Raw genomic sequence first — 67,949 nt, forward strand, 5'->3', positions numbered from 1 at the left:
AGGAGGTGGGTTGGTGTCTTTATTTAACCAGGGAAGTCAGGACATGCTCCAGGAGGTGAGTTGATGTCTTTATATTACCAGGGAAGTCAGGACACGCTCCAGTAGGTGGGTTGATGTCTTTAAATAACCAGGGAAGTCAGGACACGCTCCAGGAGGTGGGTTGATGTCTTTATATAACCAGGGAAGTCAGGACACGCTCCAGGAGGTGGGTTGCTATCTTTATATAACGAGGGAAGTCAGGACACGCTCCAGGAGGTGGGTTGATGTCTTTAAATAACCAGGGAAGTCAGGACACGCTCCAGGAGGTGGGTTGATGTCTTGTCTTTATATAACCAGGGAAGTCAGGACACGCTCCAGGAGGTGGGTTGATGTCGTTATATAACCAGGAATGTCAGGACACGCTCCAGGAGGTGGGTTGATGTCTTTATATAACCAGGGAAGTCAGGACACGCTCTAGGAGGTGGGTTGATGTCTTTATATAACCAGGGAAGTCAGGACACCTTCCAGGAGGTAGGTTGATGCATTTTATATAACCATGGAAGTCAGGAAGCATTCCAGGAGGTGGGTTTTACTTTTATATAACCAGGGAAGTCAAGACACGCTCCAGGAGGTGGGTTGGTGTCTTTATATAACCAGGGAAGTCAGGACACCTTCCAGGAGGTGGGTTGATGCCTTTTATATAACCAGGGAAGTCAGGACACGCTCCAGGAGGTGGGTTGATGTCTTTATATAACCAGGGAAGTCAGGACACGCTCCAGGAGGTGGGTTGATGTCTTTATATAACCAGGGAAATCAGGACATGCTCCAGGAGGTGGTTGATGTCTTTATAGAAGTCAGGACATGCTCCAGGAGGTGGGTTGATGTCATGTCTTTATATAACCAGGGAAGTCAGGACACGGTCCAGGAGGTGTGTTGATGCCTTTTATATAACCAGGGAAGTCAGGACACGCTCCAGGAGGTGGGTTGATGTCTTTAAATAACCAGGGATGTCAGGACACGCTCCAGGAGGTGGGTTGATGTCTTTATATAACCAGGGAAGTCAGGACACGCTCCAGGAGGTGGGTTGATGTCTTGTCTTTATATAACCAGGGAAGTCAGGACACGCTCCAGGAGGTGGGTTGATGTCTTTATATAACCAGGAATGTCAGGACACGCTCCAGGAGGTGGGTTGATGTCTTTATATAACCAGGGAAGTCAGGACACGCTCTAGGAGGTGGGTTGATGTCTTTATATAACCAGGGAAGTCAGGACACCTTCCAGGAGGTAGGTTGATGCATTTTATATAACCATGGAAGTCAGGACACCTTCCAGGAGGTGGGTTTTACTTTTATATAACCAGGGAAGTCAAGACACGCTCCAGGAGGTGGGTTGGTGTCTTTATATTACCAGGGAAGTCAGGACACCTTCCAGGAGGTGGGTTGATGCCTTTTATATAACCAGGGATGTCAAGACACGCTCCAGGAGTTGGGTTGATGCCTTTATATAACCAGGGAAGTCAGGACACGCTCCAGTAGGTGGGTTGATGTCATGTCTTTATATAACCAGGGAAGTCAGGACACGGTCCGGGAGGTGTGTTGACTCCTTTTATATAACCAGTGAAGTCAGGCCACGCTCCAGGAGGTAGGTTGATGTCTTTTATATAACCAGGGAAGTCAGGACACGCTCCAGGAGGTAGGGTTGATGTCTTTTATATAACCATGGAAGTCAGGATACGCTCCAGGAGGTGGGTTGGTGTCTTTATTTAACCAGGGAAGTCAGGACATGCTCCAGGAGGTAAGTTGATGTCTTTATATTACCAGGGAAGTCAGGACACGCTCCAGTAGGTGGGTTGATGTCTTTAAATAACCAGGGAAGTCAGGACACGCTCCAGGAGGTGGGTTGATGTCTTTATATAACCAGGGAAGTCAGGACACGCTCCAGGAGGTGGGTTGCTATCTTTATATAACGAGGGAAGTCAGGACACGCTCCAGGAGGTGGGTTGATGTCTTTAAATAACCAGGGAAGTCAGGACACGCTCCAGGAGGTGGGTTGATGTCTTGTCTTTATATAACCAGGGAAGTCAGGACACGCTCCAGGAGGTGGGTTGATGTCGTTATATAACCAGGAATGTCAGGACACGCTCCAGGAGGTGGGTTGATGTCTTTATATAACCAGGGAAGTCAGGACACGCTCTAGGAGGTGGGTTGATGTCTTTATATAACCAGGGAAGTCAGGACACCTTCCAGGAGGTAGGTTGATGCATTTTATATAACCATGGAAGTCAGGAAGCATTCCAGGAGGTGGGTTTTACTTTTATATAACCAGGGAAGTCAAGACACGCTCCAGGAGGTGGGTTGGTGTCTTTATATAACCAGGGAAGTCAGGACACCTTCCAGGAGGTTGGTTGATGCCTTTTATATAACCAGGGAAGTCAGGACACGCTCCAGGAGGTGGGTTGATGTCTTTATATAACCAGGGAAGTCAGGACACTTTCCAGGAGGTAGGTTGATGCCTTTTATACAACCAGGGCAGTCAGGACACCTTTCAGGATGTGGGTTGATGCCTTTTATATAACCAGGGATGTCAAGACACGCTCCAGGAGTTGGGTTGATGTCTTTAAATAACCAGGGATGTCAGGACACGCTCCAGGAGGTGGGTTGATGTCTTTATATAACCAGGGAAGTCAGGACACGCTCCAGGAGGTGGGTTGATGTCTTGTCTTTATATAACCAGGGAAGTCAGGACACGCTCCAGGAGGTGGGTTGATGTCATGTCTTTATATAACCAGGGAAGTCAGGACAGGCTCCAGGAGGTGGTTTGATGTCTTTCTATAACCAGGGAAGTGAGGACACGCTCCAGGAGGTGGGTTGGTGTCTTTTATATAACCAGGGATGTCAGGACACGCTCCAGGAGGTGGGTTGATGTCTTTATATAACCAGGGATGTCAGGACAAGCTCCAGGAGGTAGGTTGATGTCTTTATATAACCAGGGAAGTTAGGACACGCTCCAGGAGGCGGGTTGATGTCTTTATATAACCAGGGAAGTCAGGACACGCTCCAGGAGGTGGGTTGATGTCTTTATATAACCAGGGAAATCAGGACATGCTCCAGGAGGTGGTTGATGTCTTTATAGAAGTCAGGACATGCTCCAGGAGGTGGGTTGATGTCATGTCTTTATATAACCAGGGAAGTCAGGACACGGTCCAGGAGGTGTGTTGATGCCTTTTATATAACCAGGGAAGTCAGGACACGCTCCAGGAGGTGGGTTGATGTCTTTAAATAACCAGGGATGTCAGGACACGCTCCAGGAGGTGGGTTGATGTCTTTAAATAACCAGGGAAGTCAGGACACGCTCCAGGAGGTGGGTTGATGTCTTGTCTTTATATAACCAGGGAAGTCAGGACACGCTCCAGGAGGTGGGTTGATGTCGTTATATAACCAGGAATGTCAGGACACGCTCCAGGAGGTGGGTTGATGTCTTTATATAACCAGGGAAGTCAGGACACGCTCTAGGAGGTGGGTTGATGTCTTTATATAACCAGGGAAGTCAGGACACCTTCCAGGAGGTAGGTTGATGCATTTTATATAACCATGGAAGTCAGGACACATTCCAGGAGGTGGGTTTTACTTTTATATAACCAGGGAAGTCAAGACACGCTCCAGGAGGTGGGTTGGTGTCTTTATATAACCAGGGAAGTCAGGACACCTTCCAGGAGGTGGGTTGATGCCTTTTATATAACCAGGGAAGTCAGGACACGCTCCAGGAGGTGGGTTGATGTCTTTATATAACCAGGGAAGTCAGGACACTTTCCAGGAGGTAGGTTGATGCCTTTTATACAACCAGGGCAGTCAGGACACCTTTCAGGATGTGGGTTGATGCCTTTTATATAACCAGGGATGTCAAGACACGCTCCAGGAGTTGGGTTGATGTCTTTAAATAACCAGGGATGTCAGGACACGCTCCAGGAGGTGGGTTGATGTCTTTATATAACCAGGGAAGTCAGGACACGCTCCAGGAGGTGGGTTGATGTCTTGTCTTTATATAACCAGGGAAGTCAGGACACGCTCCAGGAGGTGGGTTGATGTCATGTCTTTATATAACCAGGGAAGTCAGGACAGGCTCCAGGAGGTGGTTTGATGTCTTTCTATAACCAGGGAAGTGAGGACACGCTCCAGGAGGTGGGTTGGTGTCTTTTATATAACCAGGGATGTCAGGACACGCTCCAGGAGGTGGGTTGATGTCTTTATATAACCAGGGATGTCAGGACAAGCTCCAGGAGGTAGGTTGATGTCTTTATATAACCAGGGAAGTTAGGACACGCTCCAGGAGGCGGGTTGATGTCTTTATATAACCAGGGAAGTCAGGACACGCTCCAGGAGGTGGGTTGATGTCTTTATATAACCAGGGAAATCAGGACATGCTCCAGGAGGTGGTTGATGTCTTTATAGAAGTCAGGACATGCTCCAGGAGGTGGGTTGATGTCATGTCTTTATATAACCAGGGAAGTCAGGACACGGTCCAGGAGGTGTGTTGATGCCTTTTATATAACCAGGGAAGTCAGGACACGCTCCAGGAGGTGGGTTGATGTCTTTAAATAACCAGGGATGTCAGGACACGCTCCAGGGATGGGTTGATGTCTTTATATAACCAGGGAAGTCAGGACACGCTCCAGGAGGTGGGTTGATGTCTTGTCTTTATATAACCAGGGAAGTCAGGACACGCTCCAGGAGGTGGGTTGATGTCTTTATATAACCAGGAATGTCAGGACACGCTCCAGGAGGTGGGTTGATGTCTTTATATAACCAGGGAAGTCAGGACACGCTCTAGGAGGTGGGTTGATGTCTTTATATAACCAGGGAAGTCAGGCCACTTTCCAGGAGGTAGGTTGATGCCTTTTATACAACCAGGGCAGTCAGGACACCTTTCAGGATGTGGGTTGATGCCTTTTATATAACCAGGGATGTCAAGACACGCTCCAGGAGTTGGGTTGATGCCTTTATATAACCAGGGAAGTCAGGACACGCTCCAGTAGGTGGGTTGATGTCATGTCTTTATATAACCAGGGAAGTCAGGACACGGTCCGGGAGGTGTGTTGACTCCTTTTATATAACCAGTGAAGTCAGGCCACGCTCCAGGAGGTAGGTTGATGTCTTTTATATAACCAGGGAAGTCAGGACACGCTCCAGGAGGTAGGGTTGATGTCTTTTATATAACCATGGAAGTCAGGATACGCTCCAGGAGGTGGGTTGGTGTCTTTATTTAACCAGGGAAGTCAGGACATGCTCCAGGAGGTGAGTTGATGTCTTTATATTACCAGGGAAGTCAGGACACGCTCCAGTAGGTGGGTTGATGTCTTTAAATAACCAGGGAAGTCAGGACACGCTCCAGGAGGTGGGTTGATGTCTTTATATAACCAGGGAAGTCAGGACACGCTCCAGGAGGTGGGTTGCTATCTTTATATAACGAGGGAAGTCAGGACACGCTCCAGGAGGTGGGTTGATGTCTTTAAATAACCAGGGAAGTCAGGACACGCTCCAGGAGGTGGGTTGATGTCTTGTCTTTATATAACCAGGGAAGTCAGGACACGCTCCAGGAGGTGGTTTGATGTCGTTATATAACCAGGAATGTCAGGACACGCTCCAGGAGGTGGGTTGATGTCTTTATATAACCAGGGAAGTCAGGACACGCTCTAGGAGGTGGGTTGATGTCTTTATATAACCAGGGAAGTCAGGACACCTTCCAGGAGGTAGGTTGATGCATTTTATATAACCATGGAAGTCAGGACACATTCCAGGAGGTGGGTTTTACTTTTATATAACCAGGGAAGTCAAGACACGCTCCAGGAGGTGGGTTGGTGTCTTTATATAACCAGGGAAGTCAGGACACCTTCCAGGAGGTGGGTTGATGCCTTTTATATAACCAGGGAAGTCAGGACACGCTCCAGGAGGTGGGTTGATGTCTTTATATAACCAGGGAAGTCAGGACACTTTCCAGGAGGTAGGTTGATGCCTTTTATACAACCAGGGCAGTCAGGACACCTTTCAGGATGTGGGTTGATGCCTTTTATATAACCAGGGATGTCAAGACACGCTCCAGGAGTTGGGTTGATGCCTTTATATAACCAGGGAAGTCAGGCCACGCTCCAGGAGGTGGGTTGATGTCTTTTATATAACCAGGGAAGTCAGGACACGCTCCAGGAGGTAGGGTTGATGTCTTTTATATAACCAGGGAAGTAAGGATACGCTCCAGGAGGTGGGTTGATGTCTTTATATAACCAGGGAAGTCAGGATACGCTCCAGGAGGTGGGTTGGTGTCTTTATATAACCAGGGAAGTCAGGACATGCTCCAGGAGGTGAGGTAATGTCTTTATATAACCAGGGAAGTCAGGACACGCTCCAGGAGGTGGGTTGATGTCTTTATATAACCAGGGAAGTCAGGACACGCTCCAGGAGGTTGGTTGATGTCTTTATATAACCAGGGAAGTCAGGACACGCTCCAGGAGGTGGGTTGATGTCTTTATATAACCAGGGATGTCAGGACACACTCCAGGAGGTGGGTTGATGTCTTTATATAACCAGGGAAGTTAGGACATGCTCCAGGAGGTGGGTTGATGTCTTTATATGACCAGGGAAGTCATGACACGCTCCAGGAGGTGGGTTGATGTCTTTATATAACCAGGGAAGTCAGGACAGGCTCCAGGAGATGGGTTGATGTCTTTATATAACCAGGGAAGTCAGGACACGCTCCAGGAGGTGGGTTGATGTCTTTATAGAAGTCAGGACATGCTCCAGGAGGTGGGTTGATGCCTTTATATAACCAGGGAAGTCAGGACACGCTCCAGTAGGTGGGTTGATGTCATGTCTTTATATAACCAGGGAAGTCAGGACAGGCTCCAGGAGGTGGGTTGATGTCTTTCTATAACCAGGGAAGTGAGGACACGCTCCAGGAGGTGGGTTGATGTCATGTCTTTATATAACCAGGGAAGTCAGGACACGGTCCAGGAGATGTGTTGATGCCTTTTATATAACCAGTGAAGTCAGGCCACGCTCCAGGAGGTGGGTTGAATTCTTTTATATAACCAGGGAAGTCAGGACACGCTCCAGGAGGTGGGTTGATGTCTTGTCTTTATATAACCAGGGAAGTCAGGACACGCTCCAGGAGGTGGGTTGATGTCTTTATTTAACCAGGAATGTCAGGACACGCTCCAGGAGGTGGGTCGATGTCTTTATATAACCAGGGAAGTCAGGACACGCTCCAGGAGGTGGGTTGATGTCTTGTCTTTATATAACCAGGGAAGTCAGGACACGCTCCAGGAGGTGGGTTGATGTCGTTATATAATCAGGAATGTCAGGACACGCTCCAGGAGGTGGGTTGATGTCTTTATATAACCAGGGAAGTCAGGACACGCTCTAGGAGGTGGGTTGATGTCTTTATATAACCAGGGAAGTCAGGACACCTTCCAGGAGGTAGGTTGATGCATTTTATATAACCATGGAAGTCAGGACACCTTCCAGGAGGTGGGTTTTACTTTTATATAACCAGGGAAGTCAAGACACGCTCCAGGAGGTGGGTTGGTGTCTTTATATAAGCAGGGAAGTCAGGACACCTTCCAGGAGGTGGGTTGATGCCTTTTATATAACCAGGGAAGTCAGGACACACTCCAGGAGGTGGGTTGATGTCTTTATATAACCAGGGAAGTCAGGACACTTTCCAGGAGGTAGGTTGATGCCTTTTATACAACCAGGGCAGTCAGGACACCTTTCAGGAGGTGGGTTGATGTCTTTATATAACCAATGGATGTCAGGACATGCTCCAGGAGGTGGGTTGATGTCTTTATATAACCAGGGAAGTTAGGACACGCTCCAGGAGGTGGGTTGATGTCTTTATATGACCAGGGAAGTCATGACACGCTCCAGGAGGTGGGTTGATGTCTTTATATAACCAGGGAAGTCAGGACACGCTCCAGGAGATGGGTTGATGTCTTTATATAACCAGGGAAGTCAGGACACGCTCCAGGAGGTGGGTTGATGTCTTTATAGAAGTCAGGACATGCTCCAGGAGGTGGGTTGATGCCTTTATATAACCAGGGAAGTCAGGACACGCTCCAGTAGGTGGGTTGATGTCATGTCTTTATATAACCAGGGAAGTCAGAACAGGCTCCAGGAGGATGATTTTAGTAAAGACTGGGTTCGTGCAGATACAACAATTTACGACGTTTGGAATGAGACTGGACTAGAGGTAAAATACACCATTTTAAACCAGAAGATAATCGGCCTATACTATAATAGAATAGAATATTATAGTACAGGAAAGTTATATTAGGAAAATTATAGCTTTGTAATCTGAATATTCTCCTTGGTGCCCCGATCTCCTAGTTAATTACAATTAAACAATTAATCAGTTTAATCGCGTGATAATAATTACAGGGAGTTAATTGATAAACATGTCTTCCGTTTAATGGTACCCAAAGACACGACACTGGGCTTAGATAATACAAGGATCTCCAGCACTGTGGTGCCTGGGCTTAGATAATACAAGGATCTCCAGCACTGTGGTGCCTGGGCTTAGATAATACAAGGATCTCCAACACTGTCTGTGGTGTCTGGGTTTAGATAATACAAGGATCTCCTGCACTGTGGTGCCTGGGCTTAGATAATACAAGGATCTCCAACACTGTGGTGTCTCGGCTTAGATAATACAAGGATCTCCTGCACTGTCTGTGGTGCCTGGGCTTAGATAATACAAGGATTTCCAGCACTGTGAGCGGTCTTATTTTTATGTTGCTAATCATTTTGCAGATAATGATTTATTGTGTTGAGGCAGTAGAGATCAAACCAAACATTATTTTAAGTGACATTTATTAACAAAAAGTTCAAAAGGTTTCTGACCTTGTGACCAAACATACATTACATTCAGCATTCCCACTATAAACAAAGAGGCAACAAGAACATCCAGATATAAATTAATGTTCATTGTATGAAATAAAAGATTGTTCACTCTGACACGCATGTGTCTTTTATAGAGATCTATTTCCCTAGGAAATATCAAACCTCTAGTTATGGACAGTTTCACTAAATCGGTACATCAGTATGAATGGTGAAGTGAGATGGCGCCGGCTACAGTGGTGTCTCTTGATAACGCCGACACCATAATTGTCCAGGCCGGGCCAATCTGTTATGTGCTGGTCAGACGTTTTCTCTTCACATGAATTGTCGGCAGCTTGAGCGCTCAAACCGCGCCGTCGGTCTCCCGACGAGATCTGCAGCCAGGGTGCTTGTAACCGCGCTGAAGGGTGGGGAATCGTGGTGGAATCTCAGATCCCATGGTTGAGCAGGTCGTGACGGGGTTAGATCCCATGGTAGAGCAGGTCGTACTTGGGGATGTTCTGAGGGTCGATGGGACTCTGGACGATCATCTTCCCTCTCATAGCACCTCTGTAGATCACTTCGATCAGATCCAGGAAGTCCTGCTTGGTCTTAACTGCCCACAAACTTGGTGTGATCTGGAGACCTGTATAGAGACAACAGTGTTTAAAAAAGGGGAGTGTGTTACAACTCACTGAAACGAAGACTGTATAACCAACCAGTGGTATTGTAGCTAGTTGTCGGCCATCTTCCTTTTCACCCATGATCAACTTTCATGTGTTGTCCGTTGAAGAAGAAGACTGTTGATGGGATGTAACTGATGTCGAAGTATCTCGTGTAGACGGGAGCTGAGTCCACATCCACGATGTAGATAGACGCCATGTTACTCAGGTCGTGGGAGGTTTTGGACAGCTGGCAAAAATAATTATAACACTTGTCATTCCCGATTCAGACAGACAAACGTTCACAACAATAACAACAAAAAAATACATTGACAGTGTTGGTGTAAATATTGACATGTACGTTTTGCATCAATGTTTACTGGCTACAATATTGCAGGAAGTTAGCTGGTAGAGCTAGCTAGTTACCCAGCTAGCATGCTAGCTACACATGCTAACGTTAGCTACTTACAATCTCGTCAAGTTGAAGGCAGACAGAGTCTTCATCTCTTCCAAACCGAAGAACTAAAACCTTTTCAGCAACGGTTTTTATTACCTCGTCTATGTCATTTTTACATGACAATTTGGCCAAAAACAAACTCATTTTGTTAGCTGCTGGCTAGCATTTGTGTTCAGTTTGACAAACGAAAATGGTATGCTGTGTAATACCATAAAACGTCCATCAGAAACTGTGACCGAACAGCTGATAGTGTCCGCTGCTTCTTTTCTGTCGTTTGAACCAGTATGTTGATATTTGTTTAACGTTTAATACTGCGTTTTACTAGTGTATCCGTATGTAGTATGGCTAGTACATTTTAGCTTGCTGTTTTGGGGGGTTTTAGGCTGGGTTTCTGTGTACAGCACTTTGAGATATCAGCTGATGTAAGAAGGGCTTTATAAATACATTTGATTTTATTAGTAAGCAGTAGGCTAGAAAGATTTCAGACACAACCACAGTTTTCCGTACCAAAGCAAGCATGCTTTGGATCACTTTTGTTAAAATAAACACACACACAAAAAAAAAACTCAATCCATCAACAAAAACATTTAACTTATTTATTAAAGTGAGCATGTTTTTATATACACTTAACCATTGGGTTGTCTTAAGAAAGGGAGAGAGAACAGAGACAAAAGAGAGAGCCAGAAATCACTATGTGTGTGGTACAAATCTCTCATCTACATACAGTTGAAGTCGGAAGTTTACATACACCTTAGCCAAATACATTTAAACTCAGTTTTTCACAATTTCTAACATTTAATCTGAGTAAAAATTTACTTTCTTAAGTCAGTTAGGATCACCACTTCATTTTAAGAATGTGAAATGTCAGAATACTAGTAGAGAGAATGATTTATTTCAGCTTTTATTTCTTTCATCACATTCCCAGTGGGTCAGAAGTTTACATACACTCAATTAGTATTTGGTAGTATTGCCTTTAAATTGTTTAACTTGGGTCAAACGTTTCGGGGAGCCTTCCACAAGCTTCCGACAAGAAGTTGGGTGAATTTTGGCCCATTCCTCCTGATAGAGCTGGTGTAACTGAGTCAGGTTTGTAGGCCTCCTTGCTCGCACATGCTTTTTCATTTCTACCCACAAATTTGCGACCAAACTTAAACTTAACCTGTTAGGGCTAGGGGGCAGTATTTGCACGGCTGGATAAAAAAAATGTACCCGATTTAATCTGGTTACTAATCCTACCCAGTAACTAGAATATGCATATACTTATTATATATGGATAGAAAACACCCTAAAGTTTCTAAAACTGTTTGAATGGTGTCTGTGAGTATAACAGAACTCATTTGGCAGGCAAAACCCTGAGACATTTTCTGACAGGAAGTGGATACCTGATGTGTTGTATTACCTTTAAACCTATGCCATTGAAAAACACAGGGGCTGAGGAATATTTTGGCACTTCCTATTGCTTCCACTAGATGTCACCAGCCTTTACAAAGTGTTTTGAGTCTTCTGGAGGGAGATCTGACCGAACAAGAGCCATGGAACGATGATGGCCCATTAGACACCTGGCGCGCGAGTTCATGTTGGGTACCCTCGTTCCAATACGTTATAAAAGAGAATGCATTCGTCCACCTTGAATATTATTCATGTTCTGGTTAAAAAAGGCCCTAATGATTTATGCTATACAACGTTTGACATGTTTGAACGAACGTAAATATATTTTTTCCCCTCGTTCATGAAGTGAAGTCCGGCGGGCTTAGATCATGTGCTAACAAGACGGAGATTTTTGGACATAAATGATGAGCTTTTTTGAACAAAACTACATTCGTTATGGACCTGTGATACCTGGAAGTGACATCTGATGAAGAGAATCAAAGGTAATGGATTATTTACATAGTATTTTCGATTTTAGATCTCCCCAACATGACGGCTAGTCTGTATCGCAACGCGTATTTTTCTGGGTGCAGTGCTCAGATTATTGCAAAGTGTGATTTCCCAGTAAGGTTATTTTTAAATCTGGCAAGTTGATTGCGTTCAAGAGATGTAAATCTATAATTCTTTAAATGACAATATAATATTTTACCAATGTTTTCTAATTTTAATTATTTAATTTGTGGTGCTGACTTGACTGCCGGTTATTGGAGGGAAACGATTTCCTCAACATCAATGCCATAGTAAAACGCTGTTTTTGGATATAAATATGAACTTGATAGAACTAAAAATGCATGCATTGTCTAACATAATGTCCTAGGAGTGTCATCTGATGGAGATTGTAAAAGGTTAGTGCATCATTTTAGCTGGTTTTATGGTTTTGGTGACCCTGTCTTTGACTTGACAAAACATTACACATAACTCTTGTAAATGTACTGTCCTAACATACTCTAAATTTATGCTTTCGCCGTAAAACCTTTTTGAAATCGTAAAACGTGGTTAGATTAAGGAGATGTTTATCTTTCAAATGGTGTAAAATAGTTGTATTTTTGAAAAATTTGAATTTTGACATTTATTTGGATTCAAATTTGCCGCTCTTGAAATGCACCTGCTGTTGATGGAGTGCACCACGGGTGGGACGCTTGCGTCCCACCTAGCCCATAGAGGTTAACTTCCTGACTGATGCCTTGAGATGTTGCTTCAATATATCCACATAATTTTCCTTCCTCATGATGCCATCTATTTTGTGAAGTGCACCAGTCCCTCCTGCAGCAAAGCACCCCCACAACATGATGCTGCCACCCCTGTGCACGGTTGGGATGGTGTTCTTCAGCTTGCAAGCCTCCCCCTTTTTCCTCCAAACATAACGATGGTCATTATGGCCAAACAGTTCTATTTTTGTTTCATCAGACCAGAGGACATTTCTCCAAAAAGTACGATCTTTGTCCCCATGTGCAATTGCAAACCATAGTCTGGCTTATTAATGGCTGTTTTGGAGCAGTGGCTTCTTCCTTGCTGAGTGGCCTTTCAGGTTATGTTGATATAGGACTTGTTTTACTGTGGATATAGATACTTGTGTACCTGTTTCCTCCAGCATCTTCACAAGGTCCTTTGCTCTTTGTTCTGGGATTGATTTGCACTTTTCACACCAAAGTACGTTCATCTCTAGGAGACAGTACGCGTCTCCTTCCTGAGCGGTATGGCGGCTGCGTGGTCCCATGGTGTTTATACTTGCATACTATTGTTTGTACAGATGAACGTGGTACCTTCAGGCGTTTGGAAATTGCTCCCAAGGATGAACCTGACTTGGAGGTCTACACATTTTTTTTGAGGTCTTGGCTGAATTCTTTTGATTTTCCCATGACTTCAAGCAAAGAGGCACTGAGTTTGAAGGTAGGCCTTGAAATACATCCACAGGTACACCTCCAATTGACTCAAATGATGTCAATTAGCCTATCAGAAGCTTCTAAAGCCATGACATCATTTTCTGGAATTTTCCAAGCTGTTTAAAGGCACAAAGTCAACTTAGTGTATGTAAACTTCTGACCCACTGGAATTGTGATACAGTGAATTATAAGTGAAATAATCTGTCTGTTAACAATTGTTGGACAAGTCTACAAAGTAGATGTCCTAACCAACTCTGCCAAAACTATAGTTTGTTAACAAGAAATTTGTGGAGTGGTTGAAAAACAAGTTTTAATGACTCCAACCTAAGTGTATGTAAACTTCTGACTTAAACTGTATATACAGAACCACGGACCACATGTCATTCCACTGTATCAGAACCTTCCTCTACATATACACCAGATCCACGTATCCCAGGTCATTCCACTGTATCAGAACCTTCCTCTACATATACACCAGATCCACGTACCACAGGTCATTCCACTGTACCAGAACCTTCCTCTACATATACACCAGATCCATGTACCACAGGTCATTCCACTGTATCAGAACCTTCCTCTACATATACACCAGAACCACGGACCACAGGTCATTCCACTGTATCAGAACCTTCCTCTACATATACACCAGATCCACGTATCCCAGGTCATTCCACTGTATCAGAACCTTCCTCTACATATACACCAGATCCATGTACCACAGGTCATTCCACTGTATCAGAACCTTCCTCTACATATACACCAGAACCACGGACCACAGGTCATTCCACTGTATCAGAACCTTCCTCTACATATACACCAGGTCATTCCACTGTATCAGAACCTTCCTCTACATATACACCAGAACCATGGACCACAGGTCATTCCACTGTATCAGAACCTTCCTCTACATATACACCAGAACACCAGATCCCAGATCGCTGGCAACAGAACAAGTAATGCTGGATCAGTCAGTGTCGCTAGCAACAGAACAAGTAATGCTGTATCAGTCAGTGTCGCTGGCAACAGGTTTTGGTAACTCCTCTTCTCCACAGTAACAGACCCTGGTGTTTATTTCACGGCAATACAAACCATGGTGATGGTGAGGGGATGACATGTGTCCAATAAAAAATATGAAACCTTCAAAAACAGTCTAAACAAAGAGTGCAGGAAACTAAATAAACAGAAATGACTGCATTGTGCAAGTCCACCCACCATCTCTCCCTCCCTTCGTTCTCCCTACTCTCCCTCCCCCTTTCTTCCCTCTCTCCCTCCCCATCCTTTCTTCCCTCCCTCCCCCACTCCTTTCTCCCCCCCCTCTCTCTCCCCCTACCTCCCTCCCTCCCACCTCTCCCTCCCCCACTCCTTTCTCCCTCCCTACCTCCCCCTACCCCCTCCCTCTCTCTCCCCCTCCCTCCCCCACTCCTTTCTCCCTACCCTCCCTCCCTCCCCCACTCCTTTCTTCCCCCTCCCTCCCTCTCTCTCCCCCCACCTCCCTCCCTCCCCCACTCCTTTCTCCCTCCCTCCCCCTCCTCCTAATCATCAGGTAGAGGATCATATACACAGATTTGGGCCTCAGGAACAGAGATGTGTGGCGATTGGTCGACCTGGTTTGGTGAGGTCACTTCCTGTAAGGTGAGTGACGGGGCGTCGTCAGAGAGTGTCTTTGTGGGGGGGGCGAGACAGGGGGGCAGGAGTGGGACTTAATGCTGTTGTGTTTACTGTCTGCCTCGTCGAAGTCTAACAGCCGGCCGTTGATGTTGATGTCCATGCAGCCGTGGTATTAGGCCGTCACTGGGCTGGAGGAGACTGGGATATCATCTGGAGACGGACGGAGAGATTAAATACCAACCCCCAAAAAAAACACTTGTGGTTTCACACTTCATCAACGAAATCTGAGTCAATTCTGAAATATGGACTACGTTAGTCAAGTTTCACCAACCTGGCAGTCCTGTGGCTAATGAGCTACTAGTTAGTTAGTTAGTAACTAGCTAGTTACCTGGCAGTCCTGTGGCTAATGAGCTACTAGTTAATTAGTTAGTGACTAGCTAGTTACCTGGCAGTCCTGTGGCTACTGAGCTACTAGTTAGTTAGTGACTAGCTCGTTACCTGGCAGTCCTGTGGCTGCTGAGCTACTAGTTAGTTAGTGACTAGCTAGTTACCGGGCAGTCCTGTGGCTAATGAGCTACTAGTTAGTTAGTGACTAGCTAGTTACCTTGCAGTCCTGTGGCTAATGAGCTACTTGTTAGTTAGTTAGTTACCTGGCAGTCCTGTGGCTGCTGAGCTACTAGTTAGTTAGTGACTAGCTCGTTACCTGGCAGTCCTGTGCCTAATGAGCTACTAGTTAGTTAGTTACCTGGCAGTCCTGTGGCTAATGAGCTACTAGTTAGTTAGTTACCTGGCAGTCCTGTGGCTAATGAGCTAGTGACTAGCTATTTACCTGGCAGTCCTGTGGCTAATGAACTACTAGTTAGTTAGTGACTTGCTCATTACCTGGCAGTCCTGTGGCTAATGAGCTACTAGTTAGTTAGTGACTAGCTAGTTACCTGGCAGTCCTGTGGCTAATGAGCTACTAGTTAGTGACTAGCTAGTTACCTGGCAGTCCTGTGGCTAATGAACTACTAGTTAGTGACTAGCTCATTACCTGGCAGTCCTGTGGCTAACGAGCTACTAGTTCGTGACTAGCTAGTTATCTGGCAGTCCTGTGGCTAACGAGCTACTAGTTAGTTAGTGACTAGCTAGTTATCTGGCAGTCCTGTGGCTAACGAGCTACTAGTTAGTTAGTGACTAGCTAGTTATCTGGCAGTCCTGTGGCTAACGAGCTACTAGTTAGTTAGTGACTAGCTAGTTATCTGGCAGTCCTGTGGCTAACGAGCTACTAGTTAGTTAGTGACTAGCTAGTTATCTGGCAGTCCTGTGGCTAACGAGCTACTAGTTAGTTAGTGACTAGCTAGTTATCTGGCAGTCCTGTGGCTACTGAGCTACTAGTTAGTTAGTAACTAGCTAGTTACCTGGCAGTCCTCCTATACATGTCCTGACAGAGTGTGTCATCATTGTGATTAGTTAGTTAGTTAGTTAGTTAGTAACTAGCTAGTTACATGGCAGTGCTCCTATACATATCCTGACAGAGTGTGTCATCATGGTGGTTAGTTAGTTAGCTAGTAACTAGCTAGTTACCTGGCAGTCCTCCTATACATGTCCTGACAGAGTGTCATCATGGTGGTTAGTTAGTTAGTGACTAGCTAGTTACCTGGTAGTCCTCCTATACATGTCCTGACAGAGTGTGTCATCATGGTGGTTAGTTAGTTAGTAACTAGCTAGTTACCTGGCAGTCCTCCTAGACATGTCCTGCAGAGTGTGTCATCATTGTGGTTAGTTAGTTAGTTAGTGACTAGCTAGTAACCTGGCAGTCCTGTGGCTACTGAGCTACTAGTTAGTTAGTAACTAGCTAGTTACCTGGCAGTCCTCCTATACATGTCCTGACAGAGTGTGTCATCATTGTGTTTAGTTCGTTAGTTAGTGACTAGCTAGTTACTCGGCAGTCCTCCTATACATGTCCTGACAGAGTGTGTCATCATGGTGGTTAGTTAGTTAGTTAGTTAGTAACTAGCTAGTTACCTGGCAGTCCTCCTATATATGTCCTGACAGAGTGTGTCATCATGGTGTGGTTAGTTAGTGACTAGCTAGTTACCTGGCAGTCCTCCTATACATGTCCTGACAGACTGTGTCATCATGGTGGTTAGTTAGTTAGTAACTAGTTAGTTACCTGGCAGTCCTCCTATACATGTCCTGACAGAGTGTGTCATCATTGTGGTTAGTTAGTTAGTTAGTTAGTTAGTTAGTTAGTTAGTTAGTTAGTTAGTTAGTTAGTTAGTTAGTTAGTTAGTTAGTGACTAGCTAGTTACCTGGCAGTCCTCCTATACATGTCCTGACAGAGTGTGTCATCATGGTGGTTAGTTAGTTAGTTAGTTAGTAACTAGCTAGTTACCTGGCAGTTCTCCTATACATGTCCTGACAGAGTGTGTCATCATTGTGATTAGTTAGTTAGTAACTAGCAAGTTACCTGGCAGTCCTCCTATACATGTCCTGACAGAGTGTGTCATCATGGTGGTTAGTTAGTTAGTAACTAGCTAGTTACCTGGCAGTCCTCCTATACATGTCCTGACAGAGTGTGTCATCATTGTGATTAGTTAGTTAGTAACTAGCTAGTTACCTGGCAGTCCTCCTATACATGTCCTGACAGAGTGTGTCATCATTGTGGTTGGTTGGTTAGTTAGTTAGTTAGTTAGTGACTAGCTAGTTACCTGGCAGTCCTCCTATACATGTCCTGACAGAGTGTGTCATCATGGTGGTTAGTTAGTTAGTGACTAGCTAGTTACCCGGCAGTCCTCCTATACATGTCCTGACAGAGTGTGTCATCATGGTGGTTGGTTAGTTAGTTAGTTAGTTAGTTAGTAACTAGCTAGTTACCCGGCAGTCCTCCTATACATGTCCTGACAGTGTGTCATCATTGTGGTTAGTTAGTTAGTTAGTTAGTAACTAGCTTGTTACCTGGCAGTCCTCCTATACATGTCCTGACAGAGTGTGTCATCATGGTGGTTAGTTAGTTAGTAACTAGCTAGTTACCTGGCAGTTCTCCTATACATGTCCTGACAGAGTGTGTCATCATTGTGATTAGTTAGTTAGTAACTAGCAAGTTACCTGGCAGTCCTCCTATACATGTCCTGACAGAGTGTGTCATCATGGTTGTTAGTTAGTTAGTAACTAGCTAGTTACCTGGCAGTCCTCCTATACATGTCCTGACAGAGTGTGTCATCATTGTGATTAGTTAGTTAGTAACTAGCTAGTTACCTGGCAGTCCTCCTATACATGTCCTGACAGAGTGTGTCATCATTGTGGTTGGTTGGTTAGTTAGTTAGTTAGTTAGTGACTAGCTAGTTACCTGGCAGTCCTCCAATACATGTCCTGACAGAGTGTGTCATCATGGTGGTTAGTTAGTTAGTTAGTAACTAGCTAGTTACCTGGCAGTCCTCCTATACATGTCCTGACAGAGTGTGTCATCATGGTGGTTAGTTAGTTAGTGACTAGCTAGTTACCCGGCAGTCCTCCTATACATGTCCTGACAGAATGCGTCATGGTGTGGTTGAGTCGATCCAGCGCCCCGTCAGGGAGGCTGTAGGACCAGGTGGAGGTGTTGGCTACGATCTCCAGGCTAGTGGGGTTGACGGTCAGTTCTACAGACAGACGGTCTGGGTAACACAACATCAGCGACTGTAGCGTCGCCACGGACACTCCATCCAGGAACACCCGCAGGTCCTGGAGGAAGGAGGGGGGAGAGGTGAAGGGTGTGTGTGTGTGTGTGTGTGTGGAGATCGTTGCTGAACTCACAGCTTCTTCAGGTCCTTGCGTAACCACGGAGACAGACAGGGGGACGGTATCGTTGAGGACGAGAGCGAAGCGAACTCCTGTACTGCTGGACGGACGGATATTTACCTTCAGATCCACCCTCCAGCTACCTGACTCGCCTGTACACACACAGTTAGTTAGTTAGTTAGTTAGTTAGTTAGTTAGGCAGACAGCACCAAAGACTGCCCCTATGCCTCTATGTAGACCTCCCCAACTTCCTAATCATCTGGAGAATCACTGTTGTAGTAGAATATATATATATATATAGTCCACTGTAGTAGTAGAATATATATATATATATATAGTCCACTGTAGTAGTAGAATATATATATATATAGTCCACTGTAGTAGTAGAATATATATATATATATATAGTCCACTGTAGTAGTAGAATATATATATATATATATAGTCCACTGTAGTAGTAGAATATATATATATATATATAGTCCACTGTAGTAGTAGAATATATATATATAGTCCACTGTAGTAGTAGAATATATATATATATAGTCCACTGTAGTAGTAGAATATATATATATATAGTCCACTGTAGTAGTAGAATATATATATATAGTCCACTGTAGTAGTAGAATATATATATATAGTCCACTGTAGTAGTAGAATATATATATATAGTCCACTGTAGTAGTAGAATATATATATATAGTCCACTGTAGTAGTAGAATATATATATATAGTCCACTGTAGTAGTAGAATATATATATATAGTCCACTGTAGTAGTAGAATATATATATATAGTCCACTGTAGTAGTAGAATATATATATATAGTCCACTGTAGTAGTAGAATATATATATATAGTCCACTGTAGTAGTAGAATATATATATATAGTCCACTGTAGTAGTAGAATATATATATAGTCCACTGTAGTAGTAGAATATATATATAGTCCACTGTAGTAGTAGAATATATATAGTCCACTGTAGTAGTAGAATATATATAGTCCACTGTTGTAGTAGAATATATATAGTCCACTGTTGTAGTAGAATATATATAGTCCACTGTAGTAGTAGAATATATATAGTCCACTGTAGTAGTAGAATATATATAGTCCACTGTAGTAGTAGAATATATATAGTCCACTGTAGTAGAATATATATAGTCCACTGTAGAAGTAAAATCTAGTCTGTTGAAGTGAGCCAGTCTAGTGTACACTACTCACTCTAGTTTATGTTGAAGTGGGCCAGTCTAGTGTACACTACTCACTGTAGTCTGTTGAAGTGGGCCAGTCTAGTGTACACTACTCAGGGTAGTCTACGTTGAAGTGAGCCAGTCTAGTGTACACTACTCACCGTAGTCTACGTTGAAGTGGGCCAGTCTACTCACGGTAGTCTACGTTGAAGTGGGCCAGTCTACTCACGGTAGTCTACGTTGAAGTGGGCCAGTCTAGTGTACACTACTCACGGTAGTCTACGTTGAAGTGGGCCAGTCTAGTGTACACTACTCACCGTAGTCTATGAAGTGGGCCAGTCTAGTGTACACTACTCACGGTAGTCTACGTTGAAATGGGCCAGTCCCGCCCCTGTGAAGTAGGTTCCTCTCTCTACGTGCAGGAAACAGTGTTTGCTCTTCTTCTCTGGTTTGTCCTCTGACAAATCAATTGTAAATTTCGGTGTTCCTCAAGGTTCCGTTTTAGGACCACTATTGTTTTCACTATATATTTTACCTCTTGGGGATGTCATTCGAAAACATAATGTTAAATTTCACTGCTATGCAGACGACACACAGCTGTACATTTCAATGAAACATGGTGAAGCCCCAAAATTGCCCTCGCTAGAAGCCTGTGTTTCAGACATAAAGAAGTGGATGGCTGCAAACTTTCTACTTTTAAACTCGGACAAAACAGAGATGCTTGTTCTAGGTCCCAAGAAACAAAGAGATCTTCTGTTGAATCTGACAATTAATCTGGATGGTTGTACAGTCGTCTCAAATAAAACTGTGAAGGACCTCGGCGTTACTCTGGACCCTGATCTCTCTTTTGAAGAACATATCAAGACTGTTTCAAGGACAGCTTTTTTCCATCTACGTAACATTGCAAAAATCAGAAATTTTCTGTCCAAAAATGACGCAGAAAAATTAATCCATGCTTTTGTTACTTCTAGGCTGGACTACTGCAATGCTCTACTTTCCGGCTACCCGGATAAAGCACTAAATAAACTTCAGTTAGTGCTAAATACGGCTGCTAGAATCCTGACTAGAACCAAAAAATTTGATCATATTACTCCAGTGTTAGCCTCCCTACACTGGCTTCCTGTTAAGGCAAGGGCTGATTTCAAGGTTTTACTGCTAACCTACAAAGCATTACATGGGCTTGCTCCTACCTATCTTTCCGATTTGGTCCTGCCGTACATACCTACACGTACGCTACGGTCACAAGACGCAGGCCTCCTAATTGTCCCTAGAATTTCTAAGCAAACGGCTGGAGGTAGGGCTTTCTCCTATAGAGCTCCATTTTTATGGAATGGTCTGCCTACCAATGTGAGAGACGCAGACTCAGTCTCAACCTTTAAGTCTTTACTGAAGACTTATCTCTTCAGTAGGTCCTATGATTAAGTATAGTCTGGCCCAGGAGTGTGAAGGTGAACGGAAAGGCTGGAGCAACGAACCGCCCTTGCTGTCTCTGCCTTGCCGGTTCCCCTCTTTCCACTGGGATTCTCTGCCTCTAACCCTTTTACAGAGGCTGAGTCACTGGCCTACTGGTGTTCTTCCATGCCGTCCATGGGAGGGGTGCGTCACTTGAGTGGGTTGAGTCACTGACGTGGTCTTCCTGTCTGGGTTGGCGCCCCCCCCCCCCCCTTGGGTTGTGCCATGGCGGAGATCGTTGTGGGCTATACTCGGCCTTGTCTTAGGACGGTAAGTTGGTGGTTGGAGACATCCCTCTAGTGGTGTGGGGGCTGTGCTTTGGCAAAGTGGGTGGGGTTATATCCTGCCTGTTTGGCCCTGTCCGGGGGTATCATCGGATGGGGCCACAGTGTCTTCTGATCCCTCCTGTCTCAGCCTCCAGTATTTATGCTGCAGTAGTTTATGTGTCGGGGGGCTAGGGTCAGTCTGTTACATCTGGAGTATTTCTCTTGTCTTATCCGGTGTCCTGTGTGTATTTAAATATGCTCTCTCTAATTCTCTCTTTCTCTCTTTCTGTCTTTCTCTCGGAGGACCTGAGCCCTAGGACCATGCCTCAGGACTACCTGGTATGATGACTCCTTGCTGTCCCCAGTCCACCTGGCCGTGCTGCTGCTCCAGTTTCAACTGTTCTGCCTGCGGCTATGGAACCCTGACCTGTTCACCGGACGTGCTTGTTGCACCCTCGACAACTACTATGATTATTATTATTTGACCATGCTGGTCATTTATGAACATTTTAACATTTTGACCATGTTCTGTTTTAATATCCACCCTGCACAGCCAGAAGAGGACTGGCCACCCCTCATAGCCTGGTTCCTCTCTAGGTTTCTTCCTAGGTTTTTGGCCTTTCTAGGGAGTTTTTCCTAGGGAGTTTTTCCTAGCCACCGTGCTTCTTTCACATGCTTTGCTTGCTGTTTGGGGTTTTAGGCTGGGTTTCTGTACAGCACTTTGAGAATATCAGCTGATGTACGAAGGGCTATATAAAAATAAATTTGATTTGATTTGATTTGATTCTCCTGAATGACCTCCTTGACCCCGGACGACCCCTGGTTCATCAGGTTCCAGCCGCGGATACAGCCGTCCAGACGAGGGTTGATCTAGAACGGGGGTCGTTACGTCAAATGTTATCAGGTGGTTGTATGATGGTCGTTTTACGGTTATGGAATAGTTATTTTTATGGTTGTTCTGTGGTTGTCAAGTGATTGTCCGCTAATTGTTTGTGTGGTTTTTGGTTGAATGTTTGTTCTATGGTTGTTCTGTGTTTGTTCTATGTTTGTTCTATGTTTGTTCTATGGTTGGTTCTATGGTTGTTCTAAGTTTGTTCTATGCTTTGTTCTATGGTTTGTTCTATGGTTAGTTCTATGGTTTGTTCTATGGTTTGTTCTATGGTTTGTTCTATGGTTTGTTCTATGGTTTGTTCTATGGTTTGTTCTATGGTTTGTTCTATGGTTGTTCTATGGTTATTCTATGGTTTGTTCTATGGTTTCTTCTATGGTTTCTTCTATGGTTATTCCATGGTTGTTCTATGGTTGTGGCAGCGGGCTGTTTACCGGTTTGATGACGCTGTCGGTGCGGTTGGGCAGCCCTGCGATGTACACCTTGGTCTCCAGTTTCCCGTTAACGGACGTAAAGAGACTCCCGGGGCTGTTGATGCTCATCACAGCTTCCTTACTGATCTTAACACTGATGCTGGACTCTAGTTCATCTACAACAACATCAACATTACACAACAACAACAACAACATTACACAACAACATTACACAACAACAACATTACACAACAACGACAACATTACACAACAACAACACACAACAACAACAACATTACACAACAACATTACACAACAGCAACAACATTACACAACAACATTACACAACAACAACATTACATCATAATAATAAACTTTTATTTTTCTATGGGGTAGATCATCTTTAATATTCTGGTATATTGTGATAGATTGTGGTATATTGTGCTATATTGTGGTATTTTGTAATAGATTGTGGTATATTGTGATAGATTGTGGTATATTGTGGTATATTGTGATAGATTGTGGTATATTATGGTATACTGTGATAGATTGTGGCTTCTATCAATGTCATTTCCAACCCCCCATATATAGGAGTACCAGTTAAAAGTTTGGACACACCTACTCAGTCCAGGGTTTTTCTTTATTTTTACTATTTCCTACGTTGTAGATTAAACAAATCAAAATACATTTTATGTTTGAGATTCTTCCAAGTAGCCACCATTTGCGTTGATGACAGCTTTGCACACTTTGACAGCATTCTGCAGCGATACGCCATTCCATCTGGTTAGTTCTTGTTTTTCAACAGGACAATGACCCAACACACCTCCAGGCTGTGTAAGGGCTATTTGACCAAGAAGGAGAGTGATGGAGTGCTGCATCAGATGACCTGGCCTCCACAATCCCCCAACCTCAACCCAATTGAGATGGTTTGAGATTAGTTGGACTGCAGAGTGAAGGAAAAGCAGCGAACAAGTGCTCAGCATATGTGGGAACTCCTTCAAGACTGTTGGAAAAGCATTCCAGGTGAAGCTGGTTGAGAGAATGCCAAGCGTGTGTAAAGCTGTCATCAAGGCAAAGGGTGGCTACTTTGAAGAATCTCAAATATAAAATATATTTTGATTTGTTTAACACTTTTTTGGTTACTACATAATTCCATATGTGTTATTTCATAGTTTTGATGTCTTCACTATTATTCTAAAATGTAGAAAATAAAGAAAAACCCTTGAATGAGTAGGAGTGTCCAAACTTTTGACTGGTACTGTATATACTGTTGAAGTCGGAAGTTTACATACACCTTAGCCAAATACATTTAAACTCAGTTTCTCAGAATTCCTGACATTTAATCCTAGTAAAAATTCCCAGTCTTAGATTATCTTTGAGTCAGTGTATGTTTCATCTCTGCGTCATGGTTTGTTGTTTTTGTCATTCAGTTTATTTATGTATTGCATAGTTTCACAGTGTAAATAAAAATGTGGAACGACACACACGCTGCACTTTGGTCCTTTGGTGGTGGGAGATTCTGTCACGGCTGTCTTAAAGAGAAGCCGACCAAAGTGCAGTGTGTCATTCCACATTTTATAAGCAAAGAGGCACTGAGTTTGAAGGTAGGCATTGAAATGCATCCACAGGTACACCTCCAATTGACTCAAAAGATGTCAATTAGCCTAACAAGAAGCTTCTAAAGCCATGACATCATTTTCTGGAATTTTCCAAGCTGTTTAAAGGCACAAGTCAACTTAGTGTATGTAAACTTCTGAGCCACTGAAATTGTGATACAGTGAATTATAAGTGAAATAATCTGTCTGTAAACAATTGTTGGAAAAATGATTTGTGTCATGCACAAAGTAGATGTCCTAACCGACTTGCAAAACTATAGTTTGTTAACAAGAAATTTGTGGAGTGGTTGTCAAACGAGTTTTAATGACTCCAACCTAAGTGTATGTAAACTTCTGACTTCAACTGTAACATCACCAAATCTTAACACTGGATTGAGATCAAACCCATCTGAGCAAAACAAAAGACAGGCTAATATAACCAGCTAGTTAGTGACAGTAAAAGACAGGCAGTCAGGTTGGACAGATTACTAATATAACCAGCTAGTGACAGTAAAAGACAGGCAGTCAGATTGGACAGGTAACTAAAATAACCAGCTAGCCTGTTAGGGCTGGGGGGCAGTATTGACACGGCTGGATAAAAAACATACCCGATTTAATGTGGTTACCACTCCTACCCAGTAACTAGAATATGCATATACTTATTACATATGGATAGAAAACACCCTAAATTTTCTAAAACTGTTTGAATGGTGTCTGTGAGTATAACAGAACTCAAATGGCAGGTCAAAACCTGAGAGATTCCTTTACAGGAAGTGGGCTGTCTGACCATTTCTTGAACTTCTTTTCCATCTCTATCATTTACTAAGGATCTCTGCTCTAACGTGACACTTCCCACGTCGTCCATAGGCGCTCAGAGCCCGGGAAAAAACAGAATGTCGTCATTCCAGCCCCAGGCTGAAACACATTATCGCCTTTCTCAAGTGGCCGATCAAGGGACACTGGCCTTATGCGCGTGACCCCGACCGCCCCCGCCTTTGGGATTTTTTCCTCTGTTTGCCGAAAAGGAGATTCCCTGTCGGAATATTATCGCTTTTCTACGAGAAAAGTGTCGTAAAAATTGATTTTAAACAGCGGTTGACATGCTTCGAAGTACGGTAATGGAATATTTAGAATTTTATTGTCACGAATTGCGCCATGCGCGCGACACTTCTTTACTATTTCGGATAGTGTCTGGAACGCACGAACAAAACGCCGCTATTCGGATATAACGATGGATTATTTTGGACCAAACCAACATTTGTTATTGAAGTAGCAGTCCTGGGTGTGCATTCTGACGAAGACAACAAAAGGTAATCAAACTTTTATAATAGTAAATATGATTATGGTGAGTGCTAAACTTGCCGGGTGTCTAAATAGCGAGCCCGTGATGCCTGGGCTATGTACTTAGAATATTGCAAAATGTGCTTTCACCAAAAAGCTATTTTAAAATCGGACATATCGAGTGCATAGAGGAGGTCTGTATCTATAATTCTTAAAATAATTGTTATGCTTTTTGTGAACGTTTATCGTGAGTAATTTAGTAAAATGTTAGCGAATTCCCCGGAAGTTTGCGGGGGGTATGCTAGTTCTGAACGTCACATGCTAATGTAAAAAGCTGGTTTTTGATATAAATATGAACTTGATTGAACAAAACATGCATGTATTGTATAACACAATGTCCTAGGGTTGTCATCTGATGAAGATCATTAAAGGTGAGTGCTGCATTTAGCTGTCTTCTGGGTTTTGGTGACATTATATGCTGGCTTGAAAAATGGGTGTCTGATTATTTCTGGCTTGGTACTCTGCTGACATAATCTAATGTTTTGCTTTCGTTGTAAAGCCTTTTTGAAATCGGACAGTGTGGTTAGATTAACGAGAGTCTTGTCTTTAAATGGCTGTAAAATAGTCATATGTTTGAGAAATTGAAGTAATAGGATTTTTAAGGTTTTGAAAATCGCGCCACAGGCTGGCAGTGGCTGTTACGTAGGTGGGACGCAAGCGTCCCACCTAGCCCATAGAGGCTAGAGACAGTAAAAGACAGGCAGTCAGGTTGGACAGGTGACTAATATAACCAGCTAGAGACAGTAAAAGACAGACAGTCAGGTTGGACAGACGACTAATATAACCAGCTAGAGACAGTAAAAGACAGACAGTCAAGTTGGACAGACGACTAATATAACCAGCTAGTGACAGTAAAAGACAGGCAGTCAGGTTGGACAGACGACTAATATAACCAGCTAGTGACAGTAAAAGACAGGCAGTCAGGTTGGACAGACGACTAATATAACCAGCTAGAGACAGTAAAAGACAGGCAGTCAGGTTGGACAGACGACTAATATAACCAGCTAGTGACAGTAAAAGACAGGCAGTCAGGTTGGACAGGTGACTAATATAACCAGCTAGTGACAGTAAAAGACAGGCAGTCAGGTTGGACAGGTGACTAATATAACCAGCTAGAGACAGTAAAAGACAGGCAGTCAGGTTGGACAGGTGACTAATATAACCAGCTAGAGACAGTAAAAGACAGGCAGTCAGGTTGGACAGATGACTAATATAACCAGCTAGAGACCATAAAAGTAATCATTGATGTAATCCACAAGCCACTCTTACCACATGCCACTGTCCGTCGTTGATGGCCTTGCCCCCGCTGGTGACCTTGAGGGAGTGCTGGTTCTTGAACTGGACTTCGATCCGTCCTCCTCTCAGCCCCAGCATGAACCACGAGTCCCGGGAAGACTCTGCGTACAGAACCACCCCTTCTGGATCAAACGTACAGAAGTCAAACTCCGCAGCGAACCTTGAAGACACACGACCAGACGATTTAAGGGGTACAGCTGCGTAGTGAACAGGACATCCACAGCAGTTGTGTGTATGTCTGTCTCTACCTATGTGTGTTTTAAACCCCCTTACTTCGTGTTCTCCGGTAGTCTGAAACGGAGGTATATGACAGGTCCTCCGGTGAATTGTTCTCCCAGGTACAGCATCTCGGCGTGTTTGTAGTCGTACAGCTGGACGCACACTGGGACCTCCTCACAGGAACGCCGGTCCTCTGCTAACCGCAGACCCTGACGACCTTCGCAGCGGCAGGAGTAGCTACCCATCGTGTTCACGCACACGCCCTCACACACGCCCACCTCGCACTCGTCGACATCTGCGGGACGACCACGTGCATAAGACGGAGAGGAGTCGAGGTCAGAGGTCATTACAGGAGGTACAGGGGTCAGGGTTAAGATCAGTTGATTTCCAAACGTTCCATTAGGTCCTTGAATATAATTGTCTCTGACATTTTTGTTAATTTGACAGACTGTATATTTAGGGACGGCAGGTTAGTCTAGTGGTTAGAGCGTTGGGCCAGTAACCAGCAGGTAGCCTAGTGGTTAGAGTGTAGGGGCGGCAGGTTAGCCTAGTGGTTAGAGCGTTGGGCTAGTTAACCGAAAGGTTGCTAGATCGAATCCCCGAGCTGACAAGGTAAAAATCTGTCGTTCTGCCCCCTGAACAAGGCAGTTAACCCACTGTTCCTAGGCCGTCATTGTAAATAAGAATTTGTTCTTAACTGACTTGCCTAGTTAAATAAAGGTGTCAAGTCCTGACCATAGAAAGATGTTATTTTCTATGGTAGAGTAGGTCAGGGCGTGACAGGGTTTTTGTTTCTATGTTTTCTATTTCTATGTTTAGGTTCAATTTTTGGGGTATTTCTATGTTGGGATTTTGTTTGGGATGATCTCCAATTAGAGGCAGCTAGCTGGTCCTCGTTGTCTCTAATTGGAGATCATACTTAAGTAGGCTTTTTTTTCCCACCTGGGTTTTGTGGGTGATTGTTTTTGAGTAGTCTATGTTTCACCTCTGCGTCACGTTTTTTGTTAGTTTGTTTGTTGTTATTCTAGTTTATTTATATGTATTGCATAGTTTCACAGTATAAATAAAATGTGGAACAACACAAACACTGCACTTTGGTCCGCTCCTCCTTTCGACAGCCGTGACAAAAAGGTTAAATAAAATAAATAAAAATATTCGTGTGTGTGATAGTGTCTTTCTCGTGTGGGTGCAGTGGAGTGGCATCTCACCCAAACAGGAGCGTAAGGTGAAGTTGTAATTGAAGCCCGGGGGACACTCGCACTCATACATGCCAGGGTTGTTGACACATTTAGCTGGTTCCTCACAGATACTGGGGTACAGCAAACACTCATTGATATCTGGAGAGGGGAAATACATTTAGCTGGTTCCTCAGAGATACTGGAGTACAGCAAGATACTATCTGGAGAGGGGAACACATTTAACTGGTTCCTCAGAGATACTGGGGTACAGCAGATACTATCTGGAGAGGGGAATACATTTAGCTGGTTCCTCAGAGATACAGCAAGATACTATCTGGAGAGGGGAATACATTTAGCTGGTTCCTCAGAGATACTGGAGTACAGCAAGATACTATCTGGAGAGGGGAACACATTTAGCATATACTATCTGGAGAGGGGAAACACATTTAGCTGGTTCCTCAGAGATACTGGAGTACAGCAAGATACTATCTGGAGAGGGGAACACATTTAGCTGGTTCCTCAGAGATACTGGGGTACAGCAGACACTATCTGGAGAGGGGAAACACATTTAGCTGGTTCCTCAGAGATACTGGGGTACAGCAGATACTATCTGGAGAGGGGAACACATTTAGCTGGTTCCTCGGAGATACTGGGGTACAGCAGATACTATCTGGAGAGGGGAATACATTTAGCTGGTTCCTCAGAGATACTGGGGTACAGCAGATACTATCTGGAGAGGGGGAACACATTTAGCAGATACTATCTCGAGAGGGGAACACATTTAGCTGGTTCCTCAGAGATACTGGGGTACAGCAGATACTATCTGGAGAGGGGAAATACATTTAGCTGGTTCCTCAGAGATACTGGGGTACAGCAGATACTATCTGGAGAGGGGAACACATTTAGCTGGTTCCTCAGAGATACTGGGGTACAGCAAGATATTATCTGGAGAGGGGAATACATTTAGCTGGTTCCTCACAGATACTGGGGTACAGCAAACACTCATTGATATCTGGAGAGGGGAAATACATTTAGCTGGTTCGTCAGAGATACTGGAGTACAGCAAGATACTATCTGGAGAGGGGAACACATTTAGCTGGTTCCTCAGAGATACTGGGGTAAAGGAGATACCATCTGGAGAGGGGAACACATATAGCTGGTTCCTCAGAGATACTGGGGTACAGCAAGGTACTATCTGGAGAGGGGAACACATTTAGCTGGTTCCTCAGAGATACTGGGGTACAGCAGATACTATCTGGAGAGGGGAAACACATTTAGCTGGTTCCTCAGATATACAGGGGTACAGCAGATACTATCTGGAGAGGGGAACACATTTAGCTGGTTCCTCAGAGATACTGGGGAACAGCTGATACCATCTGGAGAGGGGAACACATTTAGCTGGTTCCTCAGAGATACTGGGGTACAGCAGATACTATCTGGAGAGGGGAAATACATTTAGCTGGTTCCTCAGAGATACTGGGGTACAGCAAGATACTATCTGGAGAGGGGAACACATATAGCTGGTTCCTCAGAGATACTTGGGTACAGCAGATACTATCTGGAGAGAGAAACACATTTAGCTGGTTCCTCAGAGATACTGGGGTACAGCAGATACAATCTGGAGAGGGGGAACACATTTAGCATATACTATCTGGAGAGGGGAAACACATTTAGCTGGTTCCTCAGAGATACTGGAGTACAGCAAGATACTATCTGGAGAGGGGAACACATTTAGCTGGTTCTTCAGAGATACTGGGGTACAGCAGATACTATCTGGAGAGGGGAACACATTTAGCTGGTTCCTCAGAGATACTGGGGTACAGCAGATACAATCTGGAGAGGGGGAACACATTTAGCATATACTATCTGGAGAGGGGAAACACATTTAGCTGGTTCCTCAGAGATACTGGAGTACAGCAAGATACTATCTGGAGAGGGGAACACATTTAGCTGGTTCCTCAGAGATACTGGGGTACAGCAGATACTATCTGGAGAGGGGAACACATTTAGCTGGTTCCTCAGAGATACTGGGGTACAGCAAGATATTATCTGGAGAGGGCAATACATTTAGCTGGTTCCTCAGAGATTCTGGGGTACAGGAAGATACTATCTGGAGAGGGGAACACATTTAGCTGGTTCCTCAGAGATACTGGGGTACAGCAGATACTATCTGGAGAGGGAAACACATTTAGCTGGTTCCTCAGAGATACTGGGGTACAGGAGATACCATCTGGAGAGGGGAACACATATAGCTGGTTCCTCAGAGATACTGGGGTACAGCAAGGTACTATCTGGAGAGGGGAACACATTTAGCTGGTTCCTCAGAGATACTGGGGTACTGCAGATACTATCTGGAGAGGGGAACACATTTAGCTGGTTCCTCAGAGATACTGGGGTACAGCAGATACTATCTGGAGAGGGGAAACACATTTAGCTGGTTCCTCAGAGATACTGGGGTACAGCAGATACTCTCTGGAGAGGGGAACAAATTTTGCAGTTCCTCAGAGATACTGGGGTACAGCAGATACTATCTGGAGAGGGGAAACACATTTAGCTGGTTCCTCAGAGATACTGGGGTACAGCAGATACTATCTGGAGAGGGGAATACATTTAGCTGGTTCCTCAGAGATACTGGGGAACAGCTTATACCATCTGGAGAGGAGAACACATTTAGCTGGTTCCTCAGAGATACTGGGGTACAGCAGATACTATCTGGAGAGGGGAAACACATTTAGCTGGTTCCTCAGATATACTGGGGTACAGCAGATACTATCTGGAGAGGAGAACACATTTAGCTGGTTCCTCAGAGATACTGGGGTACAGCAGATACTATCTGGAGAGGGGAACCACATTTAGCTGGTTCCTCAGAGATACTGGGGTACAGCAGATACTATCTGGAGAGGGGAATACATTTAGCTGGTTCCTCAGAGATACTGGGGAACAGATGATACCATCTGGAGAGGGGAACACATTTAGCTGGTACCTCAGAGATACTGGGGTACAGCAGATACTATCTGGAGAGGGGAAACACATTTAGCTGGTTCCTAAGATATACTGGGGTACAGCAAGATACTATCTGGAGACGGGAACACATTTAGCTGGTTCCTCAGAGATACTGGGGTACAGCAGATACTATCTGGAGAGGGGAACACATTTAGCTGGTTCCTCAGAGATACTGGGGTAGAGCAGATACTATCTGGAGAGGGGAATACATTTAGCTGGTTCCTCAGAGATACTGGGGTACAGCAGATACTATCTGGAGAGGGGGAACACATTTAGCAGATACTATCTGGAGAGGGGAACACATTTAGCTGGTTCCTCAGAGATACTGGGGTACTGCAGATACTATCTGGAGAGGGGAACACATTTAGCTGGTTCCTCAGAGATACTGGGGTACAGCAGATACTCTCTGGAGAGGGGAACAAATTTTGCGGTTCCTCAGAGATACTGGGGTACAGCAGATACTATCTGGAGAGGGGAAACACATTTAGCTGGTTCCTCAGAGATACTGGGATACAGCAAGATGCTATCTGGAGAGGGGAAACACATTTAGCTGGTTCCTCAGAGATACTGGGGTACAGCAGATACTATCTGGAGAGGGGAATACATTTAGCTGGTTCCTCAGAGATACTGGGGAACAGCTTATACCATCTGGAGAGGAGAACACATTTAGCTGGTTCCTCAGAGATACTGGGGTACAGCAGATACTATCTGGAGAGGGGAAACACATTTAGCTGGTTCCTCAGATATACTGGGGTACAGCAAGATACTATCTGGAGACGGGAACACATTTAGCTGGTTCCTCAGAGATACTGGGGTACAGCAGATACTATCTGGAGAGGGGAACACATTTAGCTGGTTCCTCAGAGATACTGGGGTAGAGCAGATACTATCTGGAGAGGGGAACACATTTAGCTGGTTCCTCAGAGATACTGGGGTACAGCAGATACTATCTGGAGAGGGGAATACATTTAGCTGGTTCCTCAGAGATACTGGGGAACAGCTGATACCATCTGGAGAGGAGAACACATTTAGCTGGTTCCTCAGAGATACTGGGGTACAGCAGATACTATCTGGAGAGGGGAAACACATTTAGCTGGTTCCTCAGATATACTGGCGTACAGCAGATACTATCTGGAGAGGGGAACACATTTAGCTGGTTCCTCAGAGATACTGGGGTACAGCAGATACTATCTGGAGAGGGGAACCACATTTAGCTGGTTCCTCAGAGATACTGGGGAACAGCAGATACTATCTGGAGAGGGGAAACACATTTAGCAGATACTATCTCGAGAGGGGAACACATTTAGCTGGTACCTCAGAGATACTGGGGTACAGCAGATACTATCTGGAGAGGGGAACACATTTAGCTGGTTCCTCAGAGATACTGGGATACAGCAAGATGCTATCTGGAGAGGGGAAACACATTTAGCTGGTTCCTCAGAGATACTGGGGAACAGCAGATACTATCTGGAGAGGGGAATACATTTAGCTGGTTCCTCAGAGATACTGGGGAACAGCTGATACCATCTGGAGAGGAGAACACATTTAGCTGGTTCCTCAGAGATACTGGGGTACAGCAGATAATATCTGGAGAGGGGAAACACATTTAGCTGGTTCCTCAGATATACTGGGGTACAGCAGATACTATCTGGAGAGGGGAACACATTTAGCTGGTTCCTCAGAGATACTGGGGTACAGCAGATACTATCTGGAGAGGGGAACCACATTTAGCTGGTTCCTCAGATATACTGGGGTACAGCAAGATACTATCTGGAGACGGGAACACATTTAGCTGGTTCCTCAGAGATACTGGGGTACAGCAGATACTATCTGGAGAGGGGAACACATTTAGCAGATACTATCTGGAGAGGGGAACACATTTAGCTGGTTCCTCAGAGATACTGGGGAACAGCTGATACCATCTGGAGAGGGGAACACATTTAGCTGGTTCCTCAGAGATACTGGGGAACAGCAGATACTATCTGGAGAGGGGAAACACATTTAGCTGGTTCCTCAGAGATACTGGGATACAGCAAGATGCTATCTGGAGAGGGGAAACACATTTAGCTGGTTCCTCAGAGATACTGGGCAACAGCAGATACTATCTGGAGAGGGGAATACATTTAGCTGGTTCCTCAGAGATACTGGGGAACAGCTGATACCATCTGGAGAGGAGAACACATTTAGCTGGTTCCTCAGAGATACTGGGGTACAGCAGATACTATCTGGAGAGGGGAAACACATTTAGCTGGTTCCTCAGATATACTGGGGTACAGCAGATACTATCTGGAGAGGGGAAACACATTTAGCTGGTTCCTCAGATATACTGGGGTACAGCAAGATACTATCTGGAGAAGGGAACACATTTAGCTGGTTCCTCAGAGATACTGGGGTACAGCAGATACTATCTGGAGAGGGGAACACATTTAGCTGGTTCCTCAGAGATACTGGGGTAGAGCAGATACTATCTGGAGAGGGGAACACATTTAGCTGGTTCCTCAGATATACTGGGGTACAGCAGATACTATCTGGAGAGGGGAAACACATTTAGCTGGTTCCTCAGATATACTGGGGTACAGCAAGATACTATCTGGAGAAGGGAACACATTTAGCTGGTTCCTCAGAGATACTGGGGTACAGCAGATACTATCTGGAGAGGGGGAACACATTTAGCAGATACTATCTGGAGAGGGGAACACATTTAGCTGGTTCCTCAGAGATACTGGGGTACAGCAGATACTATACCGAGAAGGGAAATACATTTAGCTGGTTCCTCAGAGATACTGGGATACAGCAAGATGCTATCTGGAGAGGGGAAACACATTTAGCTGGTTCCTCAGAGATACTGGGCAACAGCAGATACCATCTGGAGAGGAGAACACATTTAGCTGGTTCCTCAGAGATACTATCTGGAGAGGGGAAACACATTTAGCTGGTTCCTCAGAGATACTGGGGTACAGCAGATTCTATCTGGAGAGGGGAACCACATTTAGCTGGTTCCTCAGAGATACTGGGGTACACCAGATACTATCTGGAGAGGGGAATACATTTAGCTGGTTCCTCAGAGATACTGGGGAACAGCTGATACCATCTGGAGAGGGGAAACACATTTAGCTGGTTCCTCAGATATACTGGGGTACAGCAAGATACTATCTGGAGAAGGGAACACATTTAGCTGGTTCCTCAGAGATACTGGGGTACAGCAGATACTATACCGAGAAGGGAAATACATTTAGCTGGTTTCTCAGAGATACTGGGGTACAGCAAGATACTATCTGGAGAGGGGAAACACATTTAGCTGGTTCCTCAGAGATACTGGGGTACAGCAAGATACTATCTGGAGAGGGGGAACATATTTAGCAGATACTATCTGGAGAGGGGAACACATTTTGCTGGTTCCTCAGAGATACTGGGGTAGAGCAGACACTATCTGGAGAGGGGAAAAATTTAGCTGGTTCCTCAGAGATACTGGGGTACAGCAGATACTATCTGGAGAGGGGAACACATTTAGCAGATACTATCTGGAGAGGGGAACACATTTTGCTGGTTCCTCAAAGATACTGGGGTACAGCAGATACTATCTGGAGAGGGGAATACATTTAGCTGGTTCCTCAGAGATACTGGGGAACAGCTGATACCATCTGGAGAGGGGAACACATTTAGCTGGTTACTCAGAGATACTGGGGTACAGCAGACACTATCTGGAGAGGGGAAACACATTTAGCTGGTTCCTCAGAGATACTGGGGTACAGCAAGATACAATCTGGAGAGGGGAAACACATTTAGCTGGTTCCTCAGAGATACTGGGGTACAGCAAGATACTATCTGGAGAGGGGAACACATTTAGCTGGTTCCTCAGAGATACTGGGGTACAGCAGATACTATCTGGAGAGGGGAAATACATTTAGCTGGTTCCTCAGAGATACAGCAGCTACTATCTGGAGAGAGAAACACATTTAGCTGGTTCCTCAGAGATACTGGGGTACAGCAGATACCATCTGGAGAGGGGAACACATATAGCTGGTTCCTCAGAGATACTGGGGTACAGCAGACACTATCTGGAGAGGGGAAACACATTTAGCTGGTTCCTCAGAGATACTGGGGTACAGCAGATACTATCTGGAGAGGGGGAACACATTTAGCAGATACTATCTGGAGAGGGGAAATACATTTAGCTGGTTCCTCAGAGATACAGCAGATACTATCTGTTGAGGGGAACACATTTAGCTGGTTCCTCAGAGATACTGGGGTACAGCAAGATAATATCTGGAGAGGGGAATACATTTAGCTGGTTCCTCAGAGATACTGGGGTACAGCAAGACACTATCTGGAGAGGGGAACACATTTAGCTGGTTCCTCAGAGATACTGGGGTACAGCAGACACTATCTGGAGAGGGGTACACATTTAGCTGGTTCCTCAGAGATACTGGGGTACAGCAGATACTATCTGGAGAGGGGAAATACATTTAGCTGGTTCCTCAGAGATACTGGGGTATAGCAGATACTATCTGTTGAGGGGAACACATTTAGCTGGTTCCTCAGAGATACTGGGGTACAGCAAGATACTATCTGGAGAGGGGAATACATTTAGCTGGTTCCTCAAAGATACTGGGGTACAGCAGATACTATCTGGAGAGGGGAATACATTTAGCTGGTTCCTCAGAGATACTGGGGAACAGCTGATACCATCTGGAGAGGGGAACACATTTAGCTGGTTACTCAGAGATACTGGGGTACAGCAGACACTATCTGGAGAGGGGAAACACATTTAGCTGGTTCCTCAGAGATACTGGGGTACAGCAAGATACTATCTGGAGAGGGGAAACACATTTAGCTGGTTCCTCAGAGATACTGGGTTACAGCAAGATACTATCTGGAGAGGGGAACACATTTAGCTGGTTCCTCAGAGATTTTGGGGTACAGCAGATACTATCTGGAGAGGGGAAATACATTTAGCTGGTTCCTCAGAGATACAGCAGATACTATCTGTTGAGGGGAACACATTTAGCTGGTTCCTCAGAGATACTGGGGTACAGCAAGATAATATCTGGAGAGGGGAATACATTTAGCTGGTTCCTCAGAGATACTTGGGTACAGCAAGACACTATCTGGAGAGGGGAACACATTTAGCTGGTTCCTCAGAGATACTGGGGTACAGCAGATACTATCTGGAGAGAGAAACACATTTAGCTGGTTCCTCAGAGATACTGGGGTACAGCAGATACCATCTGGAGAGGGGAACACATATAGCTGGTTCCTCAGAGATACTGGGGTACAGCAGATACTATCTGGAGAGGGGAACACATTTAGCTGGTTCCTCAGAGATACTGGGGTACAGCAAGATACTATCTGGAGAGGGGAAACACATTTAGCTGGTTCCTCAGAGATACTGGGGTACAGCAAGATACTATCTGGAGAGTGGAACACATTTAGCTGGTTCCTCAGAGATACTGGGGTATAGCAGATACAATCTGGAGAGGGGAAATACATTTAGCTGGTTCCTCAGAGATACTGGGGTACCGCAGATACTCTCTGGAGAGGGGAAACACATTTAGCTGGTTCCTTGGAGATACTGGGGTACAGCAAGATACTATCTGGAGAGGGGAACACATTTAGCTGGTTCCTCAGAGATACTGGGGTACAGCAGACACTATCTGGAGAGGGGAACACATTTATCTGGTTCCTCAGAGATACTGGGGTACAGCAGATACTATCTGGAGAGGGGAACACATTTAGCTGGTTCCTCAGAGATACTGGGGTACAGAAGATACTATCTGGAGAGGGGAACACATTTAGCAGATACTATCTGGAGAGGGGAACACATTTTGCTGGTTCCTCAGAGATACTGGGGTACAGCAGATACTATCTGGAGAGGGTAAACACATTTAGCTGGTTCCTCAGAGATACTGGGGTACAGCAGATACTATCTGGAGAGGGGGAACACATTTAGGAGATACTATCTGGAGAGGGGAACACATTTTGCTTGTTCCTCAGAGATACTGGGGTACAGCAGACACTATCTGGAGAGGGGAAACACATTTAGCTGGTTCCTCAGAGATACTGGGGTACAGCAGTTACTATCTGGAGAGGGGAAATACATTTAGCTGGTTCCTCAGAGATACTGGGGTACAGCAGATACTATCTGGAGAGGGGAACACATTTAGCTAGTTCCTCAGAGATACTGGGGTACAGCAGATACTATCTGGAGAGGGGAACACATTTAGCTGGTTCCTCAGAGATACTGGGGTACAGGAAGATACTCTCTGGAGAGGGGAACACATTTAGCTGGTTCCTCAGAGATACTGGGGTACAGCAAGATACTATCTGGAGAGGGGAAATACATTTAGCTGGTTCCTCAGAGATACTGGGGAACAGCAAAATACTCTCTGGAGAGGGGAACACATTTAGCTGGTTCCTCAGAGATACTGGGGTACAGCAAGATACTATCTGGAGAGGGGAACACATTTAGCTGGTTCCTCAGAGATACTGGGGTACAGCAGACACTATCTGGAGAGGGGTACACATTTAGCTGGTTCCTCAGAGATACTGGGGTATAGCTGATACCATCTGGAGAGGGGAAACACATTTAGCTGGTTCCTCAGAGATACTGGGGTACAGCAGATACTATCTGGAGAGGGGGAACACATTTAGCAGATACTATCTGGAGAGGGGAACACATTTTGCTGGTTCCTCAGAGATACTGGGGTAGAGCAGACACTATCTGGAGAGGGGAAATACATTTAGCTGGTTCCTCAGAGATACTGGGGTACAGCAGATACTATCTGGAGAGGGGAAATACATTTAGCTGGTTCCTCAGAGATACTGGGGTACAGCAGATACTATCTGGAGAGGGGGAACACATTTAGATGGTTCCTCAGAGATACTGGGGTACAGCAGATACTATCTGGAGAGGGGAACACATTTAGCTGGTTCCTCAGAGATACTGGGCTACAGCAGATACTATCTGGAGAGGGGAACATATTTAGCTGGTTCCTCAGAGATACTGGGGTACAGCAGATACTATCTGGAGAGGGGAACACATTTAGCTGGTTCCTCAGAGATACTGGGGTACAGCAGATACTATCTGGAGAGGGGAAACACATTTAGCTGGTTCCTCAGAGATACTGGGGTACAGCAGATACTATCTGTAGAGGGGAACAACATTTAGCTGGTTCCTCAGAGATACTGGGGTACAGCAGATACTATCTGGAGAGGGGAACACATTTAGCTGGTTCCTCAGAGATACTGGGGTACAGCAGATACTATCTGGAGAGGGGGAACACATTTAGCAGAAACTATCTGGAGAGGGGAAACACATTTAGCTGGTTCCTCAGAGATACTGGGGTACAGCAGATACTATCCGGAGAGGGGAAACACATTTAGCTGGTTCCTCAGAGATACTGGGGTACAGCAAGATACTATCTGGAGAAGGGAACACATTTAGCTGGTTCCTCAGAGATACTGGGGTACAGCAAGATACTATCTGGAGAGGGGAATACATTTAGCTGGTTCCTCAGAGACACTGGGGTACAGCAGATACTATCTGGAGAGGAGGAAAAAATTTAGCTGGTTCCTCAGAGATACTGGCGTACAGCAGATACTATCTGGAGTGGGGAAACACATTTAGCTGGTTCCTCAGAGATACTGGGGTACAGCAGACACTATCTGGAGAGGGGAAATACATTTAGCTGGTTCCTCAGAGATACTGGGGTACAGCAGATACTATCTGGAGAGGGGAAATACATTTAGCTGGTTCCTCAGAGATACTGGGGTACAGCAGATACTATCTGGAGAGGGGAAAAACATTTAGCTGGTTCCTCAGAGATACTGGGGTACAGCAGATACTATATGGAGAAGGGAAATACATTTAGCTGGTTCCTCAGAGATACTGGGGTACAGCAGATACTTTCTGGGGAGGGGAAACACATTTAGCTGGTTCCTCAGAGATACTGGGGTACAGCAGATACTATCTGGAGAGGGGAACAACATTTAGCTGGTTTCTCAGAGATACTGGGGTACAGCAGATACTATCTGGAGAGGGGAACACATTTAGCTGGTTCCTTAGAGATACTGGGGTACAGCAGATACTATCTGGAGAGGGGGAACACATTTAGCAGATACTATCTGGAGAGGGGAACACATTTAGCTGGTTCCTCAGAGATACTGGGGTACAGCAGATACTATCTGGAGAGGGGAACATATTTAGCTGGTTCCTCAGAGATACTGGGGTACAGCAGATACTATCTGGAGTGGGGAAATACATTTAGCTGGTTCCTCAGAGATACTGGGGTACAGCAGATACTTTCTGGGGAGGGGAAACACATTTAGCTGGTTCCTCAGAGATACTGGGGTACAGCAGATACTATCTGGAGAGGGGAACAACATTTAGCTGGTTCCTCAGAGATACTGGGGTACAGCAAGATACTATCTGGAGAGGGGAATACATTTAGCTGGTTCCTCAGAGACACTGGGGTACAGCAAGATACTATCTGGAGAAGGGAACACATTTAGCTGGTTCCTCAGAGATACTGGGGTACAGCAAGATACTATCTGGAGAGGGGAATACATTTAGCTGGTTCCTCATAGACACTGAGGTACAGCAGATACTATCTGGAGAGGGGAAATAAATTTAGCTGGTTCCTCAGAGATACTGGGGTACAGCAGACACTATCTGGAGAGGGGAACACATTTAGCTGGTTCTTCAGAGATACTGGGGTACAGCTGATACCTTCTGGAGAGGGGAAATACATTTAGCTGGTTCCTCAAAGATACTGGGGTACAGCAGATACTATCTGGAGAGGGGAAATACATTTAGCTGGTTCCTCAGAGATACTGGGGTACAGCAGATACTATCTGGAGAGGGGAAAAACATTTAGCTGGTTCCTCAGAGATACTGGGGTACAGCAGATACTATATGGAGAGGGGAAACACATTTAGCTGGTTCCTCAGAGATACTGGGGTACAGCAGATACTATCTGGAGAGGGGGAACACATTTAGCAGATACTATCTGGAGAGGGGAACACATTTAGCTGGTTCCTCAGAGATACTGGGGTACAGCAGATACTATCTGGAGAGGGGAACATATTTAGCTGGTTCCTCAGAGATACTGGGGTACAGCAGATACTATCTGGAGAGGGGAAATACATTTAGCTGGTTCCTCAGAGATACTGGGGTACAGCAGATACTATCTGGAGAGGGGAAAAACATTTAGCTGGTTCCTCAGAGATACTGGGGTACAGCAGATACTATATGGAGAGGGGAAACACATTTAGCTGGTTCCTCAGAGATACTGGGGTACAGCAGATACTATCTGGAGAGGGGGAACACATTTAGCAGATACTATCTGGAGAGGGGAACACATTTTGCTGGTTCCTCAGAGATACTGGGGTACAGCAGACACTATCTGGAGAGGGGAAAAAATGTAGCTGGTTCCTCAGAGATACTGGAGTACAGCAGATACTATATGGAGAGGGGAAACACATTTAGCTGGTTCCTCAGAGATATTGGGGTACAGCAGGTACTATCTGGAGAGGGGAACACATTTAGCTGGTTCCTCAGAGATACTGGGGTCAGCAGCCGGGAGGGGCACATAGCGGCCTCGGATCTGGGGCGCAGCACGGGGGGAACACATTTAGCTGGTTCCTCAGAGATACTGGGGTACAGCAAGATACTATCTGGAGAGGGGAATACATTTAGCTGGTTCCTCAGAGACACTGGGGTACAGCAGATACTATCTGGAGAGGGGAAATAAATTTAGCTGGTTCCTCAGAGATACTGGGGTACAGCAGACACTATCTGGAGAGGGGAACACATTTAGCTGGTTCTTCAGAGATACTGGGGTACAGCTGATACCATCTGGAGAGGGGAAAAAATTTAGCTGGTTCCTCAGAGATACTGGAGTACAGCAGATACTATCTGGAGTGGGGAAACACATTTAGCTGGTTCCTCAGAGATACTGGGGTACAGCAAGATACTATCTGGAGAGGGGAATACATTTAGCTGGTTCCTCAGAGATACTGGGGTACAGCAGATACTATCTGGAGAGGGGAACATATTTAGCTGGTTCCTCAGAGATACTGGGGTACAGCAGATACTATCTGGAGAGGGGAACACATTTAGCTGGTTCCTCAGAGATACTGGGGTACAGCAGATACTATCTGGAGAGGGGAAACACATTTAGCTGGTTCCTCAGAGATACTGGGGTACAGCAGATACTATCTGGAGAGGGGAAATACATTTAGCTGGTTCCTCAGAGATACTGGGGTACAGCAGATACTTTCTGGAGAGGGGAACAACATTTAGCTGGTTCCTCAGAGATACTGGGGTACAGCAGATACTATCTGGAGAGGGGGAACACATTTAGCAGATACTATCTGGAGAGGGGAACACATTTTGCTGGTTCCTCAGAGATACTGGGGTACAGCAGATACTATCTGGAGAGGGGAAAAATGTAGCTGGTTCCTCAGAGATACTGGAGTACAGCAGATACTATATGGAGAGGGGAAATACATTTAGCTGGTTCCTCAGAGATACTGGGGTACAGCAGATACTATCTGGAGAGGGGAAAAACATTTAGCTGGTTCCTCAGAGATACTGGGGTACAGCAGATACTATATGGAGAGGGGAAACACATTTAGCTGGTTCCTCAGAGATACTGGGGTACAGCAGATACTATCTGGAGAGGGGGAACACATTTAGCAGATACTATCTGGAGAGGGGAACACATTTTGCTGGTTCCTCAGAGATACTGGGGTACAGCAGATACTATCTGGAGAGGGGAAAAATGTAGCTGGTTCCTCAGAGATACTGGAGTACAGCAGATACTAAATGGAGAGGGGAAACACATTTTGCTGGTTCCTCAGAGATACTGGGGTACAGCAGATACTATCTGGAGAGGGGAACACATTTAGCTGGTTCCTCAGAGATACTGGGGTACAGCAGAAACTATCTGGAGAGGGGAACATATTTAGCTGGTTCCTCAGAGATACTGGGGTACAGCAGATACTATCTGGAGAGGGGAACACATTTAGCTGGTTCCTCAGAGATACTGGGGTACAGCAGATACTATCTGGAGAGGGGAACACATTTAGCTGGTTCCTCAGAGATACTGGGGTACAGCAGATACTATCTGGAGAGGGGAAACACATTTAGCTGGTTCCTCAGAGATACTGGGGTACAGCAGATACTATCTGGAGAGGGGAAACACATTTAGCTGGTTCCTCAGACATACTGGGGTACAGCAGATACTATCTGGAGAGGGGAACACATTTAGCTGGTTCCTCAGAGATACTGGGGTACAGCAGATACTATCTGGAGAGGGGAACACATTTTGCTGGTTCCTCAGAGATACAGCAGATACTATCTGGAGAGGGGAAACACATTTAGCTGGTTCCTCAGACATACTGGGGTACAGCAGATACTTTCTGGGGAGGGGAAACACATTTAGCTGGTTCCTCAGAGATACTGGGGTACAGCAGATACTATCTGGAGAGGGGAAACACATTTAGCAGATACTATCTGGAGAGGGGAACACATTTTGCTGGTTCCTCAGAGATACTGGGGTACAGCAGACACTATCTGGAGAGGGGAAAAAATGTAGCTGGTTCCTCAGAGATACTGGAGTACAGCAGATACTATATGGAGAGGGGAAACACATTTAGCTGGTTCCTCAGAGATACTGGGGTACAGCAGGTACTATCTGGAGAGGGGAACACATTTAGCTGGTTCCTCAGAGATACTGGGGTACAGCAGATACTATCTGGAGAAGGGGAACACATTTAGGAGATACTATCTGGAGAGGGGAACACATTTTGCTGGTTCCTCAGAGATACTGGGGTACAGCAGATACTATCTGGAGAGGGGAACACATTTAGCTGGTTCCTCAGAGATACTGGGGTACAGCAAGATACTATCTGGAGAGGGGAATACATTTAGCTGGTTCCTCAGAGACACTGGGGTACAGCAGACACTATCTGGAGAGGGGAACACATTTAGCTGGTTCTTCAGAGATACTGGGGTACAGCTGATACCATCTGGAGAGGGGAAAAGAATTTAGCTGGTTCCTCAGAGATACTGGGGTACAGCAAGATACTCTCTGGAGAGGGGAACACATTTAGCTGGTTCCTTAGAGATACTGGGGTACAGCAAGATACTATCTGGAGAAGGGAACACATTTAGCTGGTTCCTCAGAGATACTGGGGTCCAGCAAGATACTATCTGGAGAGGGGAATACATTTAGCTGGTTCCTCAGAGACACTGGGGTACAGCAGATACTATCTGGAGAGGGGAATACATTTAGCTGGTTCCTCAGAGACACTGGGGTACAGCAGATACTATCTGGAGAGGGGAAATACATTTAGCTGGTTCCTCAGAGATACAACAGATACTATCTGGAGAGGGGAACACATTTAGCTGGTTCCTCAGAGATACTGGGGTACAGCAGATACTATCTGGAGAGGGGAAACACATTTAGCTGGTTCCTCAGAGATACTGGGGTACAGCAGACACTATCTGGAGAGGGGAATACATTTAGCTGGTTCCTCAGAGACACTGGGGTACAGCAGATACTATCTGGAGAGGGGAAATACATTTAGCTGGTTCCTCAGAGATACTGGGGTACAGCAGGTACTATCTGGAGAGGGGAACACATTTAGCTGGTTCCTCAGAGATACTGGGGTACAGCAGATACTATCTGGAGAAGGGGAACACATTTAGGAGATACTATCTGGAGAGGGGAACACATTTTGCTGGTTCCTCAGAGATACTGGGGTACAGCAGATACTATCTGGAGAGGGGAACACATTTAGCTGGTTCCTCAGAGATACTGGGGTACAGCAAGATACTATCTGGAGAGGGGAATACATTTAGCTGGTTCCTCAGAGACACTGGGGTACAGCAGACACTATCTGGAGAGGGGAACACATTTAGCTGGTTCTTCAGAGATACTGGGGTACAGCTGATACCATCTGGAGAGGGGAAAAGAATTTAGCTGGTTCCTCAGAGATACTGGGGTACAGCAAGATACTCTCTGGAGAGGGGAACACATTTAGCTGGTTCCTTAGAGATACTGGGGTACAGCAAGATACTATCTGGAGAAGGGAACACATTTAGCTGGTTCCTCAGAGATACTGGGGTCCAGCAAGATACTATCTGGAGAGGGGAATACATTTAGCTGGTTCCTCAGAGACACTGGGGTACAGCAGATACTATCTGGAGAGGGGAATACATTTAGCTGGTTCCTCAGAGACACTGGGGTACAGCAGATACTATCTGGAGAGGGGAAATACATTTAGCTGGTTCCTCAGAGATACAACAGATACTATCTGGAGAGGGGAACACATTTAGCTGGTTCCTCAGAGATACTGGGGTACAGCAGATACTATCTGGAGAGGGGAAACACATTTAGCTGGTTCCTCAGAGATACTGGGGTACAGCAGACACTATCTGGAGAGGGGAATACATTTAGCTGGTTCCTCAGAGACACTGGGGTACAGCAGATACTATCTGGAGAGGGGAAATACATTTAGCTGGTTCCTCAGAGATACTGGGGTACAGCAGATACTATCTGGAGAGTGGAACACATTTAGCTGGTTCCTCAGAGATACTGGGGTACAGCGGATACCATCTGGAGAGGGGAAAAAATGTAGCTGGTTCCTCAGAGATACTGGAGTACAGCCGATACTCTCTGGAGAGGGGAAACACATTTAGCTGGTTCCTCAGAGATACTGGGGTACAGCAGATACTATCTGAGATACAGGAAGAGACACAGACATATTGACATGTTCAGTGTGAGTTGTTAATATGGAGGTTTGGTTTAGTCATGAGACAATCACACAAATATTAACACAAGTGGGTGGGTGCACAAGCAGAAACAGTCATTGAGACGGAAGCCTGTTTCTGGTAACAGCGATGGTCAATGACCCTGAGGTTTAAACAGTCTTCTGTACAGTGGAGGAATAAAGTATTTGATCCCCTGTTGATTTTGTACGTTTGCTCACTGACAAAGAAATGATCAGTCTATAATTTTAATGGTAGGTTTATTTGAACAGTGAGAGACAAAATAACAACAAAAAAATCCAGAAAAAACGCATGTCAAAAATGTCATAAGATGATTTGCATTTTAATGAGGGAAATAAGTATTTGACCCCTCTGCAAAACATGGCTTAGTACTTGGTGGCAAAACCCTTGTTGGCAATCACAGAGGTCAGACGTTTCTTGTAGTTTGCCACCAGGTTTGCACACATCTCAGGGGGGATTTTTTTTCCACTCCTCTTTGCAGATCTTCTCCAAGTCATTAAGGTTTCGAGGCTGACGTTTGGCAACTCGAACCTTCAGCTCCCTCCACAGATTTTCTATGGGATTTAGGTCTGGAGACTGGCTTGGCCACTCCAGGATCTTAATGTGCTTCTTCTGGAGCCACTCCTTTGTTGCCTTGGCCATGTGTTTTGGGTCATTGTCATGCTGGAATACCCATCCACGACCCATTTTCAATGCCCTGGCTGAGGGAAGGAGGTTCTCACCCAAGATTTGACGGTACATGGCTCCGCTCATCGTCCCTTTGATGCAGTGAAGTTGTCCTGTCCCCTTAGCAGAAAAACACCCCCAAAGCATAATGTTTCCACCTCCATGTTTGACGGTGGGGATGGTGTTCTTGGGGTCATAGGCAGCATTCCTCCTCCTCCAAACACGGCGAGTTGAGTTGATGCCAAAGAGCTCCATTTTGGTCTCATCTGACCACAACACTTTCACCAGTTGTCCTCTGAATCATTCAGATGTTCATTGGCAAACTTCAGATGGGCATGTTTTTGTGCTTTCTTGAGTGGGGGACCTTGTGGGCGCTGCAGGATTTCAGTCCTTCACGGCGTAGTGTGTTACCAATTGTTTTCTTGGTGACTATGGTCCCAGCTGCCTTGAGATCATTGACAAGATCCTCCCGTGTAGTTCTGGGCTGATTCCTCACCGTTCTCATAATCATTGCAACTCCATGAGGTGAGATCTTGTATGGAGCCCCAGGCCGAGGGAGATTGACAGTTCTTTTGTGTTTCTTCCATTTGCGAATAATCGCACCAACTGTTGTCACCTTCTCACCAAGCTGCTTGGCGATGGTCTTGTAGCCCATTCCAGCCTTGTGTAGGTCTACAATCTTGTCCCTGACATCATTGGAGAGCTCTTTGGTCTTGGCCATGGTGGAGAGTTTGGAATCTGATTGATTGATTGCTTCTGTGGACAGGTGTCTTTTATACAGATAACAAACTGAGATTAGGAGCACTCCCTTTAAGAGTGTGCTCCTAATCTCAGCTCGTTACCTGTATAAAAGACACCTGGGAGCCAGAAATCTTTCTGATTGAGAGGGGGTCAAATACTTATTTCCCTCATTAAAATGCAAATCAATTTATAACATTTTTGACATGTGTTTTTCTGGATTTTTTTGTTGTTATTCTGTCTCTCACTGTTCAAATTAACCTACCATTAAAATTATAGACGGATCATTTCTTTGTCAGTGGTCAAATGTTCAAAATCAGCAGGGGATCAAATACTTTTTTCCCCTCACTGTAACACTGTACTGGTCAGCCATCTCCCTCTGTTAGTCTAAATTACGGTCTGGGCCTGCAAATCTAGAGTCTGAACTAGTCTGGGCCTGCAACTCGAGCCTAGAGTCTAAACTAGATTCTAAACTAGTTTGGGCCTGCAAATCTAGAGTCTAGAGTCTAAACTACAGTCTAAACTAGATTCTAAACTAGTTTGGGCCTGCAAATCTAGAGTCTAAACTAGATTCTAAACTAGTCTGGCACTGCAAATCTGGAGTTTGAACTAGAGTTTGGGCCTACAAATCTAGTGTCTAACCTGTTAGGGCTAGGGGGCAGTATTGACACGGCTGGATAAAAAACATACCCGATTTAATCTGGTTACCACTCCTACCCAGTAACTAGAATATGCATATACTTATTACATATGGATAGAAAACACCCTAAATTTTCTAAAACTGTTTGAATGGTGTCTGAGTATAACAGAACTCAAATGGCAGGTCAAAACCTGAGAGATTCCTTTACAGGAAGTGGCCTGTCTGACCATTTCTTGAACTTCTTTTCCATCTCTATCATTTACTAAGGATCTCTGCTCTAACGTGACACTTCCCACGTCGTCCATAGGCGCTCAGAGCCCGGGAAAAAACAGAATGTCGTCATTCCAGCCCCAGGCTGAAACACATTATCGCCTTTCTCAAGTGGCCGATCAAGGGACACTGGGCTTATGCGCGTGACCCGACCGCCCCCGCCTTTGGGATTTTTTCCTCTGTTTGCCAAAAAGGAGATTCCCTGTCGGAATATTATCGCTTTTCTATGAGAAAAATGGCGTAAAAATTGATTTTAAACAGCGGTTGACATGCTTCGAAGTACGGTAATGGAATATTTAGAATTTTATTGTCACGAATTGCGCCATGCGCGCGACACTTCTTTACTATTTCGGATAGTGTCTGGAACGCACGAACACAACACCGCTATTCGGATATAACGATGGATTATTTTGGACCAAACCAACATTTGTTATTGAAGTAGCAGTCCTGGGTGTGCATTCTGACGAAGACAACAAAAGGTAATCAAACTTTTATAATAGTAAATATGATTATGGTGAGTGCTAAACTTGCCGGGTGTCTAAATAGCGAGCCCGTGATGCCTGGGCTATGTACTTAGAATATTGCAAAATGTGCTTTCACCAAAAGGCTATTTTAAAATCGGACATATCGAGTGCATAGAGGAGGTCTGTATCTATAATTCTTAAAATAATTGTTATGCTTTTTGTGAACGTTTATCGTGAGTAATTTAGTAAAATGTTAGCGAATTCCCCGGAAGTTTGCGGGGGGTATGCTAGTTCTGAACGTCACATGCTAATGTAAAAAGCTGGTTTTTGATATAAATATGAACTTGATTGAACAAAACATGCATGTATTGTATAACATAATGTCCTAGGGTTGTCATCTGATGAAGATCATCAAAGGTGAGTGCTGCATTTAGCTGTCTTCTGGGTTTTGGTGACATTATATGCTGGCTTGAAAAATGGGTGTCTGATTATTTCTGGCTTGGTACTCTGCTGACATAATCTAATGTTTTGCTTTCGTTGTAAAGCCTTTTTGAAATCGGACAGTGTGGTTAGATTAACGAGAGTCTTGTCTTTAAATAGCTGTAAAATAGTCATATGTTTGAGAAATTGAAGTAATAGGATTTTTAAGGTTTTGAAAATCGCGCCACAGGCTGCCAGTGGCTGTTACGTAGGTGGGACGCAAGCGTCCCACCTAGCCCATAGAGGCTAAACTAGATTCTAAACTAGAGTCTTGGCCTGCAAATCTAGAGCCTAAACTAGATACTAAACTACAGTCTAAACTAGAGTCTGGTCCTGCAACTCTAGAGTCTACACTAGAGTCTGGGCCTACAACTCTAGAGTCTAAACTAGAGTCTAAACTAGATTCTAAACTAGTCTGGGACTGCAAATCTGAAGTCTGAACTAGAGTTTGGACCTGCAACTCTAGAGCCTACACTAGATTCTAAACTAAAGTCTAAACTAGAGTCTGGGCCTGCAACTCTAGAGTCTACACTAGATTCTAAACTAGTCTGGGCCTGCAAATCTGGAGTGTGAACTAGATTCTAAACTAAAGTCTAAACTAGTCTGGGCCTGCAAATCTAGAGTCTAAACTAGAGGCTACACTAGAGTCTGGGCCTGCAAATCTAGAGTCTAAGCTAGAGTCTAAACTAGAGTACTATTACCTGTACAGTGGATCTATATAACAGTACCTGTTACCTGTACAGTGGATCTATATAACAGTAGCTGTTACCTGTACAGTGGATCTATATAACAGTACCTGTTACCTGTACAGTGGATCTATATAACAGTACCTGTTACCTGTACAGTGGATCTATATAACAGTACCTGTTACCTGTACAGTGGATCTATATAACAGTACCTGTTACCTGTACAGTGGATCTATATAACAGTACCTGTTACCTGTACAGTGGATCTATATAACAGTACCTGTTACCTGTACAGTGGATTTATATAACAGTAACTGTTACCTGTACAGTGGATCTATATAACAGTACCTGTTACCTGTACAGTGGATCTATATAACAGTACCTGTTACCTGTACAGTGGATCTATATAACAGTACCTGTTACCTGTACAGTGGATCTATATAACAGGACCTGTTACCTGTACAGTGGATCTATATAACAGTACCTGTTACCTGTACAGTGGATCTATATAACAGTACCTGTTACCTGTACAGTGGATCTATATAACAGTACCTGTTACCTGTACAGTGGATCTTCTCGTTGGTTCTGAACCGGTACCGAACCTGTTACCTGTACAGTGGATCTTCTCGTTGGTTCTGAAACGGTACTGAACCTGTTACCTGTACAGTGGATCTTCTCGTTGGTTCTGAACCGGTACTGAACCTGTTACCTGTACAGTGGATCTTCTCGTTGGTTCTGAACCGGTACCCATCATCACACATACAGCGGAAGGACCCGGGTGAGTTGTAACACTTCTGGTTGCAGCCGGCTTGGTGATCTGGGTCCGAACACTCGTCGATGTCTGATCAATAAAACAATCAATAACATCATTATTCAATAATAACAAAACATGGATTTATTGACTATAAACTTCCTGTTCCTGTTCCTGGGAGAAACTGTGACCTAGTAAAATCAGCAACATCAACATTTCTGGCCAAGCTGTTCGAGACGGATTCAAACCAGCGACCAAGTATTAAGTAGGACCCAGTATTAAGCCAGGACCCAGTATTAAGCCAGGACCCAGTATTAAGTAGGACCCAGTATTAAGCCAGGACCCAGTATTAAGCCAGGACCCAGTATTAAGCCAGGACCCAGTATTAAGTAGCACCCAATATTAAGTAGCACCCAGTATTAAGCCAAGACCCAGTATTAAGCCAGGACCCAATAGGAAAGATCTTTAGTATGGGGAAACCCTGTCTGTCGGGTACCTACCATCCTCACAGCGCGGGCCCTTCCAGCCTGGTCGACACTGACAGGTGAAGGAGGCCTGGCCATCGATGCAGCGTTCAGAACCCTCCTTGTAACACGGAAACGGAAGGCACTGGTCACTGATCTCTGCAGAACAACACACACACACACACACACACACACACAGGTATCATACAGGTATCATAAAGGTATCCAGACAGGACTATACAGGTATCCAGACAGGACTATACTGAACACATACAGGTATCCAGACAGGAGAGGACTATAAAGAACACATACAGGTATCCAGACAGGACTATACAGAACACATACAGGTATCCAGACAGGAGAGGACTATAAAGAACACATACAGGTATCCAGACAGGACTATACAGAACACATACAGGTATCCAGACAGGACTATACAGAACACATACAGGTATCCAGACAGGACTATACAGAACATATACAGGTATCTAGACAGGACATGACCATACAGAACACATACAGGTATTCAGACAGGACATGACCATACAGAACACATACAGGTATTCAGACAGGACATGACCATACAGAACACATACAGGTATCCAGACAGGACTATACAGAACATATACAGGTATCCAGACAGGACTATACAGAACACATACAGGTATCCAGACAGGACTATACAGAACACATACATGTATTCAGACAGGACATGACTATACAGAACACATACAGGTATCCAGACAGGACTATACAGAACATATACAGGTATCCAGACAGGACATGAATATACAGGTATTCAGACAGGACATGACCATACAGAACACATACAGGTATCTAGACAGGACTATACAGAACACATACAGGTATCCAGACAGGACTATACAGAACATATACAGGTATCCAGACAGGACATGACTATACAGAACACATACAGGTATCCAGACAGGACTATACAGAACACATACATGTATTCAGACAGGACATGACTATACAGAACACATACAGGTATCCAGACAGGACTATACAGAACACATACAGGTATCCAGACAGGACATGAATATACAGAACACATACAGGTATCCAGACAGGACATGAATATACAGAACACATACAGGTATCCAGACAGGACATGAATATACAGAACACATACAGGTATCCAGACAGGACATGAATATACAGAACACATACAGGTATTCAGACAGGACATGAATATACAGAACACATACAGGTATTCAGACAGGACCATACAGAACACATACAGGTATTCAGACAGGACCATACAGGTATTCAGACAGGACCATACAGAACACATACAGGTATTCAGACAGGACCATACAGAACACATACAGGTATTCAGACAGGACCATACAGAACACATACAGGTATTCAGACAGGACCATACAGAACACATACAGGTATCTAGACAGGACCATACAGAACACATACAGGTATCTAGACAGGACTATACAGAACACATACAGGTATCCAGACAGGACATGACCATACAGAACATATACAGGTATCCAGACAGGACATGACCATACAGAACACATACAGGTATCCAGACAGGACATGACCATACAGAACACATACTGGTATTCAGACAGGACTATACAGAACACATACAGGTATCCAGACAGGACATGACTATACAGAACACATACAGGTATTCAGACAGGACATGACCATACAGAACATATACAGGTATTTAGACAGGACTATACAGAACATATACAGGTATCCAGACAGGACATGAATATACAGGTATTCAGACAGGACATGACCATACAGAACACATACAGGTATCTAGACAGGACTATACAGAACACATACAGGTATCCAGACAGGACTATACAGAACACATACATGTATTCAGAAAGGACTATACAGAACATATACAGGTATCTAGACAGGACATAACTATACAGAACACATACAGGTATCCAGACAGGACATAACTATACAGAACACATACAGGTATCCAGACAGGACATGAATATACAGAACACATACAGGTATTCAGACAGGACATGAATATACAGAACACATACAGGTATTCAGACAGGACATGAATATACAGAACACATACAGGTATTCAGACAGGACATGAATATACAGAACACATACAGGTATTCAGACAGGACATGAATATACAGAACACATACAGGTATTCAGACAGGACATGAATATACAGAACACATACAGGTATTCAGACAGGACATGAATATACAGAACACATACAGGTATTCAGACAGGACATGAATATACAGAACACATACAGGTATTCAGACAGGACATGAATATACAGAACACATACAGGTATTCAGACAGGACATGAATATACAGAACACATACAGGTATTCAGACAGGACATGAATATACAGAACACATACAGGTATTCAGACAGGACATGAATATACAGAACACATACAGGTATTCAGACAGGACATGAATATACAGAACACATACAGGTATTCAGACAGGACATGAATATACAGAACACATACAGGTATTCAGACAGGACATGAATATACAGAACACATACAGGTATTCAGACAGGACATGAATATACAGAACACATACAGGTATTCAGACAGGACATGAATATACAGAACACATACAGGTATTCAGACAGGACATGAATATACAGAACACATACAGGTATTCAGACAGGACATGAATATACAGAACACATACAGGTATTCAGACAGGACATGAATATACAGAACACATACAGGTATTCAGACAGGACCATACAGAACACATACAGGTATTCAGACAGGACCATACAGAACACATACAGGTATTCAGACAGGACCATACAGAACACATACAGGTATTCAGACAGGACCATACAGAACACATACAGGTATTCAGACAGGACCATACAGAACACATACAGGTATTCAGACAGGACCATACAGAACACATACAGGTATTCAGACAGGACCATACAGAACACATACAGGTATTCAGACAGGACTATACAGAACACATACAGGTATCCAGACAGGACATGACCATACAGAACATATACAGGTATCCAGACAGGACATGACCATACAGAACACATACAGGTATCCAGACAGGACATGACCATACAGAACACATACTGGTATTCAGACAGGACTATACAGAACACATACAGGTATCCAGACAGGACATGACTATACAGAACACATACAGGTATTCAGACAGGACATGACCATACAGAACATATACAGGTATTTAGACAGGACTATACAGAACATATACAGGTATCCAGACAGGACTATACAGAACATATACAGGTATCCAGACAGGACATGACTATACAGAACACATACAGGTATTCAGACAGGACGTGACCATACAGAACATATACAGGTATTTAGACAGGACTATACAGAACACATACAGGTATCCAGACAGGACTATACAGAACACATACAGGTATTCAGACAGGACTTAACCATACAGAACATATACAGGTATCCAGACAGGACTATACAGAACACATACAGGTATTCAGACAGGACATAACCATACAGAACATATACAGGTATTCAGACAGGACATGACTATACCTGTGGGCTAGCACTCTACGCCTAAACAAGGGGGGTCAAACATATGGCCCATGGGCCAGCACCCTACCGCTAAACCAGGGGGTCAAACATACGGCCCGTGGGCCAGCACCCTACCCCTAAACCAGGGGGTCAAACATACGGCCCGTGGGCCAGCACCCTACCCCTAAACCAGAGGGCTCAAACATACGGCCCATGGGCCAGCACCCTACCGCTAAACCAGGGGGTCAAACATACGGCCCGTGGGCCAGCACCCTACCCCTAAACCAGGGGGTCAAACATACGGCCCGTGGGCCAGCACCCTACCCCTAAACCAGAGGGCTCAAACATACGGCCCGTGGGCCAGCACCCTACCCCTAAACCAGGGGGGTCAAACATACGGCCCGTGGGCAAGCACCCTACCCCTAAACCAGGGGGTCAAACATACGGCCCGTGGGCCAGCACCCTACCCCTAAACCGGGGGGGGGTCAAACAAATAAATTTGACAACCCTTCCCTAAACCAACCCGTAGCCCTAACCTCTGAACCTCAACAACCATCTCTAACCTTTACCAACCTTTGACACAGGTCCTGACCGTCTCTAACCTTTACCAACCTTTGACACAGGTCCTGACCGTCTCTAACCTTTACCAACCTTTGACACAGGTCCTGACCGTCTCTAACCTTTACCAACCTTTGACACAGGTCCTGACCATCTCTAACCTTTACCAACCTTTGACACAAGTCCTGACCGTCTCTAACCTTTACCAACCTTTGACACAAGTCCTGAGGTTTGAAGGTACGTTGGAGTCTCCGGAGTTGTAGTTGTTGATGCCCACACGATGTGAACCCAGACAAACTGAAATACAATACAGTGGGGTTTATATCAGCTGGCATCAGTCATACGAACTACAAAAATCTCTGAAGCTGGAGACTCATATCTCCCTCACTAGCTTTAAGCACCAGCTGTCAGAGCAGCTCACAGATCACTGCACCTGTACATAGCCCATCTATAATTTAGCCCAAACAACTACCTCTTCCCCTACTGTATTTATTTATTTTGCTCCTTTGCACCCCATTATTTCTATTTCTACTTTGCACTTTCTTCCACTGCAAATCTACCATTCCAGTGTTTTACTTGCTATATTGTATGTAGTTCGCCACCATGGCCTTTTTTTGCCTTTACCTCCCTTATCTCACCTCATTTGCTCACATTGTATATAGACTTATTTTTCTACTGTATTATTGACTGTATGTTTTTTTTATTCAATGTGTAACTCTGTGTTGTTGTATGTCATACTGCTTTGCTTTATCTTGGCCAGGTCGCAGTTGTAAATGAGACCTTGTTCTCAACTAGCCTACCTGGTTAAATAAAGGACTTGTTCTCAACTGGCCTACCTGGTTAAAAAAAGGACTTATTCTCTACTGGCCTACTTGGTTAAATAAAGGTGGAATAAATAAAAATATCATCAGACAGCAACACAATACAGTGGGGTTATATTAGCTGGCATCAGTCATATGATAACTCACTGAGGAAAGGAGGCTGAGGGATAGCTAGATTCTGTATGAGTAGATGTTACTAATGGAAATATGGCTGAAAACAAAAGGACTTCAACTGAGTGCAGAACGGTTGAAAACTTAGACATATTGAGGATAGAAATATTCCTGTAAAAAACAGAAAAGAGGAGACATTATGAGCAGACGCCTGGTGTCTGTCTGGGATCTTCAACCAGTCAACAGCATGGAGGTCAATGTCCCACTACATCACACTCAGCTACGTCAACACGAGCCAACGGGTAAGATCACAGCGTAGACAAACACACGATGGGGAAACGGTTCAATGACCTGAGTCTGTTACATACACACACACACACATGCACACACACACACACACACACACGACCATCTAGTGACTACCCTCTCTCTCTCCCCAGGTCTCTCCTGACATGACCATCTAGTGACTACCCTCTCTCTCTCCCCAGGTCTCTCCTGACATGACCATCTAGTGACTACCCTCTCTCTCTCCCCAGGTCTCTCCTGACATGACCATCTAGTGACTACCCTCTCTCTCTCCCCAGGTCTCTCCTGACATGACCATCTAGTGACTACCCTCTCTCTCTCCCCAGGTCTCTCCTGACATGACCATCTAGTGACTACCCTCTCTCTCTCCCCAGGTCCCTCCTGACATGGCCATCTTGTAACTAGTGTGCCAGAGGCCTCTCAGGAGCCACTCACCGTCTCTGGGTAGTTTTCAAAGATCTCCCGCGCTTCTTCCTTATTGCACAGCTCCTCGATACATTCTCTCTCCAGGTTACCTTTCTTACTCTCCTCAAACAGAGCGTTGGCCCTGCGGTGCCGAGACAGAAACTGGGAGGCCCTGTTCTGAGTCAGGACTGGAGACAGACGCGCACGTGTAAATGGGTCGGTTATGTTTTCCACTTGCAAACTCCAGAAACGTTTTAAGTCGCTCTGGATAAGAGCGTCTGCTAAAATGACGTAAATGTAAATGTTATTCAATGTTCCTGTATTTATATTGGTTGTGTGAAGGACGGACGCTGGGAGACGAGAAGCAAGTACAAAGGGGGAAGTTAACAGTTAATAAACAACGGACGAGAAACAAAACAAGGACAGCGTCTGGACATGGGATAAAACACAACGACAGTAACGGCTGACACAGGGAACAAACTGAGGAACGGACAGATATAGAAGGGGCGATCGACAAAAGTGAAAGAGTCTAGGGGAGTCCAATGTGTCACGTCCTGACCAGTAAAAGGGGTTATTTGTTATTGTAGTTTGGTCAGGACGTGGCAGGGGATGTTTGTTTTATGTGGTTCGGGGTTTGTTGGGATGTGTACTTATGTAAGAGGGTGTTTGTTTTATGTGTTCCGGGGTTTTTGGGTATTGTTCTATGTTTTGTATTTCTATGGTTTTTCTATGTTGTGTATTTCTTTGTGTTGGCCTGGTATGGCTCTCAAACAGGAACAGCTGTACATCGTTGTTGCTGATTGGGAGTCATACTTAGGTAGCCCTTTTTTTCACCTGTCCCTTTGTGGGAAGTTGTTTTTGCATTGCTGTGTGTTAGCCTGCAATACTTTCTAGCTGTCGTGCGTTTTCTTGTTTTGTTACGTGTTCAATAAACATAAATATGAGCACTCAACCCGCTGCATTTTGGTCCACTCCATACGACGGCCATTACTCAATGAGCGCCGATACACGGTAATGATGGTGACAGGTGTGCGTAATGATGGTGACAGGTGTGCGTAATGATGGTGACAGGTGTGCGTAATGATGGTGACAGGTGTGCGTAATGATGGTGACAGGTGTGCGTAATGATAGACAGCCTGGCGCCCTCGAGTGCCAGAGAAGGAGAGCGGGAACAGACGTGATAGGGCGGTTGAATTTACATGATAGTCATGATACTGGCTACACTTGCAGATAAGGGGGAGGGGGTCACAAACGTAAATTCTTCCCAGTCTGATATTAACCTGTTGGGGCTAGGGGGCAGTATTTTCACGGCTGGATAAAAAAACGTACCCGATTTAATCTGGTTACTAATCCTACCCAGTAACTAGAATATGCATATACTTATTATATATGGATAGAAAACACCCTAAAGTTTCTAAAACTGTTTGAATGGTGTCTGTGAGTATAACAGAACTCATTTGGCAAGCAAAACCCTGAGACATTTTCTGACAGGAAGTGGATACCTGATGTGTTGAATTACCTTTAAGCCTATGCCATTGAAACACACAGGGGTTGATTAATGTTTTGGCACTTCCTATTGCTTCCACTAGATGTCACCAGCCTTTACAAAGTGTTTTGAGTCTTTTACTGTGAGATCTGACCGAACAAGAGCCATGGAACGGTGATGGCCGATTAGACTCTGGCGCGCGAGTTCATGTTGGGTACCCTCGTTCCAATACGTTATAAAAGAGAATGCATTCGTCCACCTTGAATATTATTCATGTTCTGGTTAAAAAAGGCCCTAATGATTTATGCTACACAATGTTTGACATGTTTGAACGAACGTAAATATATTTTTTCCCCTCGTTCATGAAGTGAAGTCCGGCGGGCTTAGATCATGTGCTAACAAGACGGAGATTTTTGGACATAAATTATGAGCTTTTTTGAACAAAACTACATTCGTTATGGACCTGTGATACCTGGAAGTGACATCTGATGAAGAGAATCAAAGGTAATGGATTATTTACATAGTATTTTCGATTTTAGATCTCCCCAACATGGCGGCTAGTCTGTATCGTAACGCGTATTTTTCTGGGTGCAGTGCTCAGATTATTGCAAAGTGTGATTTCCCAGTAAGGTTATTTTTAAATCTGGCAAGTTGATTGCGTTCAAGAGATGTAAATCTATAATTCTTTAAATGACAATATAATATTTTACCAATGTTTTCTAATTTTAATTATTTAATTTGTGGTGCTGACTTGACTGCCAGTTATTGGAGGGAAACGATTTCCTCAACATCAATGCCATAGTAAAACGCTGTTTTTGGATATAAATATGAACTTGATAGAACTAAAAATGCATGCATTGTCTAACATAATGTCCTAGGAGTGTCATCTGATGGAGATTGTAAAAGGTTAGTGCATCATTTTAGCTGGTTTTATGGTTTTGGTGACCCTGTCTTTGAATTGACAAAACATTACACACAGCTATTGTCAATGTACTCTCCTAACATAATCTAACTTTATGCTGTCGCCGTAAAACCTTTTTGAAATCGGACAACGTGGTTAGATTAAGGAGATGTTTATCTTTCAAAGGGTGTAAGATAGTTGTATGTTTGAAAAATTTGAATTTTGACATTTATTTGGTTTCAAATTTGCCGCTCTTGAAATGCACCTGCTGTTGATGGAGTGCCCCACGGGGGGGACGCTAGCGTCCCATCTAGCCCATAGAGGTTAACCTGCAAGCATTAGGTCACGTTCTGAAACACTATTCTATTTTCAGATGTACAATGTGTACGAGTTCACTAGGTACATGTCCAGATGTATACAGTACATGTACAGTACCTGTTAGATATTGAGGTGGCTGTCACATCCTGACCATAGTAAGATGTTATTTTCTATGGTAGAGTAGGTGTTTTTCTATGTTTTCTATTTCTATGTTCTTAGGTTCTAGTTTTTGTATTTCTATGTTGGGGGTTTTTGTTTGGGATGATCTCCAATTAGAGGAAGCTGGTCCACGTTGTCTCTAATTGGAGATCATACTTAAGTTGGGGTGTTTCTACCTGGTTTTGTGGGAGATTATTTTTGAGTTGTGTATGTTTCTCCTCTGCGTCACGGTTTGTTGTTTTGTTTATTCGATATATTGCATAGTTTCACAGATTAAATAAAATGTGGAACGACACACACCCTGCACCTTGGTCCTCTTCTCCTTACGACAGCCGTGATAGGGGCTTCCTGGGATGTGCTTTTCTTTAAAAAATGTTATTGCTGTTAAAGAGTGAGTTAGCTAGCATGCTCTAATTACAATGGTCACATTAGCTCCCTGCTAACAGTGATATTGACATGCAAGCGGAACGAATCACGAATGTACAGCCATCAAAATACTGGTTGATTCCTACACATCTAAATGTGTTTTTCCTTTTGTCTATAGTCAGAATAAAACACCACTCAACTGTGTGTCGATGGCTGGACCGTCTTTTCTTTAAAAACACAACAGCAAGAAGTTACGAAGTACTGATTACATCTGTTACACTCATTTACATTTTAGTCATTTTAGCAGACGCTCTTATCCAGAGTGACTTACAGTAGTGAATGCATACATTTAATTTCATGCACTTGTACTGGCCCCCCGTGGGAATCGAACCCACAACCCTGGCGTTGCAAACACCATGCTCTACCAACTGAGCTACACGGGAAGGCCAGTGTTAATTACATTGTTATTACTTGTATTAACAGCAGCAGGAAGAAGGGGGTTTCTGTGCGGTGTATGTGATATTTTCCACATGTTTGATTGAAGAATAATTTGGATCAAACTGTAGATTTAAACGGATTAGTAAACAGTCCCATTTTCTCAACAGGCCTTTGTTCTTGTTTAGCAGGGTATTTACCCCCCAAACACGTGGTTTTATTTCAATCAAAGCATTTAGTAAAAAAAAACATGAATAAATCTAGGAGGTGTCACTCATCTTCCAAGACTTCAGGAAAAGTCTATAAACATCAGATCACCTGTTGTCTGTGTCGACATACGCAGCTCAAACATGTTTCTCCTGAGTTTATAACATGCTGTGAAAGTAGCTTTGGCTTTGACGGATATAAATTGTATTTTAGTAACAATTTACCGTTAATTCTTTGGAAAAGAAAATATCCTGATCCTGTAAAAGCGTAAAAACAACAACCACCAAAGTTGTACTTTTACTTTCTACATATGTCAATTTTTCAGTTATCCAACATTAAAAAACTAAATCAAGTTTCACTTACATCGATGAGCGTCGCAAAGCGCCACCAGAAGGATGAAACAAACCACGGAGTCTCCCAACGCCGTTTTATGTTTCCACATAGTAAAAACCGATCCTCGGGAAACAGCTCAGGTCTGTTAGAAACAACTTTATTCTTCACGAAAATGTTTTTTCGCCTGTTCGGTGGAGAGAGCTGGGACTGGACCGGGAGGGGAGGGGAGGGGAGGGGAGAGGAGAGGAGAGGAGGGGGGGGGAGGGGAGGAACGTGTGTCGGTAACAATACTGGAATCTGCGTTTAACCTTCCAAAATAAAAGTCCCTGTGTCAGGGATTTCTTCGTCTTCTGACGATATAACGAAATCATCATCGGAAAAGGTAGACCAATACGCAGCAGGTGTTCATTTTGAACATTTAATTAAATCAAAACGAATACAAAAACAACAAACAAGAAAACGAACGATAAACTGACAGTCTGCAAAGCATAGGCTCAACACAGAACAATCACCCACAAAATACAAGACAAACACACCCAACTAATATAGGACTTCCAATCAAAGGCAACACCAAACAGCTGCCTTCAATTGGAAGTCCAACCACAATTAACTCAACATAGAACCAGACACACTAGACTAAACATAGAAATACCTAAACATAAACCAAAACCCGGAAATACTAAATCAAACACCCTTTTAACAAACACACCACCCCGAACCACATAAAACGAATACCCTCTGCCACGTCCTGACCAAACTACAATACTAATTAACCCTTATACTGGCCAGGACGTGACACCCTGATTGAAACATGCAAACAGATGACAGTAGTGGAATCATGCCACATTGAAGTAGATCATAGGAATGCTGATAAATGTAATATTTATATATATATATATATATGTATAAATATATAAAAATATTCCTAAAAGTAGTGCACTGGGTCTGTATAGATCCATTTGAGTCCTCCAGATCAGAGGTATCAGCACCAGGGATGTTCTCTGTTTAGTGAGTCCTCCAGATCAGAAGCAGTAGGGATGACCAGGGATGTTCTCTGTTTAGTGAGTCCTCCAGATCAGAGGCAGTAGAGATGACCAGGGATGTTCTCTGTTTAGTGAGTCCTCCAGATCAGAGGCAGTAGGGATGACCAGGGATGTTCTCTTGATAAGCACCAGGGATGTTCTCTTGATAAGCACCAGGGATGTTCTCTTGATAAGCACCAGGAATGTTCTCTTGATAAGCACCAGGAATGTTCTCTTGATAAGCACCAGGAATGTTCTCTTGATAAACACCAGGGATGTTCTCTTGATAGACTATACATCCACATTACAATTTCAGCATTTTTTTAAAAAATAATTATTGTCTTTTGTTGAATTCATATAACAACATTCCAAACTTGCTTAGCATTATCTTGTACCAGTGTGGCATGATTCCAAAAATAGAATCCGTTTCCATCTGTTTCAGTGGGGGGACTTTTATTTTGAAGACAAACCGACCATTCCACTGTTGTTGACCCCGCAAATGTTGTTCACGTCACACTGGTGTCAAGGGGTGGAGGCATCTCGCAACAGAGTGGGGCACTGTTACTCTCTGTTCTACTTCAAACATACATTCTGCTGCCTGCCTGTGTTGCAGTGCTGGGACTTTGAGTGCATACATACAAGCACACACTACACACACACACACTACACACACTACACACACACTACACACACACTACACATACTATACACACACACTACACACACTATACACACACACTACACACACACTACACACACTACACACACACTATACAACACTATACACACACTACACACACACACTACACACACTATACACACACACACTACACACACACTACACACACTATCCACACACACTACACACACACACTACACACACATTACACACACACATTACACACACACTACACACACACTACACACACACACTACACACACACTACACACACTACACACACACTACACACACACTGCCTCTCTCTCATGCACTCCATTTAAAATTATCACATTGACGGGACACACTGCGAGTTTATGGCCCAAATAGTACCATCAATACACACATCAGTGACCTTTCAACTCCTGCTTCCCCGCCCCCCTGTCTTGGTTTGACCAATCAAAAGGACAGATCCTTGAATGAACCCTTGGGCTTCCGTACATTCTGAATGAAAGCCAGTCAGACAACAAGCGGTTTGAATTAATATTATCTTCATTTAGTTATTCCAGGACAACAACAACAACAACAAACAAAAAAAAAACTAATTTTAAACCATTCAGTTGTTCTGTACAGAGAGACATAAAACCTTCTTATTAATGCTCTTGATATATTTATACAAAATAAATTGTTCTCTTTTAGAAGGGGTGTTTTACAAGAGGAATTTATTGTAAAGGTGGATTAGGGGTTATATTACACTCAATTGTACGAGGAGCATCAAACATTTAAAAAAAAAAAACCCACAAAGATAGAAAATACACATTTGTAGCAATTGGCATTATGTTTTTTTTTTAAATGGGTCGTGGTTTTGGAGATATACAAAGATATCACAGCAACACAGATGACTTTGTTCAGAAATATAGATGTAGGAAAAGACAAGACTGGGTACCAGTCTGTTTAGCTAGCTTTCCATTAGGAAACAAATGACAATAGGAGTGAAATGTTCTCTAACCAGACTGGTAGCCAGACTATAGAAGACTAACTGTCTGCCATCGTGGAAGACTCTGTACGTAACAATACACACAACCTACAGAAAGAATGGATGTCCAGGTTAGTTCTGTTGTTTTGGACATAAACAACCAGTCACCGGGTTAGTTCTGTTGTTTTGGACATAAACAACCAGTCACCGGGTTCGTTCTGTTGTTTTGGACATAAACAACCAGTCACCGGGTTAGTTCTGTTGTTTTGGACATAGCAACCAGTCACCGGGTTAGTTCTGTTGTTTTGGACATAGCAACCAGTCACCGGGTTAGTTCTGTTGTTTTGGACATAGCAACCAGTCACCGGGTTAGTTCTGTTGCTTTGGACATAGCAACCAGTCACCGGGTTATTTCTGTTGCTTTGGACATAGCAACCAGTCACCGGGTTAGTTCTGTTGTTTTGGACATAGCAACCAGTCACCGGGTTAGTTCTGTTGCTTTGGACATAGCAACCAGTCACTGGGTTAGTTCTGTTGTTTTGGACATAGCAACCAGTCACCGGGTTAGTTCTGTTGTTTTGGACATAGCAACCAGTCACCGGGTTAGTTCTGTTGGTTTCACACAATGCAGAGAGTGAACCATAACAGCCCGTACCTTCCATAGGCCCTGGCACGGACCATTAACTAGATTCACAGCAGGAGAAATCAGGGGGAATGCAGAAACAACTGGGATTAGTAGTTCTGACCCGGGGACAGGGTACAGGCCAGGAGGCAGCAGAGTTCTGACCCGGGGACAGGGTACAGACCAGGAGGCAGCAGAGTTCTGACCCGGGGACAGGGTACAGACCAGGAGGCAGCAGAGTTCTGACCCGGGGACAGGGTACAGACCAGGAGGCAGCAGAGTTCTGACCCGGGGACAGAGTACAGACCAGGAGGCAGCAGAGTTCTGACACGGGGACAGGGTACAGACCAGGAAGCAGCGGAGTTCTGACCCGGGGACAGGGTACAGACCAGGAAGCAACAGAGATCTGACCCGGGGACAGAGTACTGAATTAAACACTACAAATCTTAACAGTTAAAAACAGGATGATCCAGATTGTAAATGAAGGCTGCACTAATCAGTCTGATGAACAGCTCGCGTCCTCATGTTCGCTGGCGCTGACTGATGACCTGCCCGTCTCCTTCCTCTGTCATCATCTTTCCCTGGAAGGAGGGCTGCGGTGGGTGGTGGGGGGTTAAACACATACATAGTCGGACGTGACCCCAAGTGAACAGTCTTCCAACCTAGAGTTTGGTCTGTGTGACTTGAAATACAAAAAAGGAATGTGTTGTTTTTATATCAGGAATATACCACTTAAACCATTTTGTTATCAAACATTACAAAAACATCAGCAATGAAATAAGACTGTTTCAGAATGTGCTGAGGCAGTAGCTTCCTGTCCGTTGTTGGGGCAGTAGCTTCATGTCCGCTGCGGGGCAGTAGCTTCCTGTCCGCTGTGGGGCAGTAGCTTCCTGTCCGCTGTGGGGCAGTAGCTTCCTGTCCGTTGTCGGGCAGTAGCTTCCTGTCCGTTGTGGGGCAGTAGCTTCCTGTCCGCTGTGGGGCAGTAGCTTCCTGTCCCCTGTGGGGCAGTAGCTTCCTGTCCGCTGTGGGGCAGTATCTTCATGTCCGCTGTGGGGCAGTAGCTTCATGTCCGCTGTGGGGCAGTAGCTTCCTGTCCGCTGTGGGGCAGTAGCTTCCTGTCCGTTGTGGGGCAGTAGCTTCATGTCCGCTGTGGGGCAGTAGCTTCCTGTCCGCTGTGGGGCAGTAGCTTCATGTCCGCTGTGGGGCAGTAGCTTCCTGTCCGCTGTGGGGCAGTAGCTTCCTGTCCGTTGTGGGGCAGTAGCTTCCTGTCCGCTGTGTGGCAGTAGCTTCCTGTCCGCTGTGGGGCGGTAGCTTCCTGTCCGCTGTGGAGCGGTAGCTTCATGTCCGCTGTGGGGCAGTAGCTTCATGTCCGCTGTGGGGCGGTAGCTTCATGTCCGCTGTGGGCCGGTAGCTTCATGTCCGCTGTGGGGCGGTAGCTTCATGTCCGCTGTGGGGCGATAGCTTCCTGTCCGCTGTGGGGCAGTAGCTTCATGTCCGTTGTGGGCCAGTAGCTTCCTGTCCGCTGTGGGGCAGTACCTTCCTGTCCGCTGTGGGGCAGTAGCTTCCTGTCCGCTGTGGGGCAGTAGCTTCCTGTCCGCTGTGGGGCAGTAGCTTCATGTCCGTTGTGGGACAGTAGCTTCCTGTCCGCTGTGGGGCAGTAGCTTCATGTCCGCTGTGGGGCAGTAGCTTCATGTCCGTTGTTGGGGCAGTAGCTTCATGTCCGTTGTTGGGGCAGTAGCTTCCTGTCCGCTGTGGGGCAGTAGCTTCACGTCCGCTGTGGGGCAGTAGCTTCATGTCCGCTCTTCCCTTCTCTCTCTCTCTCTCTGTCTTCCCTTCCCTTCTCTCTCTCTCTCTCTCTCTCTCTCTCTCTCTCTCTTCCCTTCTCTCTCTCTCTCTGTCTTCCCTTCCCTTCCCTCTCTCTCTCTGTCTTCCCTTCTCTCTCTCTCTCTCTCTCTCTCTCTCTCTCTCTCTCTCTCTCTCTCTCTTCTACCCGATTTGACCTCGGCTCTGAGTGTCCGTGTTCTGAAAGATGCACCATGGGAAGCCGTGGACCCGGAGTAACCAGGAAGTGTTGCTAGGTCTCAGGTCATCGGGGGCGGAGCTCTGCGCTTCATGGCAGTGGTTGGTGGGTGGGGCTAGATGGAGTAGGTGGAGCTCTCAGACTGCTGGTGGATGTAACACTGAAAACTCTTGTCTCCAATTGGATGTTCCCTGCGGAACAGAGAGAAGAGGGGTGGGGTCAGGAGGGTGAAACGTTACAGAACATTATTACAGAGTGACTGTGTGTGTGTGTGTGTGTGTGTGTGTGTGTGTGTGTGTGTGTGTGTGTGTGACTGTGTATGGATTCTGTGTGTTTAACATCACTACATGGACCCTTCTAGACTGTTAGTACTGACCCGGACCAGACCCAGACCTGTCCCGGACCAGACCCAGTGTTTAACATCACTACATGGACCCTTCTTGACTGTTAGTACTGACCCGGACCAGACCCAGACCTGTCCCAGACCTGTCTCGGACCAGACCCAGACCTGTCCCAGACCAGACCCAGACCTGTCCCGGACCTGTCCCAGACATGTCCCAGACCAGACCCGTCCCAGACCAGATCCCGACCTGTCTCAGACCCAGACCTGTCCCAGACCAGACCCAGACCAGACCCAGATCTGTCCCAGACCAGACCCAGACCTGTCCCAGACCAGACCCAGACCTGTCCCAGACCAGACCCCGACCTGTCTCAGACCCAGACCAGACCCAGACCAGACCCAGACCAGACCCAGACCCAGACCTGTCCCGGACCAGACCCAGACAGTAGAATGAGACTTACTGGCTGCCGATCTTGGTTTTCCTGAACACGTCTCGTCTGTGCTTGGTGTGCTGCTGCTGCAGTGTTTAACATCACTACATGGACCCTTCTAGACTGTTAGTACTGACCCAGACCTGTCCCAGACCAGACCCAGACCTGTCCCAGACCAGACCCAGACCAGACCCAGACCAGACCCAGACCTGTCCCAGACCTGTCCCAGACCCAGACCCAGACCTGTCCCAGACCCAGACCCAGACCTGTCCCAGACCAGACCCAGACCTGTCCCAGACCAGACCCAGACCAGTCCCAGACCAGACCCAGACCAGACCCAGACCAGACCCAGACAGTACAATGAGACTTACTGGCTGCCGATCTTGGTTTTCCTGAACACGTCTCGTCTGTGCTTGGTGTGCTGCTGCTGCAGCGTCTGAACAGAGGAGATTATGGATTTCAGGGTTTTATAAGTTTCCCGAGGATCATCGATGAGGAAGCTGGAATATTCCTCCTGCTCTGGGCCGTCGTATACCGACCTGCTGCCACACGCCTCTGGAGGGGGGGGAGAGAACACGGTGAGGTAGAGAGACTCACACTCCACACACACACACACACACACACACACACACACACACACACACACACACACACACACACACACACACACACACACACACACACACACACACACACACACACACACACACACACAGGCCTCTGGAGGGGGGGGAGAACACGGTGAGGTAGAGAGACTCTCACACACACACACACACACACACACACACACACACACACACACACACACACACACACACACACACACACACACACAGGCCTCTGGAGGGGGGGAGAACACGGTGAGGTAGAGAGACACACACACACACACACACACACACACACACACACACACACACACACACACACACACACACACACACACACACACACACACACACACAAAGGCCTCTGGAGGGGGGGGAGAACACGGTGAGGTAGAGAGACACACACACACACACACACACACACACACACACACACACACACACACACACACACACACACACACACACACACACACACACACACACACACACACACACAGGCCTCTGGAGGGGGGGAGAACACGGTGAGGTAGAGAGACTCACACACACACACACACACACACAGGCCTCTGGAGGGGGGGGGAGAACACGGTGAGGTAGAGAGACTCACACACACACACACACACACACACACACACACACACACACACACACACACACACACACACACACACACACACACACACACACACACACACACACACACACACACACACGGGCAGACAGTCTGTCTATCTGACCTTGCATGTTGACCAGTTTGTTCATGTACGTGCTGAACAGGGAGTAGATTCTCTCTGCCTCTCGGTCTCCGTCCACATCCAGCTGAATGTTGGCCGGCAGGCCTCTGGGACACAGAAACACCCACATCATGATTACCAGG

General features: G+C 45.0%; 1 protein-coding gene and 1 pseudogene across 2 annotated transcripts in view; both read right to left on the minus strand.

Moving 5' to 3' along the window:
- Positions 1-14,782: 14,782 nt before the first annotated feature.
- Positions 14,783-60,619, minus strand: LOC106594202 (vitamin K-dependent protein S-like; annotated as a pseudogene). The gene is made up of 14 exons (XR_014383117.1): positions 60,426-60,619; positions 56,221-56,378; positions 54,719-54,844; positions 50,478-50,600; positions 49,936-50,067; positions 28,512-28,640; positions 27,358-27,598; positions 27,045-27,244; positions 22,874-23,028; positions 22,349-22,420; positions 20,191-20,287; positions 18,659-18,795; positions 18,367-18,586; positions 14,783-15,091 (listed from the first exon to the last, which is right to left on the minus strand). The product of XR_014383117.1 is annotated as a vitamin K-dependent protein S-like (transcript).
- A 1,990-nt stretch (positions 60,620-62,609) lies between these two features.
- The window catches only part of LOC106592024 (ras GTPase-activating protein 3), a 206,997-nt gene continuing 201,657 nt past the window's right edge, over positions 62,610-67,949 (minus strand). The window contains 3 exon segments of the mRNA XM_082970870.1: positions 62,610-65,884; positions 66,836-67,019; positions 67,810-67,913. Of these exon segments, the coding sequence (XP_082826996.1) occupies positions 65,809-65,884; positions 66,836-67,019; positions 67,810-67,913 (364 nt within the window). The 3' untranslated portion in view covers positions 62,610-65,808.

The sequence above is a fragment of the Salmo salar genome, unplaced genomic scaffold, assembly GCF_965601325.2.
Source record: "Salmo salar unplaced genomic scaffold, fSalSal1 ptg000055l, whole genome shotgun sequence".
Lineage (NCBI taxonomy): Eukaryota > Metazoa > Chordata > Actinopteri > Salmoniformes > Salmonidae > Salmo > Salmo salar.